The following is a 72,089-nucleotide window of genomic DNA, read 5'->3' on the forward strand; positions in this document are numbered from 1 at the left end:
ACCATTTAAATCCTTCAATCATTGTTTCATAGCTAATTAACTCAAATAAACTAATAGCGATTAAGTTTTACGACTTTTACAATTTAGTCCTTTTTCCTTAATTAACTATCCAAACATTAAAATTTCAGGATCAAATTTTAATACACCTATATAAGAGCTCGGTTTGCAGAAACGAGGTCTCAATACTTTATTTTCCAAAACCACTTGACTTTAGGGACAAACCACTTGTACTTAACTACTTATCCAATTAAATGAAATTATCATATCAAAATTCACTATATCATAATACTTGACTTGTAAATATTAAATAATAATATTTACAGACTCTCTCATCGAAATTGTGGTCCCAAAACCACTGTTACTGACACCATTAAAAAACGGGCTATTACAATAGAGATATAGCAGAACGTCATAATACCTCGCTATTTCGGGAGGCGAAATAGGCATCTTCTTCCCTCGGACAAAAAAATGCATCCATGGCGATCTATTCACATCCGCCTCCTTCAAGCCAGCGTAAAAATCGTGCACGATCAAAAGGTACACTGGCTTGGTCGAGGTTGTGCAGAACTTCTCCCATCGGTGGTATTAGATCAACTCGCACGTTTTGCTCTTGAATGTGCTCATGGATTTAAAACATTGTTCTTGTAACATGATTTTCTGTTGAATTGCAATAAGGTTACTTTTGAGTTCCCTTTCCCGAATGTAGGCGTGGCTATCAGCTACGGATTTGCTATCGAAAAGGTTAATTTGCATGGTTTTTGGGTTTTGAAACATAGGAGAAACAAAGACTTCGTGGAATCTCGAAAAAAATGATCGCAAACATTGAGTTGGGTGGCTATGATGGCTTGAAGGGTGTGTCAGCTAGTAAGGGCAATATATAAAAGCCATCTAGGGCTTTACTTGTTGTCCAAACTTGGTGAAAACCTTTGAAGATCGCGTCAAACCAAAAATGAAAATTTACCAAAAATGGCTTGCATATCACGCCATAAGGGTTGCATAGCACGACACAATAATTTTCCTTTTCTCTTGCTTTTAAACAAAGGTGTGTCATGCCATAGAGGTTCTATATCATGCCACGGCAACAACATCATAAATTTTCAAGTTCAATTTGGCCCCTCTAGGACTTGTAAAAAGTCTTCGGTTGCCCGTACATGCATCCTACTGCCACATTGCTCCTCCATTGTTCTCGGAAACCTATTTCCTACTAATTCTAACATAAAATAAAAATTCTAATTTCTACATTTAACAAATTAAAAATAAATTAGTGTACAATATTTACAAATTAATTAAGTTTGATGGTTTAAAATTTATGTTGTGCTACCGAACTTGTCCGGCAATTCCTTAAACTTTACCATCGACTTCATTCATAGGTCTCACCCGTCATAGGCTTTCGAATCACTCCTTTCTCTATCGGAGTCTTACCATTTTTCCCGTTCTCTCATCTTGTGAGTACCTACACTTGCACAACTCGGGAAATGCCTTCAATCAGGGCCGTCAAGGGTTAAATTAAATCGCATGTACCATTCTTCCCTATGCAATCCCTCACTTTAGGAATTTCGGCCACATTTAAACACTTTTATCTCCTCATTAATTTTTATAATAAACTCATTGCTCTCAAGATCGATTATCGATTTAGAATTGGCCAGAAATGACATTCCCAACAAAATGAGGATTTCTTGATCTTCCTCGAATTCGAGGACTACAAAATCGACAGGGATTATAAATCCTCATACCTTGAACAATACATCCTCAAGTACACCTTTTGGGTGCACTAAGGATCTATCGTCTAGTTGTAGTGTTATCGAGGTATTTTTAAGATCCCCAAGTCTGAGTTTTTGATAAATTGACAAGGGTATTAAATTTATGCTAGCTTCTAAATCACAATGGGCTTTACTAAAATATTGATCCCTTATATCTATTGGAATCGTGAAGCAACCCGAATCTTTTAACTTCGGGGGTATCTTTTTTGCGGTTAGCGTTGCACGAGGCATCAATGTCAACATGCTCGCCCTTTTTTAATTTTCTTATTTTTTTCAAGATTTTCTTTAAATATTTGGTATATTTCATAATTTTATTGATTAGCTCTAAGAGTGGAAGACTAACATTAACGGATTTAAATAAATCTATAAAACTTACAAAATCTACCTCGCCACTCTTTTGCTTTTCCACTAGTCTTGTCGAGAATGATACCTTCGTAGTGCTCAGAATTAAGATTACCAGATCAGGCACCGATTCGGCTACCTCCTTGATTGACTCGTGGTACTCAAATTCTTCCTCCTCTGTGGGTTTACCGATGTAACACCCTCTACCTGACCCATTCGCCAGGTCCAGGTATCGAATGCTACATTAACCAGAATGAATTAACGAATTTTTTGTTCTAGTTTAAATTACATACTTTAACAACTTATATTAAACTAGAGATAAAACTTTAAAGCTTCATTTCCATCGATAGATTACAAAATTTCTTGAAAAAGAGTAAAAAATGTAAAATAACAACTAAAACCCTGAAGCGAAGCCTCTACGAGTGCTCCTCTATAAACATGCACAGCTGCCACGTTTTGCCTAACCCTAGCGAAGTCTGGCTTTCCCTCTCAATTTTTAAATATTTAACTATCTTGCATTCATGCAGAAAACTTATAATTTTGATAGAACTTAGTGAGATCCGTATGTAGAATTTTAAGAAAAATGTAAGACATGTAGCTCAGAATTTAACTCCCTGATAATCACATTCATTATTTCTGGCAGGCAACGGCTAGCAACTACCCAAGTAATTTCTACATTTGCGATCTTTCTCATATTTCAATATCCTCACTACCTTAGGGTACTAGAGCTCCCTAACAACACCAAAGCCCTTTCTCTGTTGATCTATTTCCAATGAGGCTTCTTAAGACATGCAGTTCCTACCTTTGGAGACTTAAAAAGATCTCTGTTATTCTTTACAGTTATGTTTGTCCTCCGCTTTTCACTATCCCCTAACAGACCTTCTGGGCCCTTCAGTAGGGGTATACGTCTCCTCCCTTAAAAGCCCTGATCAACCTATTAAACCTTTGAGTAATTTTTTGTCAACTTACAATATATGACTGCGTCCTACCATGGACCAATCTATGCTTGTTTAAGTCGTGTGGAATCCATAGCTTCCTTGGCAAACTAGTATTTGTGTATACTATGTATACTTCTTTATCTAAGGAGTTTCTTTTCCCTTTTCAATCTATTTAGGGTTGAAACATAACCTTGGCATCACTCATTATTCTGATGGCCTATGTTCCTTAGACACACCAACTCATATCTTCTTATGACTTGATTATTCCATTCACACCACGAACTTTACTTTCACCCTTTACATCCTGCACGAACCGTTGATTTTCTAATTATGTTCCCCATGTCTAATGTTCTAGTGAATTTCTTGTGTTTACTGTCCTGGTAGAGTTCCTTATTTGTCATAGCTGAGCTATGGCCTTACACTCTTTCATGTCAAATATCATGGCAGACATTCTTGTGTTTACTGTCCTAACGAACTATCTCGTGTTTATTGTCCCGGTAGACTATTCTGTGTTTACTGTCCTAGTGAACTCTCCATATTGCCATAATCGAGATATGGTCTTACATAAAATTCCCACATTTTTAACGACTTGGCAGACTCCATTGGTCGCCATAGTGGAGCTATGATCTTACACCTTAAACCTTATTAAGGTTTTGCCCCGAAAGACTTGATCGTCGTTGCGATACTGCCTTAGAGAGCCTACTGACCATCGTTGCAGTGTTGCTCTATAGAACCTAATGCTCGTCATCACGGTGTCATCCCGAAAGACCTGTTTCACATTTTACCTTGATACTCGAACACTAAAGTATCCCCTTCGCAAGATGAAACACTAAATTGTTACTCTATACAATACATGCATTTCACAGATGAAATACTATGAAATCATAATTAATTCATGCATACTTAGACTAAAGTGGTAAATACTCATATGCTTATACGATCTTAAACATACTTAGCATTTTTGGACTGATGTGCAAAAACTCACCTTACTTTTTTAATTTTATCAGTTTAGCTTGTCCGAGTCGCTAGAGTCTCCTTTGTCTTGGAAACAATTCATTAATTTCTCCATCACCAGACTTAAATTCACACCCCTACTACAACATGCAGAACTTTCTTCATCTGCATCCCCTTCTTGTTCAGAACGATTAAAGAATATGATACTATAGAGAGGAGAAGATTTATAAACAGAATTGATAAATTCTGTCTCCACTCATGCTTATATATATACTACTTGGGCACAGTCCTCACGGCCATTTCCACCAGTCATTCTAAATCATTTTGTCTCTCACTATGGAATTGGCTATCTAACTGAACTAGGATTGGTATCCAATTAATCATAATTTAACCAATAAAACTTTCAAAATTCCAAACAGAGTCTAACCATTACCTAGTCCTTTCAATTTAATCCTAGTTTTCCCAAAATCTGGGTCAATAGTGGTATTTCTGTGTTGTAACTCCCCCACCCTTAAAGAAATATTTTTCCTCAAAATTTCCTTTCTTACCTATATTTTCTCGAGGCGGTGTCCACATTAACTTCTCTTATCTCAGAAAATTCTCTACAGACCTATAGGTAGTCACTTACACTTTTCTCGTGGATATATTGTTGCTTTAGCAATTAAAATTTTATCCAGATTTTACCTCGTTCACTGGCGGTTCTATCCCGACTTTTTATACATAGGGAGATTAGTGACACAATGACCATTTTCTACTTATTCTAGTAGATTCTTGACTGCACCATCCATCAAATGTATCTCAGCACAAAACTAACAGGTGTTTCTGGGATTAACATAGGTCGTACGATAAATACTCAATAAACAACCAGCTCGGGCGAACATTTATGCCTTTTTCGTCTATCGAGGGGTTTAGGAAGAACCCTTTCCGACTCGACATGTGTCATCTATGGATTCAAAAATTTGAATCACTTACTTCAAATTTCCCAAACTTCCCTTAGACGTTTGGATACTTAAATCAAGACGTTGAGAAGAGAGGCCTTTTATATGAAGTTACTCTTCAACTCTTTATTGACTAAGTCTCTTTCTAAATCCCTAGTTTCTCTCTTAGCTTTCTTTGTTCCCTCGTTTGGGTTCCTCTTCATTTCTTCCTTAATCATCTCTTAGCACGTCACCCAAGTAATTTCTTAAATCATTTATGTTTCTTTCATCTTTCCCCCAAAATGGTTAGAATTAAGCAAATTCATCATGAGGGTATTAGCCATCACGGTAGTGGTATTAAGAGAGATCGTGGTGGTAACAGAGAAGGTGACGAGGTTGGATCTAGTGGTTGCAAGGTAAATACCCCTGCAGAAACCCCTCTGTTCCACTTTACCACGTCCCAAGGGGAAATGGTCCACTTCTTAGGCATAAAAGGAATACAACTTCCCAATTCGCCTACGATTTCAACCTTATCCAAGGCGAGTGTCGACTAAGCAACAATTTTGATGGCATCCTTCTACCTCTTTATCTATTTAAAGTTAGGTTTCATCTACCCCTTCACCCTTCTTCTAATTTGTTCTTAATGGGTATGGAATCACATCAGGGTAACTCACCGATTTATCTTGGTGGACCTTGGTGGCCAACTTTATCAACTGTAGCCTGAAGGGCAAGCCATCCATCCTTATTTTTTACCACAAATCTATCAATTAAAAGTGACCTCTTGAGAGGCTTCTGCTGGGTTAGCCCATTTCAGCACTCGTTAGGGGGCATGAGCCCATCATCAAAACCTGGGCTTTCGACCTTCACATAAACAAAAACAAATTTGTTCGGTGAGGTGTAATATGATGAGTGGGTTTGGGTTTCCAACCCAATGGGCTATTCCTTATGATTCTATTTGTACCCGTAAGCAATAATTAAATAATGAGGCCGTGGAGGATTAGTTCACTTGCTTAAAGTTGGGTCACTCTCTTGTGTTGGAGAGTCTTATTATTGTTAGAAATGTCTTCCATTTCTATATAAAGAACCATAGCCCAAATGGTTATAAGCCTTTAGACTCTGCTGTTGAGGCTATTTCCCGGATCGCACACCTCTATGATACAGTGTGGCCCTACAACGCTTTTGATGACCTAGTTGTTGTATTGGTTGGGAGAAAAAAGGAACCTCCAAACTTTTTTATACTTATTGTAGGCGACGCATGAGTCGCTAGTCCATCCCGCTAGCATGGTTGCTAATGAGTCTCTTATATAGAGATTTTATTCATCGTATGGTTGATTCTTAACTTTTCTTTTGTAGGTTCTACTCAATCATTCGCTCCATCTTAGACTTCAATCACTATGAACGTGGATGCCAGTATAGAGAGGGCATAGAAGGTCATCGCTGATGTTAACGCAAGGGTGTAAGTGGGTGGTAGCAACAGTAAGAGGTTGGGAACTGAAAGGGGCTCTAGAAGCACCAATGAGAGCAATAGCAGTAGGCTGGTTCATTTCTTCCAATGAGACATTAAGCTATGGAGGGAACTTTTTTTGGGGGGCTAGCCTCCCTTCTCCTCAACAAAACTTAGCCAAGCTAGGAGAGGGATTTGTCCTAAGAACTGAAAGAATATACTCTCTCTTCTTCCTTCGAAGCTCATAAACCAACTCTCTTGGAGTTGATAGACTCCTACCAAATCATGTTGGAGGAAATTGGTTTGCTCAGTTGGGCCCTTCGTGACCGATGTCACAAAAGTGAAATAAAACGGGCTCAATTAGAAGTGAACCTAGCCTCACCTAGCCTCTCAAAATCAATAATTGGTTTAACTTCGCTAAGCACAAGAGGCCACATCCCACCAAGCTTAGGAGTTCACCGAGTTCACCTTCAATTGGGAATCTAAGTACAACTCCTTAAGAAAAAGAGTTTAAGAATAGGGTCCACTAGTTAGAAGACCAGATTAAAGCGCAAAAGGAATATCACTTAGCAAACTTAGAAAGGATCTAAAAGGAACACAATAAGGCCCTAAAGAAATATAGAGAAGCGACTGTGGCGACAATTGTAGATTATCTTCCCAAGTTGAGGTCCAATTACATCCTTCAGGCCTAAGTTGTCGTGGGCCCTTTCGATGTGAGTTGAATAAACTTCAGCAGTCTATGGCAATACATCAATGACAATTCGAGCTTTAATGAGATGAACCTTTCTAGTGCTGAGCAGGAAAGGTTTCAGAAGAAATGGAAAGATTCTGACGGTTTCTTCTTCCCACCCAAGCTTGAGCCCACCACTCCTACTCCTATAGAGGAGGTTATTAATGAGGGGAAGGAAAACACAGAAGAAACGACTAATCCGTCTGCTAGGGATGATACCTAATTATCTCTTGTATTTGTATTGATTTCCTTGTAGAAATGAAAACTCTCATCTTTTTTCTTCTCTGCATTATGTTCTTCACCAATCTGATATAATTTGTCAATCATACACTCATTTTCATCACACTTACCATCTCATATCAACCGTGGAGGGACTAAGCCAAATCTAATGTAACATGTATACAGGGGTTATCCCAAAACACCCTAATCTAGAGGATCGGCTAAACCAAAGCTCTGATACTACTAAATCTGTGACACCCTCTACCCGACATGTTCGTCAAGTCTGAGTATCAAATACCAAATTAACCCAAATGAATTAAAAAAATTTCTATTATGGTTTAAATTACATACTTAAACAACTTGTATTAAACCAAAGATAAAACTTTAAAGCTTCATTTCCATTTGTCGATTACAAAATTTATGGACAAAGATTAAAAAACGTAAAATAACAACTAAAACCTTAAGGCAGAGCCTCTATGGGTGCCCTTCTATAAACATGCATAGTTGTCACATTTCACCTATCCCCTAGTGAAGTATGGCCTGATCCCTCTCAATTTCTGAATCTTTAACTAACATGCACTCAAGCAAAAAAATTATAAGTTCGAGGGAACTTAGTGAGATTCGTAAGTAGAATTTTAAAAAAAAATATGAGACATCTAGCTCAAAGATTAACTCATTGATAATCGCATTCATTATTTCTGGCAGGCGACGCCTAGCGACTGCCCAAGCATTTGTATACTTTAATGTAAGTAAAAGCCTGAGTTCAAATAGATAAGGAACCGGATGTTGGTATGTTGGGTATAGACTTCTGCAATATGTAGCATCATTGGCAATAGTGGAATTCATAGCCCAAGAAATCGGTAAATGGTATCCTCTCATTGGCATTACATGATAGATGAAAAGTAAACGTGGTCACGAGTGGTTTTTTTTTTTTGATAAATGACTTAATTACTATTTGATAGTAATGAACTTTTCATGAAGGAAGATGTTACCATGAAATAAAATAGGATCATATTAGGAGAACGGATTTATCCCAAAGATATTAAGGATATATTATGAGTGTAACACACTTATGACAAGATCATTGGACGGCCACTAATCAAGTAACTTTCGTAATGATATGTAATTGGGGAGAGCTCAGTCACGATACTATAGTGGAATGACTTTGTGACTAAATGAGTTCATAATTAATAGGTGAAAAGTTGAAACTTAATTATAAACCATTTGAGCCCTAATTGCATATGTCCAATTGATCCTTCCGTGGCTTGTTGAAATTATAAATGAATTGTATATAGAATCAAATGAACATAAATAGATAAAAATGATAAAGTTAGAGAAATATGTTACATTCGGAAATGAATGTGGTTTCTCACTAAGTAAGAAAATGACTTGAGAATTAATTTAAGTTTTTTAAATTATTATTGGACTCGATATAGGAAAGGTCGAAAACCCCTCATAATACATATGAGGGGCGGCAACCCTAGTTTATTTAGCTAGGTTTTTCCACCCTTCTCTTCTAGTTGAACTAGGAGACTAGTTTTTATATCAAATAAGCATTATTTGTATTCTACTAATTCAATTAGGATTCTTCTATCTCTGCCTATAAATAGATGGCACTAGTAGGGCTAGAAGATATACAAGAAAATATACAAATTTGAGATATTGTTATTCTCCCAAAAAAAAGTGAGAATTTATTTGTCACACCCCAAAAATCGGCGGATCTAAAAAAATATGAGTAAGGTAGGTATGTAAACTATTGGGTGCGTTGTGGTAACTTAATCTGCCATTATGTTGGCTTGATGGCAAGTTAGAGTATTGGCGCATACTAGCGTTAAAGAATCTGTCCATTGGTGGTATCTAAGGAATTTATCGTAAGATATTTCCAAGAGAAGAAAGATTACACCCAAGAAAGTGCGCCCCTATAAGGGGGTATGCCCCAGAGTTTTGTTTGAGCGCTAAGAGCCCGTCAGGTGCATGATAGAAAAATGACAATACAAACTGAAAAGCAATTAGAGTGTGCTTAATATTCTTAATTAGATGTATTTACCTATTTAGATTTCTTTTTATGTATTTACCTATTTAGATTTCTTTTTACTTTTAAATTAAACTAATTTATTTTATTTAAATCTTGTACATACTGCATATATGTTGCAGTATGTTCATTATTTAGTGGATGTCATTTTACATGCATACATTATTTTAAATTTCTAGTTTCTACACGCATATGTGTGTGATGTATTTATTTATTTTTTGAAATCTTATAAGTACAATCAAAATATAAATATAAGTACATGTCCGAACAATCATAAAGTGTAGGATCAAATTATTACAACACCGATGATTAAAAACTAGAATAAAATGTAAAATCAAACAATTACAACTAAAAACTAAAATAATCCTAGCTAAAATGTACCCTTGATAATAGCATTTTATGGGACTAAAAATATAACTACAACAAATAGATTAAAAACTAAAATAATCCTAACTAAAACTTACCCATGATAATAGCATATTTTGGGATTAAAAAAATATAATTACAACCCAAATAGACTAAAAACCTTACACGTATAATAAATTAAAAAATATACCAATATTTAAAAAAATTAAATCCTACCACAAACAGAAAAAGAATCCTTCCTTAACTTTGAAACCCTAGAAATTCCCACGTGAAGCACAGGTTTTGTATTTATTTTCCTTTAGTTTCACTCGCTACAACAAGAGGGGCAAATTATCAAAAAAAGTCTTTTTTTTTAAATTTACCGAAATGAATCGTTTATGTAATTATTTATCGGAATAGTCCGTTTTTCGTGAAATCGCGTCCACATCAGCGCGATGCTGAGGTACGCGCCAGGAAATAGCGTCCACGTAAGCGCGATTTGCTGACGTGCCATAAACAATTTATATTTTTTAACTTGAAAAACTTTAAAAGACCGTAACTTTTCGCGTGATGCACAAAACTTAGACTGAAAATAATGGAAACATAAGGAAGGGGGGTCAGTTTCCCAGGAAATTTCCAAATGTTTATTTATATTCTTTGCTTTCTCTTTCTCTCAAATCCAGACACTCAAATTAGTTGAAAATCTAAGGCTTAGTTTGGTTTGTTTCAAACTAATTGAAATAGTTGACTAGTTATAGTAAACAAAGACAATGGAGGTCATTGTATGCGGAACTCGAACAGCTGTTTCAAATTTCGATATGCAGTCAAAGTCTCTGTTTTATGACATTTCCTCCCGGGACAACCTTCATAATAACGGGTTTGGTCTGGGCTCCAAGTCGTCCTATTTTTTCTCCATGGATAGTTCGAAAGACGCAAACAAACCAGATTCTGCATCGGGGAACAGTGACGGTGGTTTTGAAATGCCGGTGGAGTCGTCGGGTTCGAATCACGCGCCAGGTGTTGGTTGTTGTCATTCGAACGCTGCGGTTAAGGTTCAGAAAGTGTACCGGAGTTACTGGACACGGCGTAGAATAGCTGACTCCGCTGTTGTCGCTGAAGAATGGTAAGTCTATAAAATCTTTGTCCATTTCTCTGCTTCTTCTTTTTTTTAAGAAGAAAATTGCAATGATTATTTATTTATTGCAGGTGGAGGGTTTTAGATTATGCAAGGCTTAATCACAGCACAATCTCCTTTTTTAATTATTCCAAAGCAGAATCTGTTGCTTCAAGATGGAATCGTGTTGTCTTAAATGCTTCTAAGGTAACTTTTTTTTACTAAAAATTTCGTAAATTCAAAAGTTGGAACTGTTTTCTGACGGCGATCCTTGATTTTCCCTTGTTTCGTCCTTTAGTAAAAAAAAATCACAAAATATTGTTTTATTTTATTTCCATAAATAACAAATAATGGAATTTTGTCAGGTCGGGAAAGGATTGTTCAAAGACGCCAAGGCGCAAAAATTGGCTTTTCGACATTGGATTGAAGCTGTACTTTTTTTCTCCTTAGCCCCTTTCACTTAAATAAACAATGAACAGATTTTTTACTTTTATTTATTGTTACTCTAGATTGATCCACGCCACCGCTATGGCCATAACTTGCATATTTACTACGATGAGTGGTGTAAATCTGATGCTGGTCAGCCATTTTTCTACTGGTAAAACCTCCAACATTGCTGTTACACACGTGACAAATGTCCAAATAATTTTATAACCTACAATATTAAAAAAGTGGCTTGAAATTTACAGGTTGGATATAGGGGAAGGGAAAGAGATTGACCTCCAAGAATGTCCGAGATCAAAGCTTCGACAACAATGTATTAAGTATCTGGGACCTGTACGTGCTTTTGTATTTTAGATTCAATTTTCAATAAGATTCAACTTGTTAGTTCTGGTTGTTGCAAAATTCTGATGTGAATTTCATTTTGTTTCCGGTCTATGGTGGCGGAAACAGCAAGAGAGGGAGCATTATGAGTACATTGTTTTTGAAGGAAAGATTATCCATAAACAAACTGGAAATGTTCTTCATACAATCAAAGGATCGGAAGGCCAGAAATGGATATTTGTTGTGAGCACATCCAAGAAATTGTATGCCGGCGAGGTAAGTATCGACACTGACCGTTTTGAGTGTTTCCTCTAGGAGATAGGAAAACCAACGATTTTACCTTTTTTTGTTCCTTGTAGAAGAAGAAAGGGATGTTTCACCATTCTAGCTTCTTGGCTGGAGGAGCGACGTTTGCAGCCGGTAGGCTGGTGGCGGAGCAGGGAATATTAAAGGTATAGGTTCAGAATCATCAAGGACCCCTTACAGGGGCGTAGCTAGGGGTGGCAGGGGGCTGCCCCCAAATGGAAAATTTTTCATTTGGGGTCTTTTAAGATTTTTAAAATTTTAAATTAGTAAAAGTAAAATTATACTTTGATCCTTTCAAATGATAAAAATTTGATTTAAACTTTTAAAAATTACAAAGATATAGGCTATTAAAATGGTGAAATTGTACTTTTACTATCGTAAAAATTACAATTTAATTTCGATCCCCCGTAAACAACTTTTCTGGCTTTACCCCGACCCCTTATGTTGGTTGCATTTTGAATGACTGTTGTTCATCAAGTTTTGCTTTAACTTGTATAGATTGACATTTAATTTCTTTTCTTTTTCAGTCTATTTCTGCATATAGTGGACATTACCGGCCAACAGACGATAGTCTTGAGAATTTTCTATCATTTTTGAAGGAGAAAGGAGTGAACCTTAGTGAAGTGGAGGTAACCTTTCAATGTATCCTTGAATTGAACCTTCCTTCCTATTGTAAATATGATGGCTGACTTTTATCTCGTGTTTAGATACGCCGAGCGTCTGATGGTTCTGATAACTATGACAATGACAAATCCGGAAGTGGTGGGACTGCAGTTGAAGTTTCAGTGCCTATTGAACCTGAAATTAACAGTGAAGAGAAGAATGTATCACCGCAATCATCGGAAACTAATCAAACAAGGGCCTCATATACTTACAAAAGGACTTTATCCGGTGGTCTTCAAAGTCCAACAGTTGAGGTGCCTAAGAAAGCTATATTGCAAAGGATCAACTCGAAGAAGGCGGTCAAATCATATCAATTAGGACATCGGCTGTCACTCAAATGGTCAACTGGTGCTGGTCCGAGGATTGGGTGCATTGCCGACTATCCCGTAGAACTGAGACAAGAAGCACTTGAGTTTGTCAACCTGTCCCCGAGAACTCCTCACACCCCGTCACCATTCATGTCTCCACATACCCCGTCAACGCTTTCATCATACAGGCATCTAGGCGATCTTCCACAAGCTACGGCTCCGTCGACATCAAATGACCACTAATGTTAACGGGACATTCTTGGTATCTGTGTGTAACATACAATGAGCTTACCATTAAGTTTTGTGGTTTTAGTGCTAAATGATGGCACTAGTGAATGTAAATATGATGACGTGCTTTAATGTTAGTTGAGCATTTTTGGAATGGCTATACCATTATGGTAGTTGATGGGTGATGTGTTTCATAAATATCCATTTGCTGTTTATGCCACCATGATTTCATATTTTTGGAGATGCAGCAACAACTTTTACACTAAAACTAGCCCTAGTGCCGGGGGATTACTAATTCTTGCCATAATTTTTTTTTTCAATTATGAAAATCAAATTTACTAAGTTGATTATTAAATGAAACTCTAGATAATCCTAAAAATCCTATTTTCAATTTTTTTTAAAATTACAAATAATTTATGTATTCATTAAAAACTAATTTTTTTATCCGTATGCGATGCATAAATTAATTATGTGTATATCAAGTGGAAAGCAGTCTTATAGCTTAAAATTCAATATTCAATTTTAAGGGTTGAAAACTATAGAAAATATAAATAGTATTGTTGAAGGGGAGGTAATAAAATACCTTTGGGAAGCCATATGCACCACCATCATCCAAATTTCTAATTATATAACAATGATAAAAGTTGCTAATATTAAATAGTCCCTTAATTTAAAATTTTCATTATTGAATTAGTGTGAATTTATTATAATCGTTTTATTAATTGTTTTATGCGGCCTAGAAAATTGGTAAAAAAATTATATTTTGTGTAATTACTATTTATAATTGGTTTTAATTTACTTTAAAGAGGTCATTTAATATGCTTGATTTAATACATGTAGAAATAGAATTTAAGATATAATATGATAAAAGAAAATATATTAAATCATTATGTATTAAGATTTACACATAATTTATTATTGATTATCTTTATTAATAAAAATATATTAGATTATTATATATTAAAGTTTATTTGTTTTGATAAAGTATATATAATGTAACAAAGAAATTCAATTTAAAAGTTAATCAACATTAAATATAATTTAGACTATGGTTTCAAAACATAAAAATTATTTTATGTTTAAGAAAAATAAACCCATCAATGTGCAAGGTATGATTAAAAATGAGTAACAATATTCTTTTCAACATTGGTAACAATATTTATTCTTAAAAAAAACTATTTAGGAAAACTTACACAAACAAACATAAATATTATATCTAATTCCCAACGCAAATATATATATATATATATATATATATATATATATATATATTCGTAAAATATATTTATGAACACTTACACAAACGTAAATAGAATAATGATTAAAATAAATAAGATAACATAAATTAAATAATCATAAGGTTCAAATTGAGTAGAATTAGAATAACATGCGCATGGCCTAAATTGAACAAAAGGAGGAACACTATTGAAAAAATATGAACGATGAGGGACTTAATAAAAAATTAACCCAAAACCCTAAAATATTTTACCTAACTATATGTGATTAGATCTGTTCAAAAGCCAGGCTCGATCTTGAACATTTAAGGTCCAAGCCCAGCCTAGCCTCACCCATTTTTAAGTTTATAATACTTTATATTATGTTATTTTTATATATTATGTAATTTATAACACATTAAAAAATAAAACCTATACTAAATATATAATACTACTTTAATATAAATATTAAAATAATATTAAAGATGGCTATATAAAAATTTTCAATAAATAGAAAAATACATAAAATTATTAAATATTAAATTTAAAATAATATAAATATTTTTAAAAAATGTTAAAAAATAATATGAACTGGCTTAAAATGGGCTTGAGTTAGTCTTTTGCAAATTTGGACAAAATTTTAAGCTCATATTTTGAACCAAATTGAGCTTGAACAAGTATAAACTCATTAACACGTATGTTGGGTTTAGAGTTGTCCACGGGCCAGGCTCAGACTCAGACTGAAAAATGGGCCTAAAAGTTTTCTCAAATCTGGCCCAGATAAAATGCTAATACCCGAGTCTGGCTCACTCATATTAAATTTTTTATATTATTTTTTATATAAAAATAAATTTAAAAAATGTTATATATCAAATAAACTAAAAATATTAAAATAAATGGTTTCCAACAAATGGAAAAAAAATAAAAAAATACTTAAATAACACTAAGATAAGTGCAACTTAACAAGTAAATACATCTAAAATGGTAGCAAAATTAATAATAAAATAAGAGTTATGCAATATCTAAATAATAATAACAAAATAGTAGCAATATAATAATAGCAATATAATAACGAAATGATGTCAAAAAAAAAAAAGGTAAAACAGTAAAAAAAACAACAGTTTTGTTTACAAATTTGGACCCAGATAAAAAAATTTACCCAACACCCAACCTATTTAAAAGACGGACTTTTTTTTTTTTTGTCTAAGACCATTTTTGGGCGTATATAGATGGGTAGCAAACTTTCCCCATTTACAACTTTTGAAATTTAATTATTACTAAACTTACCAAATAATTTATTTTTCTTTCCCTTTTACCTACAGTCCGACCATCTTGAAACCAAAATAATAGCCTCTTAGAGATTATTTGTTGCTTTCTACCATCCCGTTTCATTGGATGAAGTCTTGGAAGCCTCGAATGGCCTCTTAACCTAAGATAGGCATCTCGTTTCTACATGTTGATGGTTTTGACTCGTTGAAGTTTTGATTCTTTTACCAGTTTTTCATTTACAAAAAGACAAATCCACCTTTTGGAAAACAAATTGATAAAGCTTTGAATATACTTTTCCTATCTAGATTTTCTAAACACTAAATTAGTGTATTCTATAATTTTTTAAACACTAAATTAGTGAAATTAATAAAGATGTTTCAATTTTGGCTAAGAAAAAAAAACTGCTTTAAATCAACAGCAATAATATATATTTTGTAACTCATGTGCACAAAAAATCAATATTACTTGCAAATATTATGACGAAAATTTTACAAATTTTGAGTGCCTAATCTAAGGATTATGTCAAATAATTTAAAAATTATGTCAAATAAGCTTAGGTTTTCATATTAGCAAGAATACTTTACTATAATATATATATATATATATGTTATGTTACTCGTTATTACCGATCCATTACTCGGTTACCGATTAGGTCCTGACTCGACCCATATTCTACATAGTTCGCACTTTGAGTTCGCACGTGAGGTGTTCACATTTTTATATGAGACCGCATGATGTGGGTTTGCACCACCATGCAGGCGAACCCACATCTAGAAAATGTGTTAACCCTAGAATAGGGTACGTGCTGACATGCATGGGGACTTACCTACGATGTCCAATCCATGAATAGTAATCATATCATATGAATAGAGAATCTAACCTTTTTGAAAGATATACATGCTAAAACACTCAACAATTTGGTGCGGTGAGCGTGGACAGATTTCCGACCATAAAAAAACCAAAAAACTAAGATGACTAACCCCAAGGAGAATTTCCCCAACGGTTTCCCATCGGGCCAGGGAGGAGGTTTTGGCATCAGCAATCAACCCGGTGAGATAGACATTTTTGCTGGTTGGTTTGCTGATCGACCAGAAAATCTGGGTAACGTAGGCTAAGTAGGTGCTTCCAACTCTTTCAATCTCAATGCTCCCTTTGGTCAGAGATCATCATTTCCCTCTGATCAAGGAGCATCGATGTAACACCCCCAATCCGTCTCCGTTGTTGGATTAGGCTTACGAAGTATTATGCCACATATCGAATCAAATGATAGCATAAAACCATTCAATTATTAAATTAAATACCAAATATTAAAAATCAATAATCATCCATAGCCTATATACGATTAAAAACATTTTATCTAGCTTACGAAACCTAAAAATCAATTCGAGAACAAATAGGGACTTATTTGAAACAAAATAGAAAAAGGTAAGAAAAACTGAAAACAGGGGTCACAAGGCTATGTGACATAGCCCAGGCCGTGTGGCTCAGGGACATGGCTGTGTGGTCAAACCGTGTACAGTTCGAAAATAGGATCACATGGTCATGCCTCTAGGCCGTGTAACAACCTGAAATCGTGTGGGACAAACCTGCACCAAAATTAAACAGGCCACACAGTCGTGTGGTATGGTTGTGTGTGGCACACGGTCGTGTGACAACCCGTGTCCCAGACCATGTACACCTAAAATAGCTTCCAAAACAAGGCAAAACAATACTTATTCCTTAGGTGCCAAGCCAAACCAAAATCAACCATTAACATGCCTTCAAAACACATTCAAACAAGTTTAAAACATATCAAAACATTCAACCTAAGTGCCTAACCAATGTGCCCTCATTGACACCACCTTTCATACACCAAACTAATTCACATTCAAAAGATCAAAAGTCCTTACCTTGTACACATGCCAAATACACAAAGTTCATCCATTTCATTCACAAACAAATATTCATATTTCATCCACTTTCAAGAGGCACCAACCAAATAGCCAAAGACGTACATATATTGATATTTACAAGCCAAAACAAATATATACACGTAACCATAAGTATGTCTTAACTAAAGTTTAACAACATCACAATAAAACGACTTTAAAACTTTTAGTTCATGTCATTTATAACCAACTCAAAAATGACCACAACTTCTATTGAGATGAATGGTGAATAGTGTGTGTACTCCGACTTGGTTCCAACCGATCGAGATTCCTGATGATCTACAGAAAAAGAAAACAACTAACATAAGTAAGTAGTTCTTACTAAGCTTGTATAAATCATAAACATAAACTTACCAAATAGACTCAATTTATACAATTCATGCAAAATTCCATTAACATGCTCATGAGTTCATTCAATTCCTATTCACATAAAAAATCTCACAAGTTAGTGAGTTCAACAATGAAACATATAATCTTTCCATATCATGAACATATATTAGGAACATATCAATATTCATTTCATTCATCACATTTTCAACATGTATCATTCATTCATTTCCAAAGCATTTATACCAACACTTACCATTTCATCCATCAAAATCATATAAGATAACATATAATTAAGTTCACTCGATTTAAGCCTTTATTACCTATTGAACCAAATGAAATAACATCAGATACTTTGGAAAATGCTTACACAAGCTGTAATTGTAATCGTATATGTTCACACGAGCTATGGGTCGAGATGATAAGCTACATGATGCTGCTCACACAAGCTATGGAGAATCCGCAATAAATGCAAGACCTCAACCATTGGTAAGATATCCAAGACCAACACCTGAAACTGTAAATAACTCCTAATGACATGTCATTTGTATCCTAAGTATTCACGAGGTTCATACGGGCCATATTACATATCTAAATCATTTAATTCCATTTTCACTATACCATTTCAAGCTCACATACATACATTTCACATTTTCCAAACATAATCATCAATTTATTCAACATCATAGTTTAGTCAAAAATCACTAATCGACGTATATCATGCAATTTAACTATACCTAACATGAATAGTATTTAACATGTTACCAAAAGCAACAATTAGTAAGTTTAAACAATATACAAACTTGCCTAGACAAAAATGATTGCATAAACAAGGCCGACGACTATTCCATTACTTTAGCTTTCCACGATTCGAGTTCGATTGATTTGTTTCTTGATTTAAATAATAATTTTCGTTCAATTATTCAATTCAAACATCTCAAATAATTAAACTTAAGCTTATGAACCTTTTTAATATAAAATTAAAAAATTACCCCCAACATTTACTCTTTTTGCAATTTAGTCCCTAAAGCTGAAACTTACGAATTAACCACATTTAAGCAAAATACAAGCTAGAAGATTTCCATATAGTCCCTATTCAGATCACATTTATCAATTTTTTACAAGAATTTCATATAATTTTACCATTTCAACAATTCAATCCCTAAACATTAAAATTACTAAAAACTACTTTACAAAATTGTCTTATTTCTCAACCAAGCTTATTAATCTACCATAAAACTTCACAAACACCTCAAACACATCAATGACATAATCCAAAATGTTTAACATTTTTATGAATTAGCCCCCGGGTTAGCTAGATTAAGTTAAAACGATTACAAAAACATAGAAATAATTAAAAAATGGCAACAATTACATATCATGCATGAGTTTGAAGCTTGGTCGAATATCCCCTTAGGTAAAATGGTGGTTTTGGTTCTTAACAATGTAAAATGAAGAAGATGATGGCTTTCCACTACTTGTTTTGTTTAATTTGTTTATTTAATTATTAATTTACTATTTTACCCTTATGATTTTAACTTAATAATTAACAAAAAAGTGTCCACTATCTATATATATGTTTTATTTACTATCTAAGTCCATTAATTTACATTTCCATGGCCATTTAACACATTTAACTAATAGAAACTAACTTTTGAAGTTTTTACGATTTAGTTATTTTACTTAATTAACTAACTATATGTTAAAATTTCTAAACCAAATTTTAATACGACCTTCTAATAACCCTATAAATAATAAATAATTAATAAAACACTAACACACTAGTCAGAATTGTGGTCCCAAAATCATTGTTTCTAACACTACTAAAAACGTGTTGTTACAATCGTCGCAACAACTATTTGGTTTACAGGAGCAACTGAGGTTGATGAAGGAACAAACGACTCGAAAAAGTGTCAAATTTGAAAAACAAAAATTACTTCAACAAGAGCTTTCAAGACAGAACGAATAACTAAGAAGGAAGACACAATTCAACCATTTTGATCTTCGGGACCATGTCACACCTCTCTAGGAGGAGGCTATGAGTGCACATGCAAAGCCATGACAGAACGAGATGGATGCTCTGCGTAGAGATGTGCGGGCATTGCACCTTGATGTGCAAGATATGGATTGGTTGTTTTGTTCTAACAACCCCTTGTCTCCAAAAGTGGTAGCTGTGAGCCTACCAACCAAGTTTAAAGTCCCAAAATAGATGTTTGAAGGTAGAATGGATCCTCGGGCACATCTCATGTAGTATAATGATTATATGAATGTGTTAGGGGCTTCTGATGCAACAAAATGTAAAGCTTTCTCGACGGCCTTTAGGGGAAGCACGAAAGATTGATATTTATCATTGCCCCAGGGCTCCATTCAAAGTTTCTCATAGTTGGGATAAATGTTAAAGACAATTAAGTTCCCTATAGTTTTCTCTTGTACCTGACGGGATCTTAGTGCTCAAACAAAACTCTAGGGTGTACCCCCTCATAGATGTGCACTTTTTTAGGTGTAATCTTTCTTTCCTTGAAAATGTCTTGCGATAAATTCCTCAGATATCGCTAATAGGCGGATGCTTTAACACTAGAATGCGTCAATACTTTAACTCGCCATCAAACCAACAAGATGGACATTACCATATTGCGCCAAATAGTTTACATACCTACCTTACTCATTTTTTTCGATTCTGCCAATTTTCGGGGCGTGACACAAAAAAATATTATAGCCATGATGTTGTGTACTACTAATTATGCACTTGGATAATATTATTAATTTAATGTTATGCAATACTAGTTGTGGTTTGGAAGCTAATTTGTTATTATTCAATCTTTGTTCTTTGTTTTTGTTTTTATACACAATTAGGAATCATCTATCCAATTTAGTTGTTTTTAATTTATGATTGTTAATATTCTAGCTTAATAATTGAGTAATATCATATATTTAATTTTGATGTATTTATTTATAAATAAATCATTGCAATATATGCAAAAACAATGTAAAATATAAATTTATAGATATAAAATAAACTCAATTAAACAATGAAAAGATAAGAAAATCTCAAATGTATGTTTGTTTAATTGAAAATAACTTTTATGAAATATTTTCAAGAAATCATCAAACAAGAGAAAATATTTGACACATATTCTTCTAACCACCGAAAGTATTAGCTTTTTTGTTTAGAAATCATTTTCTAAAAGTCATTTTCAATGAAACAAATGAAGCCTTAGAACTTTAGATTTAGAATTACTTAACATATGGACTAATTAGTGAAATAAATGTGAATTAAAATAATTTTAGAAAATTAAATTCTAATAAATGAATGTTGCTATGGAAAATTTGATACTTGTAACTGGAAAAGTTATTTGTCTTTTATTAATTAAATGTTAAAAGAATAAAATTATGTAATACAATATTTTTAAATAATTAATAAAGCTATCATATTTCAAACTTAAATGTTTAATAATATTGGTCTGTTTTAAAAGTAAAAAGTTTCTTATCGTTTCTATCAGTAGCTTTTGTAAAATTTTAGAATTATATAGAATTATTTCTTCATGCAATCAGTAATTATAATTTTATTATAAATTATTAAATTTTAAAACTTTCTTGTAACAAAAATCAATTTAAAACATTCAAAGTTATAAAAAAGAATTTACCATATCTGAATTAATATATGTCTTAAATATTCTCGTATAATTATGTTAATTAGAAATCCGAGTTTTTCGAATTTTGTATCAAATTTATTTTGGAGTGGAGCTCAAATTTGTGTTGGATCTTGAATTATTTAAAATTTATGAATTTAATTATTTCGAATTTTAATTTTATCTCTGATTAATTTTGACAGCAAGGTGCCGTTTTTTTTTTTACAGTTTTACTGAAAAAATGATTTCCAGTTTTTACCCCAAAAACCAGTAGAAGAGGTGAAATTAAATCCTGAAGGTTTTAATTTTACCTGGTCCTCCCATTCCCACGTAGAACCCCAAATGACAAAATCCCACGTTGTATTTACTCACTACATCTGCGTGTCGGATGCCAATTTCTGCTTCTTTAATTCCATTCACTCGCACGTGCTGGACCCCACACACGAGTCACTTGATCGTCTACGTGGCATAAAAATTATACGTGGCACTCTCAGATACATCCTCAAGGCGCCGCAGAGACTTGTAAGAGACCTTTTCCTTTTGGGTTAGTTTCCTTACAAAGAAGTTGAATGTGTTCTGTTTCCTCTCTTTTGATTTTCATTTTCCCTTAGTTTTTGAATTTTTGTTTCGTTTTTCCCTCTTTGGGATGGAATTAGGGAGAGGTTTTCTTTCGAGCTCGTGCGCTTCGCCAACGGCAGATGCGGCGAAGGATGCGTTGGCGGCGGATCGGATGGATATGGAAGCGGCGGAGATATTGGCCGCCTTGGCGCATTCGAAGAAGCGGCTTGCTGTTTCCGTCTCCGCTGAATTTGGCGCCAAATGGGGATGCAAAGGGAGCAGACTGAGGAAGCGAGCCAGTACCAGTACTGAGTCACCGCCTTCTGGCGTCGGTTCGAACCCGGTTCAATCCGGTTCGGATCTCGCTGAGGTTGGTGAATCAATATAATTTTATCAATATATATACTTGAAAGGATAGTTTTATCGATATTTTCGATTTATTTATCTATTCTATTCTATTTTAAGAAAAAATTCTGATATTTTTTATTCAGTGGCTTTTCACTGTGTCTGCCCGGAATTAGTGATTTAAATTACCTTTTGAAAGTGATGCTCATTATTGAAAATGTGGAAATAATACATACCAAAAGAAGTTAATTCTTTTTGCTCAAAAACAAAATTATACATTTCGGTTTTTTTTCATGATACTTGAAATTTCATTTGATAAAATGATTCTGTATTGTGATTGCTGGAAATGTCATTTTGAATAGTAAGAAAAAATTCTTTTACTGTTAATATATTTAATTAAAGATAACCAACTACTCAAATAACTTATTGATTTTCTTATAATCTGTTAAGTTCTTGATCTTATCGATGTTAATATGTCAAATGCGATGCAAGAATTTGAAGATAATAATGGCGAATATCTTAATGTTGAACACTTTGTAGTTTTGGTCAGCTTTTATTTCACTTTTCTATTTCTGGGATTTAAAGGAATTAAATTATACGCGGGAAGAAGAAGAACATAGATAAACTAGTAAGAAACTGGTGGCCATAGAAAATTTTCTAATTTTAGAAAGTTAGAACATAAGTAATAATCATTGATATGGAAAATGTGGTTAGCTAAACCTGTTGGGTCTTTATTGGAATTCTGATGTGGTTAACTAGACAAGTTATCTTGTGTCTTAATTGGACGAAGTGATCTGTCAGCAAGTGACACTATTCTTATAAGTGAGAGTGACACTATTTTATGCAGGACTTGAGAACTATTTTTGTTTATAGCAGGATCAAGCTACAATAGGCCAGGAGCAAAGTCAAGTGATGAGCACATCTGTAGTTATTGAATCGGTAGTAGCTGAGTCGCTTAATGGGAGTCATCCTAGCGCTGAAAGATACCCATCCGATGGGGTGGTGAGGTCCAGTCAGAATGTAACCAAGGTATTAACTTGTTTGATTTACCATTGTGCTTTTCAAATGCTACTATTTTTGACTGATTGTTCTTTATCAGGCTGAAAAAGAAACATGTAGATTGCATAGAATGTTAACCCGTAAGGAGTCTGATTGGCAGATGATTCATGAAAGGCCGGTTGGTTGTGTTTGTGATATGTTGCATTTTTTATTTATATGTTTATTTTTAGATTTTATTAATCTACTTATACTGGTTCCTCGCTTTAACTTTAGATATTATTCAGCACTGTGGGAATACCTGAGAAAGATATTTGGGAGGATAGTCCGCTGAATGAAATGACAGGGAACAATGCTCTCATAAAACCAGTGAAGACTGAGCAGAATGCTGAATCAGTCAGATCAAGTCCTGCAGGTGCAATAAAACACATGTCAGGTGGTGGGGGAAGGTCAAGACAGAATTTAACTGAGGTGGAACAACCTTTTATTTGATCTTCTTTCTTTAAGATTGATCTTTATATTTCATCTGAAGCTTTTTCTATCAGGCTGAAAAGGAAGCACGGAGATTACGTAGAATATTAGCAAACAGGGAGTCTGCTAGACAAACGATTCGCCGAAGGCAGGTAATTGATTTGTTGCATGTTCAGTTCTGTTTGCTTTTAGATTATATGTTACCTTGTTGTCAGTCTCCATTTGGTAAGTTACCTGTATCTTTTACTTGCTTTGACTGTAATTTTTTTTTATTGTCTAATGAGAATGTCTCTGAAATTTATTTTGAGAAAGCCTTATCTATTTCCCGTTTCCCTTTTTTCCTTCATCTAATTTAAAACCACGACTCTTTGGCACAATTATACTGCCTTCCCCTTGTCACATTTCTTGAAATGACGTACTGTGAATGATTGCTCAGCACGTCAAAGGGAGATTGAAACCTTAGGACTTGTTAAGAGAGACATAGATCTTTTTAGGGTTTTCTTTTCTGATAAAAAATTTGCTTAGTGTTTTATTGTTTTGTATGTCCTTTTAAATAAGGATCAGTCTTATTACATAGAGAGAAACCTATTCTTAAAAGGAAGTTACTTAATGGATAAGTAGTTTGTCCTAAAATGAGTATGAAAAAGTTTGTTTTAGTTTGAAAATTATATATAAGCATAAGTATCTGTATTTTCTTTTGCAGTTAAGTAACTTACTGGCTGAGCTGGTGTCCGGTAAACTATGACACCATCTCAATAAGTAATTTTGCTGGCATCCTTACCCTTGTTTTAAAATTCAACAATACTTTTTGGGGGCTGTGCTTGCTACAACTCAGTAAACTGTTATTGGGTTCTGTTGGGATTTTATTCTTAGAAAAACTAAAAGTCCTTAAGGTTGATCCTTATACCCATATGAGATGACCTTCTCCAAACATCCTATATTAGTGAATACCTGAATAGTACAATTGATAGAAAGTAGTTCCTGGTTTATTTTAGTAACTTTAATTATTTAATGATGGCTGCTTCAAAATGCATTAATTATATTTGTTGGACAGGACATTATATTGTAGGCACTTTCTTATCTGCCTTGTCAGTTTATGCAAGTGATTACTTGTACAAGTGTCAAATGCCCTCTAATTGTCCTAAGATCTTAGGATTTAGAATATCAGACCCAAGATATCTACCTTGTACGGGTATCTGTATGAGTCTGTGTTTGGTTCTGGAAAAATCTATGGTGGAATCATGTGTTGTGAATGCTAGAAGTTGAATTTACTGGAATGGCAATTGTTAGGTGGTGCTATCCCATGTCTATCAAGTCTAAGGTTTCTTAGGGTCTTATCTTCCAGTTGGCTCCTACACATATTTCCAGTTAGTTTTTGGTTTTGCCTTCATTGCTTGGGTCAACATGTGCTAGTTGCAACATTGCATGTATTACTGTTAAGCAAGTCAAATGATTATAATATCTAAACTTCAGCAAACTTTTTCATAGGTAATCTTCTTCTGGTTTAATTGCTCTCCAAAGTTGAATTATGGTTAACTACTGCTGAGTGTTACTTATGGCTGAACTTTTTTAATTCAGGCTCTCTGCGAAAAATTGACCCTGAAAGTTACAGATTTAACACAGGAGAATGAAAATTTGAAGAGGGTAAGTGGGGCTTCTTCAGATAACTATCTCAAGTATTCAATAGAGCGTTGTATTTACATTTTATTTTTACTTGACCTTTCGGACTTGTAGAGTATATCTGTTATGCTAGTAGTTTTAAAACAAATACTCAAACGAAGTTTTTAGGTCTCTACCCTTTTGAACTCTTTGGTTGTAACTTTTCATTCTAAGATAAATACACGAATAGGTTTCTTGGTTGTTATTGAATTCATGTTAATATTGCATGGTAACTTATTCACTTTTGATTACATTCCTACTGAGAAGGCAAAAGAGTTGGCCCTGAAAGAGTATCAATCTCAAGATAGCACCAATAAGCACCTGAAGGCAGAGGTAACATATATGATTGTTAATGCACCTTTCAATTTTGAAAGTACTTCACCTATTTGACATTCTTTTGGTCCTGAAAAGTGACCATTTTCGGCATATATTTCTCTGCAGATGGCTAAGGCATTGAAAGCTGATGAAGGGAAAACTACTGCAGAGCTTCTAGATCATCATATTTCTGGTCCATCTGGAAACTATCCATATTTCTTTTATAATCAACATCATTTTCTCCCTTTTTGTTGGCCTTCCAGTGTTCAATCTTCACATCCTGTTCAATCACAATGTGGCCAAAATGCCATTTTTGTTCCATCTAGCATTTCCTCACCAGCTAATGGTAGGCTTGATTCATCTTTTAATCAAGAAAACCCCATAAATGTGAATGGACCTAAGACTGCCTTATATGTAGTGCCCTACCCTTGGGTTTTTTCTCTTCCTGATCAACGGAGTGGACTGCATCCTCAGCCTTCTTGTGGCACAAAAGATATTGAAGATGAAACTTCTGTGAGTAATCATTTTAACGCTGGGTGTCATTTGAAACCTGTCATGAACGAGAAGTATAATTCCTCTTTACCGGTAGAAGTTGAAAAAGAGGCTAATGACCCAATTGAAGCCAGTCCTAATAACAAGAATTGTACTTCAGTTAGGCTTCCTGCAGATGTTGGTGTTCAGTGTATGTCCCACATTAAAGAAGAGGTCCTTGTGCCTGGACCTCTGTGTTCTGCAGGGACTACATTTGAGAATAGAACAGATCATGTTGTCAAGACTGAAGAGGCTCCTATAGGAGCATTTCATTTTGTTGGTGCATTGCCAGAAGAGAACAAAGAATCAAAAAATTATACGAGTAAGAAAGTACTGGATGCAGTGGCTGCTGCTGAGGCAAGAAAGCGGAGGAAAGAACTTACAAAACTAAAAAACCTTCATGGCCGACATCGTTCACCATTGAGTTTGTCGGCAAAAATCTAGACATTTGTGACTATGGCTGCAAGCATCTCTCAGTCAATTTTCAAGGCTAGAGGTATTTTTTCTCAGGCTTTCCTTTTTCCTTTTTCCTTTTTTAAGGACAGATTTACATTCCTGTTTTTTGTTTTTTCATTTAGCTTTAACAGATAAATAATCTTTCATGATTTTTTTTTTCTTTTTCTTGGGGGGTGTTTAAACTTAAGATTTAGATGGGGGATGGGTACTTTCCCCCATTTCATAGGCTTTTAACTTGGAACAAGGCTGCAAAATAGTTTGCATTAGTTGCAAATTTAGCCAGATATTTTGTAACATATATGCTGCAAGTTTTTCACCCTCTTGCAGAACAAAGGCATGTACAATTCCGTGATCGAGATATTCAAATCTTCTGGTTGATTTTCAATCCTACATTCTTTTCCCTTTTTCTCTTCATTCTTGCAAAATGATGCGTATATTGTGCTGTTGACACTAAAGATATACCTTTCGTATGCATGTGTAATATAGCCCTCAAACATTTTTCGAACATAAAACACTCTTGAAATTTAAGATTCTGTACTGAAATTCATATTTGTGTTCCATTGAGAGACGGATGTGCATATGGAAGGATGGCTGAGCCTGTCAATCCTTCATGCCAGTTCTAGGATGTGCTTGGTTGGGTGAAAAAGTGAAAGAGGAGAGAATGGAAAGTTGAAAGAAAATGAATTTTGAGTGTATTTAGTAGGGAAGAAAAGTGAGAGAAAGAAAATAGGAGAAATGATATTTTTCATCCTAATGCATAGAATCAAATCCTTTCAAAAAAGGGGAGAAGATGAATGAGATGGGTATGTTAGTTTAAAATTGTAATTTTTCAAATGTTTTATTTTCTTTCTTTAATTTTTCGATTCATTGATGGAATTTTTTTTTTCATCTTTCTATTTTTCTGCCTTTCAATATTCCATCTTTCTAATTTTGTTTTAAGTAAAGCCTTGGAGTTGGAACAGATATATTTTCGCTAGCCACCAATTAGTAGGCCTATGGTCATGCTATTGTAACCAAGCTAAAATATGAGCATTAGGTACTCGGAGCTTTGATTCCTATGCTGTGTTCTATCTGTATCTCAAGTGTGAATGTCAGATATTTGAATAGATTTGAATAGATGCGTTCATTTTTGAGTTTTTTCCGTATATTTGAATGGTCTTTGGAGGGTCATTACCACGTACTTGTGTTTAAAATGTATCCGAGATTGGCTGCAGGGGTTCCCTTTGTAAAAGGACAAATATCTTGTTCCTAATAGTAAATGTATTCGACAACAACTGGCATATATTGAGCAGTGCAAGAAATCAGATTAGTGTATGATCATTATGCAAGGCCAAGAGTGAACGTAGGCTGAAATATTTCACAATACAAAAAGAGCAAATGAAACGCACAGAATTTATCGTGTCATCGCTGAGGTTAATAGTTTAGTTTAGGTGAATCGCCTATCTACATGTGAGCCTCTGTCAGGATCCATAGCGCACCATTTTGAATGACTTCCGCCATTGGCCAATTGAAACATGGAAACGGGTAAGGTTTGTTAGCATCAACAATTGTGGTTTGGACTTGACTTTAGCCCATGTTTGGATAGGTGGGGAGGGGAGAAGAAAGGAAAGGAAAATGACGGAAAGGGGCTTTTTTTTTTGGATAGATTTAATAATTTAGGTTAGGGGAAGTAGGGAAATTGAATATTTTTTGCTTTTCTTAAGTTAAATTTTGTATTTACCTCAATTTCGGAAGAAGTTAGGGAAATGAAAGTAAAAACAAAATTTTAATACGTGGAATGTTCTTTTTTCTTCTTTAATTTTTTTATAAATAGTTTTATGAGTATGATCCTAAAATTCATTATAATTAATTATTCCTTTTCATTTTTATCCAAATAAAAATTAAAAATGATATGTAATGATTTACTTTCTTTTAACTTTCCATTTTACTTAATTTTCATTTTCTTTTACTACTTTAAATTCAGATATAGTGTTACTTTTAGTCTCCTTCAAGTTTTATCCTATGTTCGTATTAAGTCAAAACAAAAGACAGGAAACTAAGGAAAGAGGTATCATTTTCCTTATTTGGATTTTTATTTTATTTGGTAACGAATAATCACTCAATTATTTGTAAGGTTTTAGTTAGATCATTTTTGTAACACCTTCGATCTAGCTTAGGAGTTTCGACTAAGTCGCGTGCATTTACATTCGATTACCAAAGTGATTCTGTAAAGTTATTTTTTTTTCACTTGAGCTGATTTGTTTAAGAATCGTTCTTTTGTTTTAGGAAAAAATTATTAATTTAAGTCAAATTTATTTAGTAATTCAATTACAATAATATTAATGTGAGGATTTGAAAAATGGCTAAGAGTTGGAGGAAAAGATTTATTTAAAACTTTAAGTATTTTATAAAGCAATGGAAAACAAAAGATAGTTTTCTAAATTAGTTTTCTAAATTGAAAGATATGCAAATATTAAGGTGATATTAAAATATCATGTATACAATAAATAAGTTAAAAAATTCCAAACCTAATACATATGAGAAAATACTAAATAATTACAAACTCAAAATAAACGATTAAGGAAAATTTTAATAAAACTTAATAAAAAATGGCTTGTTAATTGAGAGTCCTTTGATGCCATTCCAAGTCTTAGTTCTCTACGCTGCCTGAGAAATAAGGAAAAGAGGGAATGAGCTTACAACGGCTCAGTGAGACACTAATATTGAACCATTTTTATAATCAATCGAACAATAAAGTATTTAATTCATAGCATAATAATAATTTAAGCATAATAAGAGGAACATTAATAAATCAATACATATACAAATATAATTATGATGCAATTTTATGTTTAAATTTAATGGTTTAATTTCCCATCCATCCGAATTGTCTTCGAGCATTGCTCGACACACTATCTCACATAACATATGACAATAATTGATCATCCTGGATTTGTTTCCGGTGACGATGGTCGTTCACTGGTCATCTGTTACGATGACTATTACTACCACCCCGGTTTGGTCCAATTTTGATGGTGTTTTAAAACGACCATCCCATCTTGTTCGGTTTAGATGGCTTTACACATAAATTATCATCTTGGTCGACCCGATTTGGTGGCTTTTTAGCTTACCATCTCGGATTATCCATTTTGGATGACATTGTTGTCTACTTCGTGCAGTACTAACTTTCGATTTTGACTTAAATTGCTATTGTCTTCTACGGAACTCCTTCGTCCTCCATTCTTAGCTTCGTATAATTATGCACATAAACTTAGCATATTTATGCTATTTATCTTCAATTGATGCAACATTCAATATCTCATACTTTAGCATTAAAAGGCATGTGTCCATGATTCATTGATCTCACATGTATACACATATATTTTTCCTGCATAAGAAAAATAGTATCAAATGTACAATGGTTTGCATATATCATATATAGGGTTTGCATATAACACATATATAGAATTCACATGTAACATATATAGGGTTCGCATATTTGAATCTAGGGTTCGCATGTTTAACCTAGGGTTTGAATGAAACAAATTAGTTACTTTTAATTCAACAATTAATTGTACATAGTAGCCTAAGTTTAGATCCACATCTGATTTAAGGACTTAAAAAATCTTAAGTTTGGAGAGATTAATGATCTACTCGAGAAGAGAGGGATGATTTTGAAGATTTAGAATTCCCTATTTGAAAATCGATTTAATAATATAAGAGAAAAAGAAAGAGCTTAAGAGTTTGAAAGAATTTTGCAATAGGGGTTTTGAAGAAAAAAATAGAGAAAAAATAGAAGTAAGGAGGATAGATTCTATTAGGATTTGGAGAGGAGCAATTTGAAATTCAAATTAGGATAAGAAGATGATGGAATTCTAATTGGGGTAAATTTCTAAGCTTTACTAACCTTTAGGGCGTCATTATAATTTCTCTAAAGTTTAGGGGCTTTATTGTAATTTTATCAAAGTTGGGGCGCGACCTGTAATTTCCTCACTTTGGTCAAATTTAAAAGGGAAGGGAAGGAAACATATGTGAATTGATCTTAGGTAAGGAGAGTGGAATAAGTGATACTTGGCCATTAGGCTAATGCCCATTTTATGGTTATATTTCACCACTTTTATTATAAAAGTTATCTTTCAGTTTGCTCTTTTAAATGTAGACAAATTAAGGAAGAAAATTCAAAAGTGGGGGTTTGAACCTTAGTTTTCTAAGGGTTTTACTAAGCTCTTAACCATTAATGCTAGAATTTAATCTTTGATAATTTTATAAATTATAATCTCCTAATTTGTTTTGGATGTTACAACTTTACTTTAAAAAGTTATAAAATAATTATCAATTTTATTTTTTAGCCTATTTTATAAAATCACTAACAACACAATGAGTCAATATAAAATGTGGTTGTTAAGTTCACTTTGAAGTCATTTATTATAAAAAAAATCCAAAACTCAATCATTTTGGGTCTTTTAAAACCCTAAAAAATTGAATTGCTAAATTTATGTTCTTCTTTGTAAGTTCTAAAGTTGGTGAGATTTTACATTCTCTTTTCTTCAACACATCTCACCATCCAAACTGTGAGGTATGCCTCGTATTTTCGGCCTAACCCATCTCACACACCTCACATAAATCGGGTTTCTTATCCCAGTTAAGCTTTGCAATATTTTTTCAGATAAACTTTATTACTCCTAGAAGATTGTAGTATGGTTAGACCTCTAATCTTATCCTATTTAAAGGGGCCTTGTATCCTTGTTTTGAGAGGCCAATTAGAAGGCGATTAAAGATGTAGTACCACAGGGTTTTTCTTTTGTGGCGACAAGATGTAGTCACACATGAGAGTTTTTGTGTTAAGTATGGAGATAAATTTATACCCCTTTTGTGAGAACTTTATGAGAGTTGGCATTTTCTTTACGAGTTTACTCTATGAGAGTTAGGGTTTTGTTTTCGAGGTTTGAGTTTTTACATTTAGTACATTTAGGTTTATTTTTTCCATATTGTACTCTCATTTGTCAGAGCCTCTTTTGTTCGTGGTTTTTTTCCTCTTTGAAGGATTTTTCCACGTAAAATTTATGTGTATGATCTTTTCTATTTTTCTATTTTTGTTATTTATAATTTGGTTTGGATTTCACAATAGACTCGTTTAGGAATGGTGACAACGAATTTCAATATTAAGAAGTTCGATAGAATCACAACTTTCAAATTGTAGCAGCTTCGGATAAAACAGAGTGTTTAAAGCAAGATTGGTCGTAAAAAAGTGATAGTCAAGTGGAGGGAGTTGATTTCCTCGATGTTTTCTCTCCTATTGTGAAGCACACATCCGTTTATGTATCACCAATCCTAGTTGCATTATACAACCTTGATTTGAAGACTAAGAGTTTTTCGATTTCTGAGTTCAAAAATGATTTGGGTTTGGTTAACATTCTGCATAGATTGAGCTGGCCCGTGATAAGGCCTGGGGAAGAAGGCATGGTAGATATGAGTCAAGGTAGAGATTTGTAGGGTGTGCCTCGTATTTTCAGTAGAACAAATGATGACGTCACGACGAGAAGCTTCTTAATGTTGCAACGGCGGATGACGTGAATAGAGATGTTGCAACGTGGCGACGTGCTCCCCACATAAATCAGGTTTCTTCTCTAAGTTAAACTCTGCTATATTTTTCTAGTTAAATTTTTATTATTTTAGGAATATTTTAGTATAATTAAACCTCTAATCTTATATTATTTAAAGGGGCCTTGTATCCCTATTTTGAGAGGCCAATTAGAAGGCAATTAAACATGTAGTACTATAGGAATTCTCTTTTAGGGCGACAAGATGTAGTTGCAGATGAGTTTTGGTGAGAGTTCTCATGGTAACTATGGAGAGGATTTTGTACCTCTTTTGAGAGAACTTTATGAGAGTTAGAATTTTGTGTTTGGGTTTGCTCTATTAGAGTTAGGATTTTCTTTTTTGGGGTTTGGGTTTGTATGTTCAGTACATTTAAGTTTATTTTCTCCATATTGTACTCTCATTTGTTTACTTATTTAGTGGAAAGTCAAAGCCTCATTTGCCCATGATTTTTATCCTCTCTTCGGAGGAGTTTTTCATATAAAATTTGTGTGTTCAATTTTTTCTATTTATTTATTTTGTTGTTTATATGGGTCGATCCCTAACAAATTAGTATTATAGCTTGATTCAGATTTCACAATTGACTCAGTTATGGCACATGCGACTAGATTATATGAGCAAAAAAAGTATGACCATTTTGAGTAAAATAGGTTTTCTCATAAGCATCAAAGTTGGAAAGTTAAATTTCTGCGTACATTGCATTTATGGGAAGTAGACTCTAGTTAGCTTTGATTTGGGAGTGCACAAGACAAAAGAGACCCTTGACGACATTCATTACAATCTATGGGGTTCGGATCTAGTCGCCTTCAAAAGGAGGTAGCAAATATATTCTAACCTTTATTGACAATCACTCTAGGAAAGTTTGAGTTTATTTCCTGAAGCACAAGAATGAAGTGTTCAGGATCTTCAAGAAGTGGAAGACCTTACTAAAAAAGAAGACTCGGAAGTCTGTAAAGCGGCAAAGAATGAAAAATGGTCTCAAGTTCTATCCAACTGAGTTTAACGATTACTACAAATAGGAAGTAATTGAAAGACATCGCACAGTTGTTGGTACCTCGCAGCAGAATGGTGTTGCTGAAAGAATGAATAAAACTTTACTTGAGAAAACCTAATGTATGTTTTCCAATGTAGGCTTAGAAAATGAATTTTGGGCAGAAGTCGTTAACTTGACAAGTTATTTGGTGAACCAGTCTCTACATCGAGCATTAGACGGAATGGTTCCTAAAGAGATATGGTCAGGTAATACTCCAAATTATTTTAACCTTAAAGTATTTAGTTGTCCTGCTAATCTGTTGTAATTCGTTGTAGCAGATTAAACTAGTTTTCGTACTTAAAGAGCTTGAATATAAGCGATTTTATTATGTTTTACCTAATTTTTCAATTTTAGTTCTCGATTAATAAAAAGGGTGATTTGAGCCGTTTATATGACCTTAGGGGCCAAAGTAGGCCTAAAGGAAGGCTAACATGTTTGATGAGTGTATAGGACATCATTCGAAAGTATGAGAACATGAGAGTGGTCGCCATGTTGCAACATAGAGGTTCCATGGCACAACATAGTGAGCAAGACACCAAAATAGCAAAGACTGCCTTCAGTGTTGCGACATAGCTAGAGGATGTCACGACACAACCTTGAATCCAAGCCTGAGCTAAGTAAATTGGCATTAGTGTCGCAACATAGGGCAAAGGATGTAGCGGCACCGGCTTTATAAGTGAAGAATTATCGAGCTGAGGGTATTTTGGTCTGCACAATGAACTTTAATGTAAAAAGTCAGTCGAACTAGGGCTAGGGATGAAAACCAACCCTAAAGTTATAAACAGGCCTCATTAAACACTTCAGAATCATCTTTTCTGCACTCATAACTTTTCTTTTATTTCTGGTTACAACTTTTAGTTTAGTTTTCAGTTTTAATGCTTAGGATTTTCTTTTAGTTGGATTTCACACTTTTATTTGTGGAGAATCTGATTTGTGGATTCATCAAACTCTTGTAGATTTCTGCGCTTTCAACCATCAGTACAATTCAATATTTCTCTTAAACTCTTATTCTTGATTTAATTTTCATGTTTACTTTTTTTATCAAGTTTATGTTGTTTATGGGATCTATGAGGAACTAACCCTCTTATGGGAGATTAGCGAGTGGACATGGAGTAATTAATTTCTTTATAGGATTTCTTAGTGGATCAACTATTTGGGATAAGAAGAACTTAAACTCTAGGCTTGACAAACCTAGGAAGCCATCTAGGTGGGAATGAACCTAAAATTAGTATTGTCTATATGTAAACACATTACCCCAATTCGGTCTGGACTGTGAGGTCGAAAGACAAGTAGTTCTTGCCAACTCGTTAATTGAGTGGAAGATCATGAGATCTTGCTAGGCCAACGACTAGTTGATTGAGTAGAACCTGGTATAGGAATTAGTTATGAATACCGAAGTGAGTTAGTCTCCCATGCCTAAATTTGATTGAGTCAACATATTAGTTTTTCTTTTTTATTCTTTTATGCAATCTATTTATTTTCCTATAAAACAATCTCTTTTCACTTTATGCTTTATTATAATATAATATAATTAAAATACTAATTAAATCTATTAATGTTTAAGTTATTATTAATTTAGTACTTACCTCCCTTGGGTACGATCATCGAAGTACTTCTGTACTTTGTTGTAAAAACTATATTACAACCTGACCGTATACTTGTGGAAACTGCCTAACTTTTATATTTGGTTGTAGGAAATTTACTCTAGACGTTAGTACATTCAGAGGTAGTCATCTGCTTATGCATGAGTCAGTCAGGGAAAGCTTGAACCAAGGGTTGTGAGATGTATTTTTCTGGATTTTCTTGTTGGAGTTAAAGGTTTTAAGTTATGGTATTTAGAAACAAATAAAACGATTGTGAGGAGAGATGTTACATTTGAAAAAAATGCGATGTTTTATCTAAGAAAGGAGTTGTCTGTTCTTAACGACAAAATAAAATAGAATGTCCTAAGCAAGGTGGAGCCGGAGTCGAAAACAGATGATGACGTCGCAACATCACAAACAATGACGACAAGAAGAGCAGAGCTGATGTTGGGACGGGGGATTTCACGACGTTTACAACATCACAACGAAATTCAGTATAAGTGAGGTTGAAGTTGTTTTGGAATTGCAGAAGGGTACAAAAGTAACTTCAAGTCAGTTAGAGGCTCCATCTGACTCTCAAACTCCTACGTCTCAACTACAAAATTAAAAGTTAGCCCAAGATAGGAAAAGACAAGAAATTAAACCACCACATAAATACTTTCACAAAAATTTAGTGACATACGCTCTAAGTGTTGTAGAGAGCATTGATTCGATCGATCCATCCAATTACTCAGAGGCAATTTAGGTTTTTAATTCGAGCAAGTGGCTTGTCACAATGGAAGAGGAGATGGAATCTTTTTGAAAGAATGAGACTTGAAAACTTGTGAAATCACCCACCAAAAAAAAGATAGTTGGTTGCAAGTGGGTATTCAAAAAGAAGGAAGGATTAGGTCCAGGTGACACAAGATATAAGTCGAGGTTGGTCGCAAAAGGCTATAGTCAAGTGGAGGAAGTTGATTTTCATGATGTGTTCTCTCTTGTTTTGAAGCATACGTCCAGTAGGACATTGTTAGCCCTTGTTGCATTAAACAACCTTGAATTAGAGTAGTTAGGTGTGAAAATTGTATTCCTTCATGGTGACCCAGAGGAGGATATTTATATGCCACAACCTGAAGGCTTTAGAATTGAAGGCAAGAAAGACAATGTATGCCTTCTACAGAAATCTTTGTACAGCCTGAAGTAGTCTCCTCGTCAATGGTATAAGAAGTTTGATTCTTTTATGTTAAGATTGGTTTTGTACGAAGTAAGTATGATAGTTGTGTGTACTTGCATCATCTTGATGATGGATTATTTATGTACTTATTATTTTATGTTGATAATATGCTAATTGCGACTAAAGATCCATCTGAAATTGATCATGCTTAATTTTAAGTTCGAGATGAAGGACCTTGGTGTAGCTAAGAAAATTTTGGGAATGGGAATTTTCAGAGATAGACACCCCGTAAGGATATTTTTGTCACAGTAAAGGTACATTGAAAGGGTCTTCAAACAGTTCGAAATGTAAATTTTGAAATCGATTAGTACTCCTATGGTTGCACACTTCAAACTTTTGACTTCAGAGTCACCACAAATCGAAGACGAAAAAAAGTATATGTCATCGATTCCTTACTCTAGTGCAGCCGGAAGCTTAATGTATGCAATGGTTTGCATTCCACTCGATATTTCACATGTTGTTAGTGTTGTAAGTGGATACATGGCTAGACTCGACAAATTACACTGACAAGTAGTTAAGTAGATTCTCAGATACGTAAGGGGGACATCAAATACTTGTTTAGAGTTTGAAAGAACTTCAGAGGGTTTAGTGGGCTTTGTAGACTCAAATTATGCAAGAAATCTAGACAAAAGAAGATCCCTCACGATATATCTATTTGTTTTTGGCATATGCGTCTTTAGCTGGGAAGCCACACTTCAAGCCACTGTGACTTTATCAACTACCGAAGTTGAATATATGGCAATCACAGAAGCTGTGAAAGAAGTCATTTGGTTAAGAGGTCTATTCTGGGGGTTGGTTAATAAACATGGAGCAACTATTGTATATTGTGATAGTCAAAGCGTCATACATCTCACTAAAGATCTGATGCATCACGACAAAACAAAGCACATAGACATTCAGTATCACTTTGTTCAGGAGGTGGTTGCTCAAGGAGATGTTCAAATTCATAAAATTAACACATAAAATAATCCAACTGATATGATGACCAAAAGCCTTCCAGTTTCCAAGTTCAAACACAGTTTGGACTTGGTCAGGATCCTGCAAAGATCGAGTTAGGCCTAGACATGGCTTGATAAAGAAGGCGTTGTAGAAATACGAGTTAAAATGGAGATTTGTGGATTGTGCCTCGCATTTTAGACAAAATAGAGTCAACGTCATGATGTGGAAGAGTTAACATCCCGACGACGTGACACATGATGTCTTGACGAGAAGAAACTGATGTATTGATAACGTGACGTATGACGTCCCGATGAGCCGATAAACGATGTCATGACGTGGTGATGTGTTCCCTACTAAACCGGGTTTTTTCTCTTTGTTAAACTCTGTTATCTTTTCCTAGTCGAACTCTAAATAATTCTAGAAATATTTTAATCAGATTAACCCACAAATTTCAGGCTATAAATAGGGCTTTTAGCAACCCTAGAGAGATTGACTTAACACCACAACAAAAAGGGAGTTTAAGGGAATTTTGTGTTTTAGCCACAGAGCTTTGTATTTTTTGAGATTTGAGGGTTTGCTATTTTTCCATCTTGTACTCATTTTTGGTTATTTTTCATTTTAGTTAATTTTTTTGCTTGTGGTTTTTTATCCTCTTTAGAAGAGTTTTTTCATGTAAATATTTGTGTTCAATTTTCTCTATCCGTTCTTGTTCGTTGCTTAATTCGAGTTTATCCCCAACACAAACAAAGAATAATTAATTATCTCCTATAGGATCTAAACCAATAATGTTGCCATTTTTTTACAAGATTAAATCTATTGTTTTTCTTGTGTTCTTTTGTTTTGTCATAAAATTTAGCGAAATCTTCTCAATAACAGAGTTGATTTCGGAATATTAACTCTTAGTAGTCTAAAATTACTTGGCGACACTCACTTGAACAGGGGAGCATGAGCCTCACTTGTGATCTTCGAGTGCCAACTCCAACACCAACAGAGTTTTATATTGAAAGGTAAGATTATGTTAACCCAAAACTAAGTCCCTTGTAGTTTCTCTAATTTCTTCTTTTTCTCCATCACCAACCTCACCCCTTCCTCAATTGGAGGTGGTTTAGCCTATCATTTCCCTGGACAGGGATTTTTTCGGGGCCAACAATAACTTTTTGGGTCTCGTCGATGATAAGGGCCAAGCCTCGGGGTTCGTTGTCGTGAAATTCAACATATTGGTTTTCTCTACAATGGAAAAATATGACATGGAAATTACTTTTATTTTTATTTTACGTTTAAAATAATATATCGTGTACTTAACGACCAGGTCACTGTGAAATTAATGATCTAAGAGAAATGGACTAAAAAAAAACTCAAGGTACTATTTTATAACCTTTTAAAATCGAGTGATCTAAATAGAAATTTACTAATAATCGTGTCAATATTTATGTAGTTTACTTTTATTTTAATTTACGTAAGGAAAGTTAAAGAAATTGACTATCCTTTGCTTTCTATCAAAATGCTTAATTTTTATTTACCCTAAATTAGAGGAAAAATTGAGGAAAAAAGTAAATAAATTTTATAATGTAAAATATTTTTTCATCCTTTTTGCTTCTACATAATTATATTATAAAAATTCTCTAAATGTAAAAAAAAATTATATTCAATTATTTCCTTTCCTTTTACTATTTAACCAAATAAAAATGGTTAAAGTTACTTTACTTGTCTTTTTTCTATTCATTTTAACTATCCAAAAAAGTAATGTGGTAGCATTTGTTATGATGAAAGTGATCGTTCTTCTAAGAATTTGATCAGTAACAAAGTGATTCCAACTTTAGTATGATAAAGTTTATCTATTTTTTCTTAGAATCTAACTTTTTATGGGAAGTTACACTTTCATGAACATGGAAATATGATTCACATGTTAAGTTGTTGAAAAAGCCTTGATTTGTGGTTGGAAATGTAATTTCGTTTTGATTGTTGTTGCAACAAAATCAAACTAAATAGATTAAATGCAAAATGAAGCAAGGAACAAAATAAAGTGAGAATTACAAGACAATTTTGTTAATACAATTCGAATTTATCAATCTAATTCTGTGAAACCTCACTCAATAAATGATTTTATTTAACAATCGTATAGATCACCTATTAGCTTAAGCCCAATCTATTTTTATATAAAGAAGTAATTATAGGTCCAATACCGACCAAAATGGTTACAAATCATTCACTCGTTTACCTTACGTATAAATCAATAAAGTTAAGTATGCCTTAAAAATTATTTTTGTTAAAAAGTTAGTAAAAATGAATTTGCTGGTTCAGTGGTAGGGCCTTAGAGACTTGCCAATTTATGGATGAATGCACACAAGGGGTTTCAAACTTAGGATCTAATGGTAAGCTAAAGCCTCACCACTGAACCAATAAACTCATTCTTGTTAACTTTTTAATAAAAATAAGTTTTAAGGCATTCTAAACTCTTTTACCCTTTACTTAAGAAAAATAAAATTCTTTTTTATCCTTATTTCGTCTAGTCCCATTTTTGGAATGTGACAGTGTCACAAATTTATTCAATAAAATAGGAAAATAAAAAGCTAAAGACACTAAACAAGTGCACACCAAGTGACGCCAAACTGTTGCCTATTTATAGGCCTCTACAAGTGATCATCTAGCAGTGTTTTAATAAGCTTTAAACTTTTCTTTAAACTTTTCTTTAAAGACTGAAATTATCTCATTATTAATCTTAAATATTTATCACATAAATACCTTCATAAATTGGTCTTCCAGCAACTCCAAAACTCTTTCAAGAGATAATGATAAAAGTTTTTAACACTTTAAACTTTTCTCTTTCCTTCAAATTAGTCAATGGATTAAGGGTGAGCGTTCAATTGAATCCAGTGAAAAAATTTTACGTTAATCGAGTTAATGAATCTTATTTTATCATTCTAACTCAATTTGATTTTATTTCGAATAGAATAAAATTGTTCACGTTGTTGTTAGGGCTTTGCTCTCACCTTATAATTCACCAAAAAAATTAAAATCATATATATTTAAAAAATTAAATTAAAATAAGAGAAAAGGAAAGATACTTAGTATGACAAACTTGAATAATTAATTTACTTATTTAGGTCTCCAATTTTTTTTATTTTAAGTTTTTATGTATTCTTTAAAAATTTTTTAGCTTTTTATTTTTATTTTTAAAAGTACATATTTTAATTTTAAAATTATTATGAATTTTAAAATCAAATTTTTTGTACTTTTGTTGAGAGAGACTAGTTTGCTCATTTTCAAAATTAACAGGGACTAAAGGGTATTTACATGAATCTGTTATTTTAATTATTTGAGTTATAAAATTTAACTCGACTTGAACTCGAAACTCGAATCACTTAATTGAAAAATTGAATAACTCGAATAATTTAATTAGATTAAATTAAAATTCAAAAATTTTCAAATGGTATTAAAATGAAGATAATTTAAAATAGATTGTAACATGAATCACTTCCTGAACAACAAAATTAAATCAACCCAATTAACTAAAAGAATCAAACATGCCAACTCATAAATTTTGACTGCTCCGTCTGGTATTCAAACGTGCAGTAATGAAAGTAATTTCTTGGAAAAGTTATAAAAAGAAATATATTTTATTTTGATTTGGAAAAAAAATAGTTGCATGCTTCCGTTGCTTCAATAAATTGTTTGAAAGTTGTTTTAATTTTTGGTGTCTCCCTTTTCGGTAGATTGAGTAGCTGATGTTTTCCAACATTATTATCTAATTGATATTCAATTTTACTAAGGAAACCTTAAGTTTTTATAATTGAGGATTATATTTAAAAAATACATGTTTGGAATAATTTTGTTAAGCTAAATTAACATATTTAATTCCAAATTTTTGTTAATGCAAAATAGTTGTCGAGGCAAAAACCAAAAACATAGATGATAGAACCTACCCTGGACAGGACAGCCTGAGAGTTTATCTATCCCTTTCATCAACAAACCCTAGGAATGTATTACTCTTCTTTCAACAAATCTAATTGAGTCCCTGTGTTTTTAGAATTTTGGTCTTCCCAATAACCACTTTGGGTTACTTAATTACAGTTCTTTCCATACCTCTTTATACTAATTTGCATTCTCTCTCTTTATTCATTCACGCTGAATTATATATTTCATAAAGTTTGAGAGGATTAAATGATTTTTTTTTTTTTTTTGGGACCAAGGTCCACTTCATTATGCTTCCGTTTTTGCTTGTTTGTAGTTTTATTTTTAAGCATTATCACAAATTTAATTCTCAACCTTTATTTTTTTGTCATTTTAGCTCTAACATTTTTTTCTCTAATTCTTTTTAATCACTTTGATACTCAATATTCAAATTTTAGTCAATTTTTTCTTTGCGTAGAAAAATTGATTGAATGTTAAAACTTTTATGCATTGATGTGTTAGCCCACACATTAGTTCGGATGTATTTCATAAAAATTCTAAAAATAGTTACAAATTAATAAAAATTTTAAAAGTTCTTAAAAATTCTAAATATAATTTTTCAAATCAATAATGAAGTAAACATGGATTGGCATAAAGATTACCACATTATGTTGCTAAAATTTTAACAATTCGATCAATTTTTTATCCAAAAGAGAGAGCAAATTGACTAAATTTTGGAGATTGATAACCGAATGATAAAAAATAATCATGTTAATTCTTTGCAACCACTTATATAAATTTGAATTATATAATATTAACGTAGTTCATTTAAAAAATATTAGTATATAGATAACTAAAATTTTATTATTTTAATATAGTTTGAATGGACTCCATACTCAGATCCGACAATTCAAGAATGCATCTTGTTCGAATTCTTAGTCAGATCAACATCTGACACGTGAAGGTGCCATTGGTAATGTATGTTATTGTGGAGTTGCACGAGTCGGATAGAGTGTTGCAGCAATTCGGGTTCAAGCAACCAATTCCACCGACACCACAAGACATTAAAGATCTGCATCATATCAACTTGTGGGGGAGAACGGATGAGAATTGGCTTACATTCCACGCGCAATATATCAACATTTGGAACAATAGGTACGAGTTTTTACCTAATCGCAAGGCCATTGTTGCACCCGAGTTAGCCTGTTACCCGAAGTACATGTCATGATTTAGGGTCCATGACAAGCCATATCTGTTAGGTAAAGAGGCGAGGGGTAGGCAACTGCATACGAGAAGGCCACGACGGGCGCTTAGGGATCCAAGGCGAGGAGGCTAAGATAGAGATGCCGAGACAGGTCCATAGTCTACACCTACGCAAGAATCGACACTGATGGCTGCACCACCCACTGGTTAGTATAACTCGACTTATTCTGGTGCTTATAGTAACCCCGTCTTTTTTACACAAGCATCACATATTGCACCACATTTTTCTACTTCTACTTCGACGTCAGGTTTTGCTTATGGACCTCTGTCCCCGACATTTTACATGCTGATGCCATTTTCGTTTCCAATGACGACTATGTCGACCACGACGTATTGGCCATCTATGTTTAGGGCACCGATCGAGAGTCCGATTGTTATTTCATCGGTGTATGGGACACAATATAGTTATACCCCTACGCTGATGGTGTCGCAAACACCTTCTGGTTCATTGTTCTACCAAGGTGGACCATCTTCACAACCACTTATCCCTAGATCGGAGGATACATGATGGCAACCGAGGAGCAACTGATTTTAATTAACTATGGGTGAAGGAGAAGAAGATGAGAGACCAAGACCATAACCTATACTGGAGGTTGAACCAAGAAGGAATCTGGCTCACAACCGTTGACCACCCCGATGTGGCACACATTCTGATCGGGGATTAGATTGATTTATTTTATTTTTGTACTTGTCATGTAAATTTTTAAATAAATATAAAATGTTTTTATTGTATCAATGTTGTACATCCTTATGTTTTAAAATAAATATCATTTTTTCATCAAAATTGGTTGTCGTTGTCATTTCATATTATTGAATCAACTATGCACGGGAACAATAGAACAAAATTGTGTTTTTTTATTTGTATGGTATAATAAACACACATGTTTACAAATTACATCAAAATTTGAGTATGAATTAATAAATTAATAAATATGTTAATGAGTTGTTGTCCTTATATCATCCCATTGATGTGGACATGACGACATTGTATGCCTTAGGTTCCTACTCCACCCGTATAACCTCGGTTGGTTTGACTTTTCCCAAATGTCCATGTTGTCGCATATCTGAGTCGATGTCAGTCGACCTTTTGGTTTGCAGCGTAATGATCTATCATGTAACAACTTGAATGGAGCTCTTAATACAGACGACCACATACGTTTATCTTGGACCGGTGGGAACACATTTCTCCACAAGTTATACATGTGTTCTAGTTTGTACACTTCTTCCACAAAACTCATGCGATCCAAACATTGATTTCTACATGTTGCAATTGCATGAGTGCATGGAAAACGAAGTGCGTCAAATCTCCCACCCTACACGATATGCTCCTTTGGCAATACCTGATCTGTTGAACTCCGTAACCCGAAACAATAAGTCTTCGCGTGAGTGACACACTGGATGCATACAGTTCACTCAACCTAGATAGGAAGAAATCCCAATTGTTTGTTGACTCTCCCGGTGTTATTGCAAAGGCAATCGACAGGATTTTCCAATTACCGTCCTGTGCCACAGCCAACAACAATCGATGGATATATCTCTCGTACATAAAGGTACCATCGATTTGTACCAGTGGCTTACAATACTAGAATGTCTATCAACATTCCTTGAAAGTCTAGAAGAAACAATGGAACACTTGATATCTATAGAGCAATCAGTTGTTGTAGTACGCAAGTATCGTTTCCAGATTGGTTACGCAACTTGAAACGTACCTTTCCAATACCCGACACCATTGCCATAAGTCATTGTACGACATGTCTCACCCATTACGCATCTTCTTCAACGCCTTCTACTTTACGATCCATACTTTTCGATACGGTGGCGTGTAATCGAACTAGCTGTGGATATTTTCCAATAAAATCGGCACAACGACCCTGGGACTCGCTTTGACCATAGGTAACATTATGGTCACGATCATCTCTGAATCTAATTTCAGATGATCTTGTGAATTACTTGCAACAACACGAGTACGTTAAAATTGACCATTCGACTTTCCAAATACAAAACGATCTTGATGTAGTACTCGTAGTAACACACGTATACGGAGTGATATATTTCTTTATTGTCCACAGCCTCATTTTCTTCTTAACAGAAGCTATGATTTTTCATGCACACCTGTTGTCTCGTATTGCACATTTTGCCTCAAACTTGTTAGATTGGGATTTAACAACGTGAATGTTTACCCCATTCGTGATGTTTTATCGCTTTACTGCAAGGACAAAACCATCTTTAAAAGAAAACTCCTTCCCCACTTCTAAATCACCCAAATACGACAAAAAACTTGCATGGCCCGGTCCTTGCTTCAAACGTGGCTGCCCTGCATCTTCTTTGGTATATTCGCTCAAACCTTCATCGTTTGAACTTATATTTTCTAGTTCAGTTGAAATTGGCTCTAGTTTAGAAAATAATGTAATTTTTAAACCATCGGCATCAAGCTCCCGAATTGGATCGACATCAGATTCAATGCCTTCTTCATTCTCAACCCCACCAACATCTTCAAGTTTGGATTTCCCCTTGTCGGTGGACGTTGTAGGGATTACATAATCCTTTCTTGTATAGTTGTTGAAACAACCAAAATCACTTGTTGATTGCCAACCGTTAGAACTTGATGTCATTCCCCTGAAAATGTTCCCAACATTAAACATCGGCTGACCGAAGTTTAAATCAAAACTACTAACTGAGTGTCATGTAGGGGGTCTAGTATTTTGTGTTACCACCAAACCCCAACTTTTAGTGTTCTACTTTCCACGGTTGAAATCTAGGGCTGAAACAGATGAGTGTCTTCCCATTCATGATTCCAGGATATCATAACGGGAACTTTCTAACAAAGTGGTGAACCCACCACACAATTGTGTCGTTGGACTCTTGGCTTGTTCTTCCATTCTGGCCTCTCGAATTAGAACATATATCGACCTTCAAGGGCCTTCATTTGTCTTTTCAAACTTCACATATAACTCGAGAAATGATGATCCACTGTCAATATACGTCATATTTGGCAGGGTCAACCGAAGCACAAAATTGATATTTAAGTGACAATACTCTCATCTGGTTGGATCTGACAATTTTTTGCTTAACTCTTCCACACAATTCTGGCAATTCTATATTCTGGTTAAAAGTCAACCGCGTTGTGTTTTTTAGTAAAAAATGACCTCATTCTCAGTGTCCACATTTCACCGTCGTAATAAACAATATCAGTAATTCATTCACTCATTTTCAACGAAATAACCTATTCCACATGTTTGAAACAAAAATATTATGTAGAAAAATATTATGTAATTAAATATGAACAACAAAAATGATCTTTAATTTATGCAAATTGTGTAGTAGCTCCAAATTATGCCTTATGTGTGAACTTCTCTTCTTCTGATCTTTTTACAATTTTCTTTGCTTGTGAATGTCTTATGCCACTCAATATTGAAATAGATTGCTTTTATAGGTCTGAGGGTGAATGCCAATTGATTTAGAAAATTTTCCAGGGCAAGTGGGGAGGTGAAATTGCTAGAGGGAAAACGTGCCACGTAGGACGCGTTTTCAGTGCATTGTCAGAAAAAGTACTGAAAGCGTGTCGAATTGGATGCTTTCCCGCCATGTCAGCTGAAAATGCGTCCAGTTGGAGGTGCTTTCAGTGTTTTTTTCTAACACTGCACTGAAAACGCGTCTTACATGGCGCGTTTCCTCTGTAATAATTTCAACTCCAAACTTTTTCCCACCCAACCATCAAATATCCTGGGATTCCGGAGATATATTTTCTAAACCTATCTCATTCAAAAATAATGCACTATAAAAAATAATGCACTAAACCTATTTGAATGTTTGAAAATAATGCATTGTAAATAATAATCAAAACTCAGTTGTATTCAAAATAATTTGAAAAAAATTTAAAACTCAGATTTAATCAAATTGAGTATGTAACACCCCTTACCCGTGTTAGACGCCGGGATAGGGTACGAGGCATTACCGGACTTAAACATAACCAATCATACAAAATCGAGTCATGAAATTTCATCCAAATTGAAACTTTTTATATTTCATCATAAAGTCCCTAATATGGGCTTACGAGACCCAATACATACTTTGAAATTGGTTCGGGACCAAACCGAGAACTTTTGAAAACTTTGAAAAAATTATTGAAAAACAGGGGCACACACCTTGAGCACATGGCCATGAGGCCAGCCGCGTGGATGAAAGTTAGGCTATTTTCCAAGCCTTTTTCCATCCAAACATCTACACACTTATACCAAATTTATCAACACACAATATGACATTATCATAAACGTACAACTTAACCAATAATAGCCAACATTAATGGCCTTATCAAAATGAACTATCAAATAAAATAAGCCAGCATTTTAAGCCAAATCAATTATGACACATAAAAAAAAAAAACAAGTCCTCTACACATGCCATAATTCATAATATTGCTTTCAAAATACCAAAAGAGTGTTGATAGTGTGGATGGATCTTCGACGATCTCCGTACCCCGAGCTAGCTTGGTGACACTATAAGACAAGGGAAAGAAAAGAGAGTAAGCATATAGCTTAGTAAGTTGGTATGTAAATAATAAACAATTTATTAACATGATTTTATCAATCCTCATAATGTGTTCTCAAGATAATACAATCATATTTGCACATAGTTTCACTATTCACTCATGTTCATATCAAGCTGTCTACGAGAGTCATAGTCAATAAATTATTTATATCTTAAGCTACGAAACTCCGAAATAAGATCCACTAAATTTCTCTAAAACTAGACTCACATATCTTTTTACCATAAAATTTTCAAAATTTATGGTTTAGCCAATAAGTACTGTTTATTCTTTAAAGTCATCCCTATTCTGCTTTCTGACAGTTTCGATCTTTCTTCACTAAAACTTAATTATCTCATTGTACGAGATTTAGATGATGTTCCTATTTGTTTCTATTGAAAATAGACTCATTAATAATTTTAACATATAAATTATAACCCATAATTATTTTTATACAAGTTTTAATGAGTTTCCAAAGTCAAAACAGGGGATTCGAAATCACTCTGACCCTGTCTCATGAAAATTCAAATATCTCATAATATGAAATTCTCTTGCTCACACCGTTTCTTCTATGTAAAACTAGACTCAATAATATTTAATTTCATCTCTTATTCAACCTCTAATTCGATTTTCACAATTTTTGGTGATTTTTCAAATTTATACAACGGAAGCTGTCCAAAACTATTTTATTACTAATTTTACTCTTTCATGTTTTCTTTATATTAACTTTCATTTACACACACATAACACCAAGCATGTCCGTAGCTAGCCATTCCAATAGCTGGTCATTATCAAATATTTACAACTCTTCATAGTCATACTTACTCCACATCGACCTTACCAAAATTTGATCACATATCGAGCACATTGCTCATGAATATATATATATACACATGTACTTACACTCATTCATCACATAGTCACAATCATTTACACTTAGTCATTTCTCGTTGAGCACATCAAAATATTAACGAATACATCGAAATATTGCACATAGTGCCACACTTGTAGCCAAAGCTACTTTACATCACTTATCACACATAGGCTTGTTCCCGAGCTATTCACATTCGCAGGTCTGCTCACACAAGCTGTCGGTCATTCGTAACTACTCAGTGCTGCTCACACAAGCTGTCAGGTATCCACAACACATGCTGGATTACCCAGTCACTGGTAGAACTTATAAGACCAGCACCCAGATTCACTTAGCCACAATTTCACATAGTTTTCACATAGGTTCCTAGTGACATGTCACTTGTATCCTATTCTATTCTTAAGGTTCAACCGGGAAATTTCTCACTTGTCGATATTTTGTCAAATACATCAAATATTCAGCCATATTCCACAAAATATATCAAAATATGAAAGCGCAAGTAAAAATGATGCATTATTTACATACAAACTTACCTCGGTCCAAAATATCAAATGTTTGCGTCTTAGTCCACAACCTTGCGTCTTAGTCTCGTATAAATCTTTCTTACATAAAGAATGAACTTGAACAAATAGTTATCCAAATACATCTGAAATGAATCTTGACAAATGGGAGTCCGAATTCAAATGTATTTGGATAACTCTTTGTTCAGGTTCATCCTTTATGTAAGAAAGATTTATAGTTTTTTATGAATTTAAATAATTTTTATTTATGTTTGTCACGTGGCATACTTGGAGGTTACCATGTGGCACCACTGAATTGGTTATTAGTGTCATGCAGTATAAACTAAATATGTTAGTGCAAAATATCAACCTGAGTAACAAAATACAAGTTCAAGTAGCAACTAAATTATATATTAACCCTAAAAAAGTTAGGTACCAACTAAGTACAAATAGATAAATTTAGGGGAATATATATATTAGCCATTTTATTACTTTGTATGGGTTTATTTATTTCCATATTTTTTCTTTTTCTTTTTCAGTTTAATCTCCCCTCCCTTTTCTTCTTCTTCTTATTATCTAATTGTTTTCTTCTTCTTCTTATTATCTAATTGTTTTTTCATTCGTGAGAACACACACACATACACACACATATATATATATAATTATTTAATATATCGTTTGTATGGTTTTAAACTACATAAACGGATTTAATGAGTGATTAGTATTTTGTAAGATGTAGTAAAAGAACAATATATATATATATATATATATATATATATATATATATATAAATCTGATTTAGAGGTGTTCAAGGCCGGGTCAGGTTCATGCAAGGTTTCTAGACCAATATTTCAAGCTTGAGCCTGGCCCGCCCAAAAAATAGACTTACTTTTTTGCCCAAGCTCGACCCAATTTAAGAAAAGTAAATCCAGGTCTGATCTAGTCCTCCCATATTTGATCTTTTTTAGATTAGTTATTATTTAATTTTTTTAAAGAATACACTAAATGCACTAAAAAAGGTAAAATAAAAGTTTTTTAACACATTAAAAGTATTTATATTAAAAAACACTACCATAAATATAATAAATGTTTTCTTATATTAAAAAAACACAAGTAAATATTTTATTGTATTAAATATTACTTTTAAAATTTATATTTTGTGTTGGATTATTTAAATGGTTGTTTTTTTTAGGTTTTGGGTAATGGATTTAATTGGTATTGAGTTATTGATTTAATATAAATATAAATATAAATATAAATATAAATATAAATATAAATATAAATATAAATATAAATATAATATTTTTATAATATAATATATTCAGGCCGGGCCAAGCTCGGGTAAAAAAACTTGCCCAAGGCTCGATCCATATAGAAAACGAGCCCTAAATTTTACTCAAGCCCATTTTTTAGGTCTAGTATTTTGTCCAGAGTCTCCTAGTTTTCGGACGAACCTTCAAGTCTAAAATATGTGTAATTTTTGTTACATCCTCAACCCATTTAAATAGTCTAACAAACTTCTCAAATAATGTATGAAATAAGTAGTTATGTATAAAAACAAAGGTTTTGTGGATGACAAACTGAATAATAAGCTTGGACTTCGTGTAACCAAACATTGCATGCATCCATTTGGATTATTAGATCATATCAAACTATAACAATTTCATCCCAAACTTCCGCCGGTATACCAATACAATATGCTTAAATGGTAAATATGTTCTCGTAGAGCAAATGAATGATCAATTAAGTTTTTAACCACTAAAGATTTTAATAGAAAATTGGCAATATATTAAAACCTTAAAATAAAATTTTTTTAAGCTCCTAACATCCTTTCACTACACCAAAACAGGCTTTTAGCGGTATCTTTTGTGGCGTTTGATAAACAAACGTTGCTAAAAATCGACCATTAGCGGCGCTAATCCTAAAACGCCGCAAAAACCTAAACATTTAGTGGCGTTTTTTAAAAAATGCCGTAAAAGAACATCATTAGTGGCGTTTATATGTAAGCGCCGCAAAATACCTTAACCAAAATGCAGCGTTTGGTTTTGAGGTATATTAGTATTAGTGGCGTTTACGAGAAACCGCCGCTAAAGAACAGTATTAGCGACGTATTACAAAAAGCGCCGCAAATATCTTAACCAAAACGCACCATTTGGTCTTCAGGTAGATTAGAGTTAGCGGCGCTTATTAAAAAACGCCGCAAAATATTGGGATATAGCGGCGTTTTGAGAGAAACGCCAGTAGAGGTAAGTAATCTGAGGAAAAAATTTCAGCAAAACTGTACTGTTTTATTTTTTCCTATTATTGCTTTAGTGGCGCTCAGTAAAAAACGCCACAAAAGATACAGATTTCGCGGCTGTTGTTAACAATAAGTAACTAATTTGCGGTATTTCCTTTATAAACGCCGGAACAAAAATAAGCAAAACGGCTTCGTTTTGTTTCATTATATTGCTTTAGTGGCGCTTGGAAGTAAACACCGCAAATATTTCGGCAAGATGCTTTTCTTGTGTGGTGGAATGTTCCTTAAAACGACGCCACTTTTGATTTTCTGTATTGGTATTAGTGGCGTTTTTGGCAAAACCGCCGCAAAAATAGCCAATTAAAATTTTAGGTTTTACGGTTTAATATTTAAGTTTTATCGTATACGGTTTAGCGTTAATGATTTAAGGGTTACGATGCAAAGTTTTAGCGTTTCGGGTTTATGGTTTATACGAGTTTAATATATATATGCGCTATCACTACTATTCTCGTATTTGATCATAGTTTAAAAGAAGCAGGTGCATGAAATTCAATTTCACTAAATTTCAACTGCAGGAGACAATATTTCAACATTAAAATTAATAATTAAGGTGATTGTTGCTAAAATCAATGGATACAATGTCGTTTATCATTCTTTCCGTTGAAACGCCCTTTCAAAACTGAGTAAATGCAATTTGCCTTTTTCTTCGACTATAAAGTTATAATTTATATTTTTGAGTTTTAAAATTTGGTTTAATATTCGAAAAATTTCGGGATCGATTGGATATTGAATTCGGATTTATAATATTCAAAGTAACAACAACGCATAATTAGTAATGTATTGATTTCGGACATCTCAAGGGTACTAAAATTTTCTATGTATAACTTAGAGCATAAAATTAAAATTGTAAGACATTATTGGAATAGTGTCAATAATTTATAAATTGGAATGCCGATAGTAGTTAAATAATACATATATACTTACATATATAAAATGTAATTTTTTAAGATTTGTACAAAAAAATGTTAGATCTCATCATAATTTTAAACTATTTTAATTGAAATGAAATTAATAATTTCATATTAATGCATCAATTTAAAATAATGTCATAACATTTATCCAATTTGAAAATCCACTAAAAAAAGAAATAGTTATAAATATAGACATATAAAATATTATTAAAATTGAATAACTAGTGGCGTTTTAACACAAAACGCCGCAATAGGTAGGCTTTAGCGGCGTTTCTTTTAAAAACGCCGCAAATAAATTTGCAAAACGGCTTCGTTCTGCTTTCACTATATTCCTTCTTGGCGTTTTCGATAAAACGCGCAAATATATCTCTGTCTGACGACAAAACGACGCCGCTTGTGATTGGATTTAGTGGTATTAGCAGCGTTTTTGAAAAAGCGCCGCAAAAAAGAAATAATATATTGCGATTTCCGTATTAATATTTATAAATAATTGTATGTGGTTTGGGGTTTTAGGGTTCGTTACACAATGTTTATTATTTTAGGATTACCGTTTTGACGATATGGGTTTAGAGTTTAGGTTTACAGCTCGGGGATTTGTGTTCAAGGTTTAGAGTTTACATTTCAGTGTTAATATCAGGTTAGGCAATTTCCGGCTTATAAGATAATGAAATTTAATGTTTTAGGGCTTCATGTTTATGGTTTATGATTTAGCGTTAATTATTTATGGGTTATGATGTTGATTATTGCGTTTTAGATTTAGGGTTTGTACGATTTATAGTTTAGGGTTTAATATTGTGGCGGTTTTAGGGTTTTTTACTATTTTGATACAAAAGTGAAAAAAAATTCGAATACCATGTTTTTTACTTCTTATTATGTCATTATTAGGTTCAGAACCGACAGGGTTTAGGGAAACATATATATATGCATGGCACGATATCATGTATGATGAAACAGTTTAATATTGTGTACGAGGTAGCGTACGTTATCAAGATTTCCATAACTAAGAGCATAAAATTAAAATTGTAAGACTTATTGGAATGGTGTCAATAATTTATAAATTGAAATCATACATATATACTTACATATATAAAATGGAATTTTTTTAAATTTGTACAAAAAAAAGAATATGTTAAATCTGAGTCCTAATTTTAAACTATTTTAATTGAAATGAAATTAATAATTTCATATTAATGCATCAATTTAAAAAATGTCATAACATTTATCCAATTTTAAAATCCATTAAAAGAAGAAATAGTTAAAATTTAAATATAGACATATAAATATAGACATATAAAATATTATTAAAATTGAGTAATTAGTGGCGTTTTCACTCAAAAGCGCAATAATAGGTAAACTTTAGCGGCGTTTATTTTAGAAACGCCAAGAAATAAATTTGCAAAACGACTTCGCTCGCTTTAACTATATTCCTTCTTGGCGTTTTCTAATAAAACGCGCAAACTTATTTATCAATTTCAATATTGATAGTATTTAAATTAAGAGTATTTATAAATTTGAATATTTATTAAATATGTATAATTGAAAAACATGTATTAAATCATGCCATATTTTAAAATAATAGTATTGAAAAAATTAATAATTTCATATTAATGTTTTAATTTAAAAGAATGTCCAAACATTTAACCAATTTAAAAATCAATTAAAATTCAAAATGCTTAAAAATAAGGTGAATATTTAGTGGCATTTTTAACTAAAATGCCGCAAACGGTAATTAATTATTGAACGACATGTGGCCTTTTCACTGACGCGTTTAGGGTTCAGTGGTGTTTTTGCTCAACGTGTCGCAAACCCGTAAGATTAGTGGTGTTTTTTTTAAGCGCCACAAAAAAAAAATTAAAACGGTGTCGTTTTGAGGGGATATCAGATTTGGGGTATACCCCCGCAGCCATCCCCAAATCCCTTTTCAACCAAATCCCTAAGTCTTTCTGCGATTTCCCCTCATCCTTTCTTCATCTCTTTCACACTTCTGTTATTAAGTTTCGATTCCTAGCAAAAAAAAAAAACCATTAAAAAGGGTCATTACATCGTATTTGTTGAAATCATTTAACATTATTTGCGGCAAAGAGGAGGGAGAACGTGGAGAAACATCATTTAAGGTTCGAATGTCTGATTGTGGTCTTTATACATTGGGTTTTGTCTTATTTTTTCCTTTTATTTTGCTTTTTTATTGTTTGGGGATACTGGAATTTAAAAAATTGTATTTTTCGTGTTTAGGGCTTTCGGTCTTCGGCTGTTTCGTTCATCTTCCTGGAGGTACATTACTGCTTCGATTGTTTAGATCTGGTGTGAACGGTTTCATTGGTTTCATCGGTCTTCAACGGTTTCACTTTTCTTCATCCTGCTGAAGGTACTGAACTCTGGTTTTTTATTTGAGATGCTTTCATTATCAACATAATGGGTTAAATGGGTTGGACTAAATGTCAATATTCCATTTCTTCTCTGTTGGTTTCGTGAAATAATTTGGTGCTATTTTTTAGTATGAAATTTTGATGTCTACTTTAGGGTTTGCTTTAATAATTTATAAAATTGTTCTGTTAAATGTGACGCAGCCGATTACATTCCCAGGTAATGAATTGGATATATATTGTTAAATTTTTTTAGGCCATGTTTTTATTTAGTATGATGAAACAGTAGTGTTCCATGTACAGCAGTTTCTGTTTGTTTGTTATACTTGTGTTTCATCCATTTTCTTAATGTACTGTTGGAATATATATATAAAGTACATTGGATTGGGAATCATCATTTACCTTCTTATACATATATATATATATATATATAAGTGACGAAATGAGATAATATCAAAGTGATACATTAGTAAAGATAATACCCATTTCTCTCTAAGTATAGTTTAATTTGCGAATGAAAATATATATTCATTCTAGAATCGGTGTTATGATTTACTACCTATTCTTGTTTTAAATTGCAATCCATCCATACTATGTTGCTATGGTATTGTATCCCATTGTGTTGATTTAACATGTTCAATTTCAAAATTAGGCCAACATGAAACGCATAATTTTGAATTATTGTTTTGAGTGATTATGACGGTTTTTTATCTTAATTTTCATATGGATTAAATCCAACCTCTAATATGATTTTAATATTTTACTTAATTGTCTATTTTCATATGTTTTTCTCGATTACTTACTATGACTATTTATTAATTTAATAATGTGTGTTAGAATATAATGTTGGGTTACAGTTTCATTTTGTGGTTTGTAAACTAGTAATTCCGTTTTTAAACTTTTGATTTATGGTTTGTAAGCTAATTCATAATCAGTCTGTTTACAGTTTGCTTAAATCGCAAGATGTACCTCATGTGTTACGTTTTATTTTCCAGCAGTAACTTAGAAAGGAATATGTAATATGTTCGTGCAAAAAACGCAATCATTTGTGCAAGTAACGCAAAAAAATTTGGACGGAAATATATATATCATAAATTTGATAATTTATATTCTTTTTACATATTACATATATTAATATGGACATGTAACTCAGATTTAAATTTTGACATAATAATAACATTTTAAATTTTCTATTAAAACCAATAATTATAAGTATTGTTTTATTTTCTATATAAGTTTTCTAAATTTATAAGTTTTGTAAATAATTATTCTAAATTTATTAGTATAAAATTTAGTAGTATTAAATTTATAAGTTTTCTAAAAAGTGTTCTAGATTTATTTTTAATAAAATTTATAAGTATCAATTTTACACGTTTTGTAAATAATTATATATATTTTAAAATTTAAATATTTTATTTCTATAAGATATATATTGTTTTAATATACATAACCAAAATAACTCCAATTTAACAATCATACGATAACTTATAAATAATTTTACAAAGATACATAACTCTTTGACAATCATTTGCTTACTTAATACATAATAACACAATGCATAATTGGTATATAAGCTTGCATAACTTACATAATAACTTCCATAACTTATATATAATAACATAATAAATTACATAATACATAATAACGTAATACATAACTTATATATAAGCTTGTATAACTTACATAATAACTTTCATAACTTATATATAATCGATAATACATTACATAATACATAATAACATAATACATAACTTATATTATAATCTTGCGTAACTTACATAATAACTTCCATAACTTAATACACCACTTAAATAACTTACATGGGTTATACACGTACATAGCTTACATAATATATAAACATATATAAACTGACATAAATTAAATAACTTACATAACTTACATAAATTAAATTACTTACATAACTTACATTATACATAACCTTCTTAACTTACATTATACACGACTCACATAATTAATATTATACACAACTTACATAATAACTTTCTTACATAACTTACATTACTTATAGTACTTACATAATACATAATACATAACTTACATAATACATAAAAATATATCATATCACAAATTTCCGTAATTCATTTATGGTTATAACTGGCGTTTTAACATACCCGTGCAAATTATTGTCAACGTCAGACTTCAAGAATTAAGAAATGGACCGGTCTTGGAGGAATTTGTCAAGGGTTAGCAACAATTATCGAAATGGAGTACAGTATTTTCTAAATTTTGCATTTCAATATGCAAGCCAAGAGAACATGATTCTTTGCCCCTGTAAGAAGTGTGTCAACATAAACTGGCATTATCGTGAGGTTGTATACGAGCATCTAATTGTTGATGGGTTTGTTCGAGGTTATAAACAATGGTTATTTCATGGAGAATGCCCGCCTAGTACTTCCTCTTCAACGATGGATGTATCTTATTCTGGTACTGCTTACCATCAGTCTGATAGAGGGGATGACATGGAAGGTATGTTGGGGGATGCATTTAATATGCACAATCATGGTGTCCAATCATTCCCAGTGGACTTTGTGCCTTCTGATGATTGTAATATTGGGAGAAATGCTTTTATCAAACTGGGAAGTAGTGTACCTCATGAAGAGTCGAATGAAGAAGCGGCGAAGTTCTACGCGCTACTTAATGACATGAACGAAGAACTGTATGAAGGATCAAAATTTTCAAAAATGTCTTTCTGTGTTTGTCTTTTTCAATTAAAATGTTTGGGAGGGTGGACTGAGAACTCGTTGACAATGCTGTTAGAGTTTTTAAGAGAAATGTTTTCGTTTGCAAAAATTCCTCAGTCATGCAAAGATATGAAGAAAATGATAAAAGATTTAGGCCTTGGGTACAACAAAATCCATAGTTGCCCAAATGACTGTATGTTGTATTGGGGCGATCGAAAAAACCAACAGTGCTGTTATGTATGCGGTCAATCCCGTTGGGTTAGTAGAAACACAGAAGATGAGAAGGACGATGAAAATGGTGCACAGTCGAGAAAGAAGCCAATCAAGATTTTACGGTATTTTCCATTGATACCGAGGCTTCAAAGGCTTTTCATGTCAACGAAGACAGTGGAGTCTATGACGTGGCACCATGATGGACGAACCGATGATGGATTATTAAGGCATCCAGCAGATTCTTTAGCTTGGAAATCATTTGACAATAAGTTTCTAGGCTTTGCAAGCGATCCTAGGAGTGTGAGGCTTGGGCTAGCATCTGATGGATTTAATCCTTTCAAGATCATGAGCACTGCGTACAGTACTTGGCTAGTAGTGCTTGTTCCTTACAATCTGCCTCCGTGGATTTGCATGAAGCAATCTTCTCTTATCTTATCTATGATTATCCCTGGTGAGAAAGGGCCCGGGAATGATATCGATATTTATTTACAGCCACTTATTGAAGAGTTAAAACAATTATGGGCTGGTGTTGAGACATACGATGTGCTGAGGAAGGAGAACTTTAATTTACGTGCGGCTTTGATGTGGACCATTAATGACTTTCCCGCTTATGCCAATTTATCCAGTTGGAGTACCAAGGGTCGTTATGCGTGTCCTTGTTGTGTTGCACAAACATGTTCGCAATGGTTGTACAATGGGAAGAAGTTTTCTTACATAGGGCATTGTCGGTGGTTACCGGAAAATCATAGATTTAGATTTCAGAGTTCTGTATTTGATGGCACTGAAGAGTTCAGAGAAGCTCCTTCCCAAACCAGTGGCTCTGAAATCTTGTTGATTTTGGAAGATATGAATTTCATTTATGGGAAGATGAACCAACCGCCAAACACGCAAAGAAACAGAAGATCAAATGATGAAGCTGATGAAGACTCCGACGAAGAGGACGATCCTAATGAGGCGGACTTGTGGAAAAAAAGAAGTATTTTTTTGAGTTGCCTTATTGGGAGCATCACCTTTTATGACACAATCTTAATGTTATGCACATTGAGAAAAATGTCTGCGAGAACATTGTTGGTACAATTTTGAATGTCGACGGAAAATCAAAAGACAATCTTCAGAGTTGACTTGATTTAGTCCAAATGGGAATTTGGCCTGATCTTCATCCCAATCTACTTCCGAATGGGAAATATCGGTTGCCGCCTTTTATTTTCTCAATGTCCAAGACAGAGAAATAACTGTTTTGTATGGTGCTGAAGGATATGAAGGTTCCAGAGTTTTTGAGAACCAATCGGCAAAGTTGAAATTGCAGAATTAGTTTTGGAGGTCCAAATCGAGTGGTTAAAAGATATAGTGCGTTCCTCATCAATGGATTCAGATTTCATACAAAATATCGCGAGAGGTTGAGGAGAACGCAAAATTGTGGAATAGTTGTCAATTCTGCAATTATAAGTTATGCTAGTGCTAGGGACAATAATCCTGTTGAGGGAAATGTGGAATATTTCAGACATCTTACTGACATAATTGAGTTGGATTACTACGGCAAATGGAAAGTTGTCTTATTTCGAGGTGATTGGGCCGATGTTAATACAGCTCGTGGAACTAAGCAAGATCAATTTGGTTTTACAATGGTGAACTTTGACCGATTGATTCACACAGACAACAAGCGATAGATGAGTAGTATGTATTCTCATCTCAAGTCAAACAAGTTTTTACTCAAAAGATCCAATCGATGAGGGTTGGTATGTTGTACTCGTAACATCCCTAGAGACTTGTTTGACATGGGCAGTGGAAGTAGAGATAACATCGACGACAGATCAGAAACTTTGCCCTTTCCAGAACAAAACTTAAACGATAATATCCCTAGTACTAGTGCACAATTTCAATGGGTTCGTCAGGATACCGATGATATTTACGAATAATGATGTGGTAAGATTTTACGATTGTTTAATTATATGTAATATCATAATTTAAATCTTGGTCTTATTATATATTTCAACTGTTTTATATGTGCTGTTATTGTTGTAATTAGTTATTAAGTTGTGAACTATTTTATGTGTATTGCAGATAAAATGCCTAGAAGAAAAATTCTAAGGGGAAGCATTGTTCAAAATGATCCAAACTCGATGAAACAAATAGTCTTGAACAACGAGACAAAGAATTGGATCTTCGAATGTTCCGATTACAGTTGAGGATCCAATAGAAGTTCAAAGTAATTTTACATTTAATTTACATGCATGTTGACTTATAGTTGATTTATTTTTCAAATTCTTATATTATAATATACCATTTGTAGCTGAAAATGGTGGGACGCGCAGAGGTCGAGGACGTATGCTACTTAGAGAGTTATACGAGTTAGATCCAGTCGAGCGTGTCAAAGTTGGACGAAACAGTTTTGGTCAGCCTATTGGATCAGAAGCTCGACTTTTAGCAGGATACATGGGCATTTTAGCACGAAATCCGAATATGTTGCCTATCAACTATGAGTCATGGTATCAAATGCCCGATAGCAACAAAAACCAAGCCCTCGATAATATTAAGGTAACATAAAATGTTAATGTCATCTGTAACGCTTGGGAAGTAGTTTCATTTATATTTACTTTATTAACTTGTGTTTTTTGTTTTTTGTAGGCGAGGTTTGCTTTAGAGGTCTCGGATGCTTATGTAAAGAAGGCATTGGGAAAAGATGGAGAGACAATAAAAGTACTTTGAAGAAAAATTATTATAAGACAAAAACAACCCTCGATGAGAAATTGCAAAATGTCCCGCCGGGTATGTTGAGGTACCAATGGGAAGATGCGGTTAGATTTTGGCATTCGAAGAAAGGCGAGGTATGACGTACTTCCAAAGTATTGTAATTATTTTGGTTTACAGTATTTTCTATTTACGTACTAAAAATTGCATAACGTAGGATCGTGAACAAGTTGGAAAAAGCAGCAGGCAGAAACAAAAATTCACCCACACAGCCGGGTCAAGAAGTTTTGTATGTGTAGCTGAGGCGGAGGTATTTTTAATTTTTTTAATATTGTCAAATATGTATAACTTTCTATTAAATAATATTTTTACTACTATATTGTAGGAACTGTCGTCCGGTCAAAAAGTTGGACGCCTTCAACTTTTTGAAATTACACATAGGAAGAAAGATGGATCTCCCATGACTCCTGAAGCTGTTGAAATAATGGTACGTTTACTTAATACGATTTGACTTGTTTTAGTTATTTATAGTGTTTATTTTCTAATGGTTTAATTCATTGCTTGTAATGTGACTATTGTTATGTTGCATATGTTTTTTAATATATAATATTGCGTTCCTAACTATGTGATTTAATTATTAGGAAAAACTAAAGGATAAAAAGGCGGAGTACGAAGCGATTTCTTCTAGTGATAGTTCTGTTCATCTTGAAGACATTGATAACCGGATTATTACTGAAGTTTTGGGTCCTGAAAGGTATGGTCGGGTTCGATTTCAAGGATCTTTTGTTAGCCTAACCCAATATTTTGGATCCAGCTCGCACCAATACATGGCTTCGGGGAGTTAGGCCCAAGCTAAAGTTCAGAGGTTAAAAGACTAGATGGCTTAGATGCAAGAGACCACAGTTGAGGTTCAAAGGAAATATGAAGAACTCTAGCTACAACTTAAAGAAGAGGCGTAATGAGGAAGCAAAGAATGCAATGAGGAAGCGGAGGCTGCAGCGAGAGAAGCAGAGCATAGCAAAAAGTACGACGAACTCCAGCAGCAGCTTCAGATTATGATGAAGATGTTTCAGTTGCAACTTTCGCCGTCATAGTGTATGGCATAAATATTTTTATCATTTTAACATTTAACATTTTTGCAAAAATAATATGAATTCACTTTTATTTATTGATATTAATATTATTTTATTCGTTTAATTTGAAATATTATATAAATTTATTGCTTTTGGCTGGTTTAGATCTGGTTGCTTTTGATTTGTTGCTACAGGAGGGCTGAAAAAATGAAAAATTTAATATAAAAAATCCCCAAAATAGTGGCATTTTTGTAAAAAAATGCTGCTAAAGAACATGTTCTTTAGCGGCTTAGAAAAAAACGCCGCTAAAGAACATGTTCTTTAGAGGCGCTTAGAAAAAAACGCCGCTAAAACGCTGCAAACGTTTGCGACGTTTTCGTTAGCGGCCTTTTTTGCGGCGCTTGTGGAAGCGCCGCAAATACATTTAGTGGCGTTAAAAAGCGCCGCTAAAGGCCTAAAAAACGCCGCTAAATACCTGTTTTGGTGTAGTGTTTAAATGATGTAAGAATATTTTAATTGTTGGATCAAACTTCGAAAAATTAAAATGTTTAAAAAATTATATAAATTAATGTATAATTTGATTAAATATAAAAGTATTATAAAATCATTTAATAGTAATTAATTTTTTTCATAAAACTAACCATATTATTAGTATTAGAGTAATAGTAAGTTATACAAGCTAAATCTTTTAATCAATAGGATAAATAAAATTATTTTTATGCATACTATTTTTATCAAAATTCTCATTTTGTAATTCTCGCTAATAGTTATAATATAAAATATAATTCCATTCACAACAATAAAAGCTACTTAAGTACTTTTTAGTATAATCGAGAATGCAATAAGTAAAACACAAGATAAACACAAATACAATATGCACAAAATCACACCAACAACAGTAAATTTTAAACAAAATGCTAAGTTTTAACCTATACTTAAGGAATATAAGATTATAGCGACAATCAACCCCAATATCTTTAAGGATTTCTATTAATGTTCTCTCAAAATAAAATTCAATCAAAATAATAGTAATCTCATGAAAAAATCAATATCCCAAAATCATTCCATAAATAAAACCCATTTTTTAAAAAAATTGGACCGGTGATCGAACTAGTTAGACCACCGATTCGTCGGTCCAATAAATCTAACCAGTTTGATTAAAAATTTATTAATTTTAAAAAAAAAAACTGATTCAGCCGGTCCATACTGGTATAAAGTCACTGTTCGGACTGCTACCCCGACCGGTTCAAACGACATTGGTAAAAACTTAATCTTGCATAAAAATCCTAATTTATAATGAGTAAAGTCATAATCTAAAATTTTTAAAGATTAATCAATAAAACTTGAAAAGAAATAAGAATTATTACCAAATTAGGGAAACCTACTTAAAAATTAAAAGATTGATAGTCTATCTTGTAAATAATTAAGGAGAAACTGTGAGAGAATAAGAAAATTTTGAGAGAAACATTATGAAAGTTGAAAGAAAACAAAATGATTGAAGATTTTTAGATTTTAGTGGGTCATTTTTCAATAACTCAATTTACTACTTATATTTTCTTATAAAGTAATTTCTCACATTTGGTTTCGCTACTAGTGACAACTAACATGGTTGATGGCGTGGTAATTTAATAATATTGGTTGAAACTTAAGTTAAAAATTGATAATGGGACAATTGATGTAAACACTTGAAAGTTTATTTGTGTACTTTAAAATATATATTTCATTTTTTTATATTTTTAGATTTTTATGATAGCGAATGCCATTAAGATCCAAAAATAAAATAGTTTTTAACACAAATATAGAGAGTTGTAAATGCTAACAAATTTGGAATGAAGTGATTAGGACCAAACATCCTGCCAAAAATTATAGCAGTTAAAACATGATTTGTAGTCATGAGCTGCAATTATATCTTTTCAGTAAATTAAACATGTTTTATAAATTTTTTATCTTAATTTACAAATTGGTGCCTATATTATATTTTTTGATTTTGATATATAAAATTTTATTTGATTATAAGTGATATCTAAACTACTTCTTTCTTCAAATTGATATTTTTGTTAATCAAATTATTAAGTCTAACTTTTAAAAAAAGGTTAACTTATAAATTGATACATAAACTATACCTTTTTTCTTATTTTGATATCTAAATATATTTTTAACCGAACTGGTACCTAAACTACTTTTTTCCTCATGTTAGATAATTCTATTAGTTCAATTGTTAAGCCTAATTACAAATTTAACCAATGTGACAAAAAAATATTAATTTTTCCTTTATGATTTTGATGAAAGTTAAAGAAGTGAATGAATTAAGTGAGGTGGATGAAAAAATCCAAATCTTTTATCAATCCAAGCTACATTCAATTCTTGGTTAAAGAAAAAAACAGAAGTAATATGGAATTGGATAAAAAAATCCATCTGTTTAACAGTATATTTATAAAAAAGAGACGGCCATAAAATTGTACAGGAATAAACATGTAATGTCGCATCATCAAATTCATATTATAAAGAGTTGGAATAATACTGATAAACAGGGATCGCAGCTTTTATCTTTAACCAGTAACCACACATTGGGCCATTAAATCATATCATACGTCACTCTTTTATCATCGAGTCCCCCTCCCCTAACGATGGATCTCTTTGCGGATCCCGTAGTATTATCCACTCATCTGGGTCACATATCATCACCAATTATTACTGCTACTATTACTGCTTTCTTTCTTTTTTGGGATCATTTATTTCTGTTACTGTCTTTCTAGTACCATGACGGGGAGTCCACCACTAAAAGTTGCGGTGAGGCCAGGTGAGAATCGTGGTGTCCGATGTTGTGCTGTCGCTAATTCGATTTGGAAGGTTCGGAGGAGTGAGAGCGCCACGGTTTTGAGCTCCACTAGAGCCATCTCTTTCCCCAAACAAACCCTGAATCCGCCCTGGAACACTGGGTACTTAAATGGGTTCTCGGGTGCGAACACCCCGCCCTCTTTCACCCACCTTTCGGGCTTGAATTCCAAGCAGTCTTCACCCCATATCTCTTCCATCCGTCCCATGGCGTAAGGATGGTACGTAACCCTGGTTCCTCTCTTTAACAACGACCCATCCGGTAATACGTCGTCGGCTTGGCAGAACTTGGAATCGAATTGAATTGGAGGGTACAGTCTCATGCTCTCATACACTGTTGCTTGTAGATAATGGAGGTCTTCCATTTGTTCCAAGCTTGTAAGCTCCTGGTTTTCTCCAATCACTCGATTTGCCTCTTGTCTAATCGTTGAAACCACGTTTGGATGCTTTGCGAGTAGCCAAAACAAGCTTGTTAAACCTGATGCAACCGTGTCACGGCCTGCCAATAAAAAGCTTATAACAATGTCTCTCAAGTATGTTTCGTCGTTTGTGGTAGATATGAAACGGGAGAGAAGATCGTTGCTGGTTGAAAACCCCATCTTCCGCCTCTGCCTTATGACTTCTTTGGCTAAAATATCCACAACCTTGATAGCCTTTTTTAATTCCTTTTCGCTGCCTAAATTCAACATCCTTTTCATCTTCCATACCAGCGGGGAAGCAGTCATGGCTCTCTCGGCTGACAACTTTGAGGCTAAATCAAAGGCCGTAGTGAATTCAGACATGGGCAGGGAAAACTGTAGGCATCTAGGGTCGACCCCGAAGGAGAAGCGGCAGATACTGTCGAACGAAAACCTTCGAAACACGTCCTGTAAATCCAAGACAGGGCGTTCTTTCCCGGTTGCAATGGATGATAACAGCGGTATAAGCCTGTCTTTGATCTCCAAGTTGATAACATCGAATGCGTAGCATCGTATCGAGAGCTTGCCCAGCTCCAAGCTTGCCATCTTCTTTTGAAACCTCCAGGAATCACCGTCTACGTTGAATATGCCACGGCCGAGGAAGTCACCCAAGATCATGGAGAAAGGTTTCCCTTTTGGGAAATTGTCGAACCTGGTTTTGAGTATGTATTCGACGTTGGCGGGATTGGCTGTTATGGTGTTGCCAAGGACATGGATGTGGATGGTTTTGCCTGGCGAATATTTGAGCAAGTGAGTGTACCAATCACAGAGATTGTCGAATTGTTTGGACCAACTCATAGTGAGATAAGCAGCGCATATCTCACAGTTGCACCACAGCTTTGGTCTAACAACACAAAACAGGAGACAAAAAAGTGAAATCAAGAGCGTGAAAGTGACGAGAAAGAAGCAAAAAGAAGCATGGAGAAGTTGAAAGAAAGGTTGAAGATCCATGGGAGATGATGAATACAAAAGAAGAAATTAGGGGAGAAGGGACAAGGAGACAAGGGCGGAGCGGTATTGAGATTCTGAAAATTTTATGTCAAACAGATTGTCTTCTCAATGTACGAAGGCAAGAAATAACAATATATATTCTTAAAAATATGAAATTAAATGGGAAAAAAATAATGAAAAAGCCCTTGTGGCCTAAAGAACAATGTCAGTAGGCAGTGGCATCTGTGACTTGCAGTAGTGTAATTTGTAAACAATCAACCCACGTGCTTTTATTCTTATTGTAATATTAAACTATTGATTAATAAAAAATCAGAAATAATTTATAAAGAAATACCAGATTCCAGAGAATATTTAGTAATGGTATCTTTGTTACTATAGTTTTCCTTTTCTGAAACTTGCTACTGTAGTTTATCTTTACTTAATAAATTTATAGAAGTAATTGAAAATTGAGAGAATACGATTACGCGGCCAAAAGAAACGTACAAAATGGTTTAACCCATTTAGGCATTAATTCCTTTAAATAGATCACGCCTACTATTTTTTTAAAAAAGAAATGCGAATTCTGAAATAACTTAATTTGCACTCTGATAATTCGATATCTTTAATTGATGTTCACACCAAGCTTGGTACAAGACAATTGAAGGAAGCAATGAGAGAATGAGGCAAGGAGAGAGATAGATGTCCAAATTTTGTTAACACATTCCAGAAAACAGTCTACTTTGCGGAATTTTATTTAGTGAGTTCTTTTCTCAATAATCGATTGGAAACCTACTGGCTAAAACTCAATCTATTATTACACACGAAAATTGTAACTCCAATAGATATTCTTGACTTGTTACAATCACTAACCCAAATAACCCTACCTACAATAGATTTTCTCCAATAGGGCCTATAAAAAGAGTGCAAGATAAAACACAAACTACCGGCAATTACACAAGTAAATGGAGCAAAAATCACTTAACTAAAGATGCATCGACACAAGCAAATGTGTTGCCTATTTGTAAGCAAAATATGACAGTCTTCCCAAGTAACTCTTATTAGAGAAAATAACCATTTGAATTGAAGTATTATTTAAGATAAAACCTTACATTTTTTACTTTCAAATAGTCTTCAATTCCAAGTAAAACAGGTAGCTCGGTCCCCAAGTAAAAGAAACAAATAGATAAGGATAAAGCTTTGAAATGGGATTTATGATCCTTCCTCCTCCACCTCCCCTCCCAAATTCGATTAGCAAAATAAAAGATAGATCAAAACATGGCTTGAGGGTCGTTTGCTGATTGTGAAATACATCAGGAAGATTAAAGTAAAAAATTGTCAACCATGAACACACTTGAGTTGTACAGCACAGGTGCCCAAACTGTTGTCCAAATAAACGTTCGAACAAGACATGAAACAAGGTGTTCCAACGGATAGTCCAAAGAAGCGTTCGAACAACAAATATAACTTTAGAGTTTTGGATAGTTAAGCAGTCAACCCACTCATTAAATAATAAATAGTTATTTTCCTTGAGATATATGACTACTAATTTGCATATTTGTGCAATTCAGGGGTTAATTGAATGATTGAAAAGTTTATAATAAATGTTAAAAGAAAAGTTTATAAATACAATTAGGAAGGCATTTTGTAAGTAGTAGTAGCAAAATAGTAGTTTAAGGTTAAAAAAAACAAAATAATAGTTTAAATCATATATGTAATAATTGTTATAATGATTTGTTACTTTTATATAATTTCATATATGTTATGGAATAAAGAGAAATAAAAGAGTAAAGAATAAAAAAATAAAGAAAAATATGAGAGAAAAAAACGCATTTTATTGTTTAATAGGGATATTTTTGGAGCTTTTTAAATTGTATATTTATAGACATAAGAAATATACATGGTAAAATATTCTACTTCTAATAAACATTAATGTCTTAATGTATATCAAACTTATCTTGATATTGATGAGCATCCACTTTATAATAAAATATTTATAACACTTCCCCGTGAATGTTCGTTGGTAGATAATGTGTTTCATTTAAAACCTTACTAAGATAAAAACCCTGAGGGAAAAAAAATTTCTTAGCGTTTATAATAAGCACAACATACTGCCTCATTAAAAACATTACCAGGAAAACTAGTGGGTGTAAACTCGAAATTATATAGGATTTTCTATATATTTTTACCACCTTTTGACTTAATAAATATGTTAATTTTGAGAAATTGTTATTAAAATAAGTGAATTTTACTTAATTATTAATATTGGACATGAATTCATAATGAATGTGAAATTATGCTTAATTACATTATTTTTATACATAATTTATATTATTTTCATGTTAAATATTAATATGTGAATTTTCCCTATGCAGGAGGACCATGGAAGATGTGATTAACATAAATGATGCATGGACATGCGCACATCCACTTCATTTGGATGGCAAGACCATGCAAAACTGGGTCATAAGGATGTTAATTTGACCTAGTAAAAGATGTGATAAAAGATAAACATGTTTGATTAATTATTAGACTGAGAAATCGTCCAACAAAGAGGAATGAAATCCCAATTTCAGCACAAGTAGATGGCTGCCCAAAAATAAGCTTTGGAATATTTTGTTGAAGGTCTCTACAGTTGAAAATATGTTAGAAATCAACACACAAGTCTACCCTTTGAAATCGTCCACCTTATGGCTATTAATAGCATTGTTTTGAATTCATAAACAAGCAACCAAGTCATCCCCTTTTCCACAATTTGTTGCCAGCCATGTATGAGAGAAAAGAGAGGGATTTTGAATTCTATTTTTAGCAAACTCTAAGCTTGCCTTCACCTATAAATACCACATACCTTTCCACTTCTCAAATCATCCCTTAATCCCTTCATTCATAACACATCTCTTATTCTATATTCTTTTCTCTCATTTCATTTCCCTTTTCTTTTCCCTTACATAGTCGTTCCCTCTCCCTTTCCATTCTTTAGCCAACATAAGCTTTGTCAAGATACTACCTTGGCCGGCCACATTAAGAAACCTTAGCAAAAGAGAAACGAGCAGAACAGAGGAACACGTCAGTTAGAAAGATCTGAAAGGCTGCTGAATTGAATTAGAGTTTACTCTTTCCTCTTGTTCTTTAATTTACTTATGTTTGTTATGTGTTTATTGTTTTTGACATCAACGATGATATTTTAAATCCTATTTTCTAGGATGATTATGTTAATTTAATAATATTTATTGATTCATGTTTAACATGTTTGTGCCTCAGTCAATCATATTTTCAATTAAAATCAAGATGTATTTCATTCATACGTGATTGAGTGCATTCAGATTAGCTGAGCGATCCTAACTAGATGATGGCTAGTAGACACATAATTGAAAAGTGCAATGTTCAATTTAGACCATTAAACCCAACTAAATTAGAGGTTCATAACATTTTTAGTTAGCTCTATTATCTTGCATAGTTTTTAGGTTTATGTGATTGAACTGTTGCAAACGTAAATGTCCCTGTGACCTCATATAAATACTAAGAAATCCTTAGTTTAATATGATCAGTAAAATGCATATTTCACTAAGTAAAAGATCCGAGAGGACTTAGATTAGTTTTCAAACTCATGAAAGATCTATTTGCAATGGAATGTTTTTCGAACATTGTTAAGCATGATGAAAATGAATTGAGTTGATTAATATAATTATCGAATCGGAGAATAAAGCTCTCTGGGCTTGGAAACAACTTAATGAGTTGGAAGAGCTGAGGTTATTTTCATACGAAAATGCCAAGATGTGTAAAGAAACATTTAAGAGATGGCATGACAGTCGTATACAACCTCGTGAATTCAGAGAAGGTCAAAAAGTGTTGTTGTTTAATTCAAGGCTAAGATTATTCCCTGAAAAGCTTAAATCTCGATGGAAAGGACCTTATACCATCTACAAAGTTTATCCTTATGGAGTTGTAGAATTATACGACAACTATGGAGGTATGTTTAAAGTTAATGGTCAATGTCTCAAGCATTATTAGGATTGTGAAGTTGAGCGAATTAAAACCTCGTTCAAATTAATAGATTCTTAATTTTTATGATCTTAATTTTTAATAAATAATTAGAAATTATTTTTCTTAAATTAGTACATTTAATTAATTTCGTCTAAGGAGATTGGAACTTAAGCGGGACTGTTGTGATCCCTCCAACCTTTTTTGAGAATTAATTTAATGTAATCTTTTGAGAAAAAGTTTTCTAATTAATTTTAAAATTTTTATTTTTCACTTTAATTTCCATTTTTAATGTTAATTTTATTTTTTATGTTTAATAAGGGGGTAACTTGGCCCAAGTACTAATCAATTTATTTTATTTTAAGCAATCTAGTTTGTAAATACAGTTTGGACTCAATGCCTGAAATAACAAAGAGGAGAAATTTACCCCATCAGTGTCATCCATAAGGGTTCCCCAAAACCCTAATATTGCCACCACTTTTCCCTCCATCTATACTTGCCACTCAAGTCACTTAAGTAGCTAAAGTTTTGCTACAAGTTTGCCCTAATTCAGTACTATATAAACCCCTCTCTACCACCATATTTTTCACAACCCTTCAAGCAATTAGCTTAAAGCCTAGCCACTCATTCTTTTTCCACTTAGTTGTCAGCCTAAATCCAAAAGAATCTCCCCAAATTTCTTCCTTTATTGCAAAACTCTAGCTTACTACCGCTGCAAGCCTTTTGCCGGAGCAACATATTGCCACCGCATTCCTATCATCGCTGGATCCTATCACTATTACAAGCCTGCGCTACTGCAAATATGTTGCTACCGCAAGTCTATCGCCGCCGGAAACTCTTTGTCTCATCCATTGCCGACTTCTTTTTCCTTTCTTTTGTCAAAATTTTGCTTATTTTTTGGGAAAAATCACCATGTATCGCAAAAGAACTAGATCTTCCAAGACCTCTACTGAAAATCCCATTGTGATTCAAGATGAGGAAGTGAAAGAACGGTCTGATTCTATCTTCAAAAATCAACCTATGATGATAGAAAAAGGTTTCAACTTGGAGAGTAATGATAAGATGGTTATGCCTTTACTGATTCGAAAGACGATTGATACCCTCAATTGGAATTATTTTTGTGATGCACGATCATTGCCTGAAGAGGAGTTAGTTCGAGAGTTCTATGCCAATTTGACTAAACCAAATGCTACTGAAGTTCTTATTCGCAAGAAGAATGTACCCCTAACTTCTAAGTCCATTAATGATTTGTTTCACTTACCTAATGCTAAAGAACATGAGTACTTTAACATGATGACAAATATAAATTGATATTTTCTTCAACAAGTGCTTAATGTTGTGACAAGTTTGGGATCCCAATTGATTATAAGAAAGTATAGTAGTCATTCTTGTCGAAGGGAATATCTAAAACCGTTGGCTAAGGTATGGTTCTACTTTGTTCGATATAGTTTCATGCCTACCTCACATAGTTCGACCATCTCGATGGAACAAATACTTTTTTTGTATGCAATTATGGCAGAAAGGTCTCTCAATGTTAGGGGAAGATCATTCTCAAAGAAATCTATGATTGTGCTAGAAAGAAAACTGGAAGTGGTTACTTTCCATCATTGGTAACTTCACTTCGCTTAAAGGTGCATGTTAAAACAAAAGTAAACCTAAAGGGCCTATATGTTCAAGTTTGCATCACAGCCCATGGTTTTGAAACGTTAGTGGAGAATGTCCAAGAACTAAACCCAACGAAACTGAGTGAACCAATAGAACCAGAAATTGATGAGTCATCGAACAAATCTAAAACTGAGGCTAACTCAGTTACTGAGATAAAAGAAGTAGAATCTGAGGAAGAATCGAACAATCTAGAACCAATAAAGGAACCAAAAGTCTCTAAACCAAGAAAGGAGCCGAATGTTGATGAGCTAGTTGAACCAAGCGTTGATCTTGAGTTGACTATTCCTATGCCCACTTCTTCAAATACTATGAAGAAATCAAAATTTTTAGTTATGATGGATATGATGAAATTTATACATAACCAACAACAGGCTTATTGGAAATATGCAAAGATTAGAGATGATTCTGTAAGAAGTACTTTTAAAAATATCTCTAACAATTTTGTTCCTGAGTTCCCAGATTATATCTGTAGAAACCATTTTTTTTATAAGTTTGAAAATGGGAATCGACTTTTAAAAATGAAAATGGATATCAATTTTGAAAAAGGAAACGAGAGTCGCCACTGATCTTTTATTGATGTGTGGTCGGATTACCTTAAAAATAATTTTAGGTCTGCGAATTTTGAGAAAACAGGTTTGGGAGCCGGTTACGCACGAGGAAGGGTTAACACCCTCGTAACGCCCAAAATTGGTACCGAATTGATCGTTTAATGTCTTAGATGTCAAAATTTTGAAAAGATTTTAGAATACGATCCTTTGGTGAGGAAACTTGAATAAACTAAATTGAATGATAAGACGCACTTATTTCGCAGAAACAAATTGCCACACTCAGTGAGTTAGGGTGCAACAATTTAATCTTCGAAATTAAATTTGTCCCCCATTTTTAGAAAATCATGTATTTTAAGTATGTTATTCAATTATTTAAGTCAATTGAGAAATCAAAATCTAATAAGTTAGGGTTCAATTTCTCGAAATTCCTAAACATCAAACATTGCCTTTATTTTGAAATCGGGACAACAAAATGTCGTATCCAGTAAGTTAGGATCCAACATTTTGTAATCTTAAATGCTTTATTTTAAAATTGTGGTTTTAATAAAGTGAACACTTGATTATCTAAATTCATTGAGATGAATTGAAGCCCAGTGAGTTAGGGCACAATTCTCTCGAGAACTTATGATCACCAGGCCTTTTGAAAATTATGAAATGAAATGGTTGTAACAAAATACGTTTTAAGAAGAACAAACACAGTACAATTGTTGCGTAATGTAAAAGACAAATGATAATTCAAATACATACCAAGAAGTGACATATATGAAAATAATAAATAAAAATAACAACGATAATTTTAATCACATTATACAAATACCAATATTGACAACCAAACATTAAAGAAATTAAGGAATAATTTTCTAAGACATACCCTAAACAATAAAAGAAGAATTACACCTAACAAATCCTATGTACATTTTTTGAAATATTTATACATGAACTTAAAATAAATTTGAAATAATAATTATTGAATAATAATATATTAAAAAATGAATTTGAAACAAGTAATATGTTTATTAATTTAACACGTAGTATGCATAAAGTGAAAACTCAACATAAATAATGATATATAATAATATGTAAAAGTTGAAATATACAAAATATAGAGGAGGGTAATTAAAATAATTATGTACATACATATAATAATAGCATGTTTTAAAAAACTTTTATACAAATAAAAATGTAATGAGTGAAATAGAAAAATATATTATAGAATAAAATATTAAAGAAGGTATATATAATATAACAAATTTTCATGAAAATGATTA

General features: G+C 33.2%; 3 protein-coding genes and 1 long non-coding RNA gene across 4 annotated transcripts; 3 read left to right on the forward strand and 1 right to left on the reverse strand.

Moving 5' to 3' along the window:
• The first annotated feature begins 10,345 nt into the window (after nt 1–10,345).
• Nucleotides 10,346–13,225, forward strand: LOC105766701 (IQ domain-containing protein IQM3). The gene is made up of 9 exons (XM_012586270.2): nt 10,346–10,804; nt 10,888–11,002; nt 11,161–11,226; nt 11,305–11,393; nt 11,485–11,572; nt 11,690–11,836; nt 11,920–12,012; nt 12,394–12,495; nt 12,574–13,225. The coding sequence occupies exons 1-9, from the start codon at nt 10,452–10,454 to the stop codon at nt 13,078–13,080; spliced, it is 1,560 nt and encodes a 519-aa protein (XP_012441724.2). The 5' UTR covers nt 10,346–10,451; the 3' UTR covers nt 13,081–13,225.
• Nucleotides 13,226–21,774: 8,549 nt separating this feature from the next.
• On the forward strand, nt 21,775–27,148 carry LOC105766700 (uncharacterized). Its single transcript, XM_052629200.1, has 9 exons — nt 21,775–21,976; nt 22,089–22,360; nt 23,209–23,364; nt 23,435–23,512; nt 23,608–23,802; nt 23,877–23,954; nt 25,381–25,446; nt 25,729–25,794; nt 25,903–27,148. Exons 1-9 carry the CDS (start codon nt 21,775–21,777, stop codon nt 26,749–26,751), a joined length of 1,962 nt encoding a protein of 653 aa, XP_052485160.1. The 3' UTR covers nt 26,752–27,148.
• Nucleotides 27,149–59,326: 32,178 nt separating this feature from the next.
• Nucleotides 59,327–59,822, forward strand: LOC105766699 (uncharacterized). The gene is made up of 2 exons (XR_008195431.1): nt 59,327–59,471; nt 59,552–59,822. It is a non-coding gene; the product is annotated as an uncharacterized LOC105766699 (long non-coding RNA).
• Nucleotides 59,823–62,809: 2,987 nt separating this feature from the next.
• LOC105766698 (cytochrome P450 94C1) lies at nt 62,810–64,944 on the reverse strand. Its single transcript, XM_012586264.2, has one exon. It carries the CDS (start codon nt 64,649–64,651, stop codon nt 63,149–63,151), a length of 1,503 nt encoding a protein of 500 aa, XP_012441718.1. The 5' UTR covers nt 64,652–64,944; the 3' UTR covers nt 62,810–63,148.
• Nucleotides 64,945–72,089: the final 7,145 nt, after the last annotated feature.

Source organism: Gossypium raimondii, chromosome 4, assembly GCF_025698545.1.
Source record: "Gossypium raimondii isolate GPD5lz chromosome 4, ASM2569854v1, whole genome shotgun sequence".
Lineage (NCBI taxonomy): Eukaryota > Viridiplantae > Streptophyta > Magnoliopsida > Malvales > Malvaceae > Gossypium > Gossypium raimondii.

What these genes read in the sequence shown, in the direction of transcription:
- LOC105766701 (XM_012586270.2), top strand. Translation starts at nt 10,452, where the DNA reads ATGGAGGTCATTGTATGCGGAACTCGAACAGCTGTTTCAAATTTCGAT. An exon ending in GGTCAGCCATTTTTCTACTG is followed by an intron (nt 11,394 to 11,484) that starts GTAAAACCTCCA and finishes TGAAATTTACAG; the next exon opens with GTTGGATATAGGGGAAGGGA. An exon ending in GTATTAAGTATCTGGGACCT is followed by an intron (nt 11,573 to 11,689) that starts GTACGTGCTTTT and finishes TGGCGGAAACAG; the next exon opens with CAAGAGAGGGAGCATTATGA.
- LOC105766700 (XM_052629200.1), top strand. Translation starts at nt 21,775, where the DNA reads ATGACAAAATCCCACGTTGTATTTACTCACTACATCTGCGTGTCGGAT. An exon ending in CCGGTTCGGATCTCGCTGAG is followed by an intron (nt 22,361 to 23,208) that starts GTTGGTGAATCA and finishes TTTTGTTTATAG; the next exon opens with CAGGATCAAGCTACAATAGG. An exon ending in ATAAGCACCTGAAGGCAGAG is followed by an intron (nt 25,795 to 25,902) that starts GTAACATATATG and finishes ATTTCTCTGCAG; the next exon opens with ATGGCTAAGGCATTGAAAGC.
- LOC105766698 (XM_012586264.2), bottom strand. Translation starts at nt 64,651, where the DNA reads ATGGATCTTCAACCTTTCTTTCAACTTCTCCATGCTTCTTTTTGCTTC.